General features: G+C 40.2%; 1 protein-coding gene across 2 annotated transcripts; it reads left to right on the top strand.

Annotated features, from left to right (window-relative positions):
• Positions 1–10,834: 10,834 nt before the first annotated feature.
• On the top strand, positions 10,835–33,336 carry TMEM47 (transmembrane protein 47). Of its 2 annotated transcripts, none has more exons than XM_053936180.1 (3): positions 10,835–11,268; positions 24,229–24,369; positions 30,110–33,336. In XM_053936180.1, the coding sequence occupies exons 1-3, from the start codon at positions 11,043–11,045 to the stop codon at positions 30,286–30,288; spliced, it is 546 nt and encodes a 181-aa protein (XP_053792155.1). In that variant the 5' UTR covers positions 10,835–11,042; the 3' UTR covers positions 30,289–33,336. The 2 variants fall into 2 exon arrangements, with proteins under 2 accessions (XP_053792155.1, XP_053792156.1); XM_053936181.1 differs by lacking the exon at positions 30,110–33,336 and adding an exon at positions 25,057–25,201.
• The last annotated feature ends 38,753 nt before the right edge of the window (positions 33,337–72,089 follow it).

Here is a 72,089-nt window from a genome sequence, read left to right on the forward strand (position 1 = left end):
AAAAAAATTAATTTGTTAATGCCCTAGTGAATAGTCACATATTTTCTTCCATGTGGTTTTACATTGTGTGCTGGTATTTTTGATAGTGGTTAACAGCTGTTCAGATTGCAATTTTATATTTTAAATCAAATTTAATGACCTTTACCTAAATGCAGACTCATTTTTTGTCATTCTTCTTTGTTGCTGGTACCACATAAAGAAATATAGAATAATCCCCCAGTAACAGCATTTAATTCACAGCAGTTCCATGGGTTTCTGGGTAACCTGGATGTGTTATTGCACAATATTTCATCTCCTTCATTCTGCCTCTTTTGCATGACATATCTATTATTTAAAATATAGGCTGGTGTCTTCCCATATATTTTTCAGTTTTCAATGTCTTTCCTCCCATAAATATTCTTTGCCCTCCCACTTTATGGCTTTTCATTGCCATGATATGAGCTTAGTCCCATTGCTTCTCTCAGTTCTGTCATCCTCATATTTTACAGCCTCACTGTTATCAGATGAGGTATCTCCTCTCATGGTCCCATTTACAATCCTGTGCTGCTTTTTTATGTTGTTTTGGTTTATTTTATACTTTCAATTGAATTACAGCTTTCACTAGTATTAGACTTTGACAACTTAGGATGCCTTTCGTTTATTATCTATCCTAGCCATGTTATTCTTAAAGCCTTATACTCACAGTTTGATTTCACTGTGAACTGCATTGAAAAAAATCCATGTGGTTTTTGCTCATTCCATCTCATTTGAACATTACATGTTTAATATGATATGCCTATTAAATGAGCACTAATTTTTGCATCTTTATGAGTAATCCATATTTTCCATGTCAGTGATAGAGAGAATACAGACTACCAGGTGTCCAAACCTTTGAATTCTATAACATCTGTGTGTATCTGAGTTTCCACAACTGACTACTCTTACCATTGTGATAGGGATTACAAATCCCATTGTACTGCAGTGACATTTCTGTAGTTTCATGTTAGCACTTCAACTTTGCTGCCACTTCTTGCACAGTCTGAATACCTCCTTGAACATAATAATTCTTTTCATCACTTTGAAGGTATTTCTGGTGTTCTATTTTTTTTTTTTCATTTTTACAGTTTCTAACAGTACCCTTGACATTCAGTCCCCACCCATCTTCAGCTTCTTAACTTTTCATTGCATTTCTCCCTGTTACCTCCCCAACATTTCATCAGCTTTCCTCACAGCTAGCAGTGCAAAGGGATTTGGAAGGTTGTTGTATTTTCTTTTAATTTCTCTGTAGACTCTTTCCAAAGAAAAACCACATAGTTCTGAAGCATGGAAAAAAGGCAGAGCTCCCAGACACCTGAGTAGGAAAGGTCAGCCTGATCCAGGAACGTTCATAAAATCTTATTAAACTCCTGCTACACATTAGGTTGTTTTTAAGGTTCCCAAATGCAAATATAACAGCTACCAAAGGCATGAACAAATCCATATGGCTCATTAGTACAAAAAATAAACCAATGCATAGAGTTAGAGTCATCATTTCAAAAAGGGATGTGAGATAGGAAGACTCTTGAATATTGGACAGAAATTATTGTCTCCAAATTGCATATCCATTTCTAATTTTCACAACAGTCCTTTGTGTCTTCCCCACACTGGGAAGTATTTTTCTTTTTCTTTTCTGGGAAGTATTTTATTAAAATTAATCCATTTTAATTAAGTAGTCAATTTGTAAAAACAACGCATTTTGCTACTACATTTTGAAATTCACATTCTTGCTTCTTTCTTGGAGTGGGAAGAAGAGAAAAATTCACTATGACAAACCCAAATTTGCATATTTTTGAAGTGAGGGACATGGAGTCACTCCAAGTCATTATGGAGGTGCTAGTTTATCATGTCCACATGCACTTGTTCATACACAGCACAATCTGATGCTTTTGTGTGAAACAGAAATATTGGCGTTGAGTTAAAGTTGACACAAAATTCAGCAAGTTTTGAAAATAATTATGGCACAGACAATTTGGATCTGATCCCAGCCTTCAAGGATGTCACAGAATTTCCATAAAGCTGAAACTTATTAAAAAAGAAAAAAAAAAAACAAACCAGAAAAAACAACCCCATAAATTTAAAACCTTGTGTGGTCATACACAACAAAACAGCGTAGCTTGCTTAAAATAGCAAGGAATGGAGACTTATGGGAAAATATTTTGAAATACATTTTTGTTTTCTTTGGTAATAGTGAGGCCCAAATCTGCAGCATTTAAAAGTTCCTGCTCTCTGCTAGCTTTCTTCTGGCAGCTTGTGAGACTGGTTCCAGCCCTGTTCTCCTGGCAGATGGAGCACAAGGAGGGAAACATCTGACTCTGTCTGCCGGGGGACTGAAGACACATCTAACCTAAAGTATGTGAGTACTCCTTCCAGAGTGGGAATTGGTGCTGTAAAGCACAGGAAGAGGCTAGATAGTATTTTCTTCTCTACCAAAACAAAGTGAATTGCTATCGATGAGAGGATGACCCAACACTGATGTAAAATCATTGGCATTCCCACAGAGAATTCCCTGTCAGGCACGCTGTTTCAGTGGGAGGGCAGTGGGATAGGTGGGATGTAGGCTGAAAAGAAGATCTAACTCTTCCAACCAACTCCCATCTCACATCCTTACTTCACAGTGGTGGGAATCAATTTGCTTTCAGTATCGTGCCACTGTTTCTAGTGGGTTTTTGGATCCCAAATGCCATTTTTAGAGAGCCAGACATGCAATGCAACAGGGTCATGGAACCTTTCCTTCTCAGCCCCCAGAGCTGCAGCTGCCTTCAGGCAGAGGCAGGCCCTCAGCACTTGGCTCCCTGGCTTCCTAATGCTCCTTGTACATTCAGGCTGCATCTGCTTGTGAATCAGTCCCTTCATTCTTTGCACCAGTGGGGCTCTTCAGATAGATGAATCCCACTCAAAACAGAGAGGCAATTTCCAACCCACATTTTGGAAGAGCAGTGTGAAAGGTCTATAATGGTTCATCTCCAAATGAGCAGCGTGCCACAGACATCTGTTCTGTGTGTGCCTGTGCAGGCTCTGCTCACAGCCAAGGCTCCAGCAGCAGGGCAACACCAGCCACGCCGCTGCCAGCAGCTGGCTGCCATCCCACTGTGGTCCCATAAGGACAGAAAGCTGGGGGATTATATAAAGTGTCTGTAAGTGATAAATGAAAAGGGAAAACTTCGCTGCAACCCTGCACTCCTGAAACCAAAAGGGAAGTTGATTTTTTAAAAATGTATCGATTTATAAAAAGCAACACCCAAACAAATGTTTGCCCCTATAACGGGATAAGAGGGGAGAAAGAGGAATGAACTGCTACTGCAGAAGGGTTATTTATTACCAGTGCTTGTTCCCAACTAGTGTGCATTCCTAATGTATTCATCTACTCAACTCAGTAAGAGATTGGGGTATGCAAAGAATCTGGGACTGGGTTGAATTTTTATGCTAGTCAAAGTGATTTTTCTTCAATCTATCATATACTGTATTTGACACATGGCTTTTCCCTTAATCAGTAATTGACTGGTACATGCTTTGTGCTCCAGTGAAGGTAGATTTGATACAGTGGACATCAGAATGAGCTATTTTTGTCTTTTGAATGACAAATTTAATTTTTGTAAGATGTATTGTACTATTTTTTCTACTAATTTCACATTCTTCACCAGCTCTTTGGCCCATCATTTCATAACTAATGTTTTCCTTCAAGTGAACAAGAATTCTGAAAACATCAAAGGTGCTGTAACATATCTCAATAGATCATGACAGCCTCTTTCATTCTCCATATTTCTTAATGTGGAGACATCCAGAAAAGGAAGAAACACAGGACTGTGGTAAACAGACTTAGGAAAAGTGAGTCACTGTTTTTTCAGTGATTTCAAGAGTGGAATTTCACTGTCCAGATTAAGTGGACTAGGGGATTGAGCAATTTACCTGGCCAGCCAGTGGAGAGATACACATGTTAAAGGAAAATTTAAGCTGCCTTCCATGACAGAGTTTTAATTTATTTTCTTTGTCTAAAACTGATTTTTTGAGTCAAAGTATTTTTTCTGGTTTCATTCTGAATCTTGGTCTTGTGTTTTTTTTTTTTGTTGTTGTTTTTTTTTTGTTTTTTTTGTTTTTTTTTTTTTTTGTTGTTGTTGTTGTTTGTTTGTTTGTTTGTTTTTGTTTTCCTTGTGAAACAAAGCATTTTGGGAAAAAAAACACTTAAAATTGATCTAGAGAAAAGTCTTAGCAAATATCCATTATTTTCTCAATTGTCTAAAAATTTATTACCTTATTTGCTTTGCATTCAATTTTGTCAAGAAATGAAGTTTTGAGACTTCTCAATGCAAAACTTTCTTGTCTGTATTTCTGATTGCAAGCTTCCCTTCACTTTTATTTTCATTACTTCTTGTATGACTGACAGAAGCCAAATGAAACTCTTTTACTGGCAGTCTTAATATGAATAACAAAGCAATTGGAGCTGTGAAGCACCAATTCTTGGCTAAAAACAAGTGGTGAGTGTACAGTGTGGAGGAGGGAGAAAGAGGAAAGGGAACTGCCAGGTCTCAATTTTCTTTTTCTTAAATGTTAAACATGCATGAAGTTAGTCTGACAGAAGAGGAGATTACAAGAAATGGGTGTAAAACACTTTTTATAGATTCTCAGGGTATCCAAAAAATGCCAGAGTTTTAAAAAAACACAGCCAGGTGACTGTCCTTTCCCTCATTTAGGAGAAAGATCTGAACAATTTGATTTGAATGCAGCACAAAGACTATAACTGAAATTCTGACATATTATAATAATACAATAGCCTTGCTAGATTAGTAATAGGGTTGTCCTTAACAATCAACCTTCCCCTTCCTCATCTGCATTTCTACTAAGGGCAATGCAGAAAGAGAGGAAATGCAAGGGCACAGAAGGGCTGGAGTTTAGGGAGAGGGAACTGCAGGACTGCTGCTGGAGGACAGGCCTGGTGCCTTTGTCAAATGCCAAGTGGACAACAGGAGGGAAAAAAAAAAACAAAAACCTGAGGGAGCACAGCACTGGCATGGTCACACCTGGAATTGCAGCAAAACTTCCAGGCTTGGCTGTCCTTCCCACTAGCAGGAAACCTAGAACCACAGGATGGATGATGGGGGGAAATGGTTTTCTAGGTGACCTTCATGTTAACCAAAGTAATCAAAGAGCACAGCAATGCTGAGTTTTGTCATTAATTTTAATTAGATTAGCTCTAACATTGAAGAATTAGAAGCATTCTCTTAATACAGCAGAATGAAATGAACCAGCTTGCTCTCTTTAAATACTTTGTCATTTAAAGTGGAGTACTAGGAGAAAAAAAAAAAACAAAACAAAACACAAAACAAAACAAAAATGAATGTAACATTACAAATGCAGAAAAAACCAGCAACATCAATTCAGCCAATGAAAAATACATTTCTGTTGATGCTCGAGGGCATATGAAAAGTGTTAAAATATATGAGTGAGGAAATGCACTCAGTCAGATGTACAAATGACAACGATTTGGGGAAAGATTCAAAACATTGTGAAAGAAATTCCAACAGGCGTCAACAAGCAGAACAAATATACTTTCCCAGATATGATGTCTGGGAGGTTGCACAGTAGCTCATTTGGCCATATGAGGTGACAGTGTATCAGGAGATAATGTTCCTACAATGCCAGCCTCTGCAGAAAAGAAAAAATAAGAAAAAAGAAATGAAAAGGATATTAAAATTTGTAGCAATGATGCTCTTCTTCTTAGTTTTGGATGAATCAGTCACATTGAATTTTCTGTTTGTCACTAGCTTAACCATATATTTCCCCTTGGTATGAGTCTACCACCTGGTGCAAAGAGTAGTTTCTACTTACCTGTTTTATTTTCTTTGATATGTCATATTCCGTTTCATCACAGTTTTCAAAACACATTTTGTTTTCTTGCACGGACATAACACTATTTTCCATTCCTGCTAAGATAAAGTTTTCACATGCTTTTTCAGTATCTGCCGCATTTTTTTCATAGTGACTGTGCATTTTGTGTCACAGCCAGTACTAAACCACCCAAGGTTTTCTTCTGCCGCGTAGTGACAGGTTCACCATGGATAAGGGAAATGCAGCAGCTCTTAGGTGGTGCTGTACTTCCCAGTTTGGGTGCTATTTGGCTTTGGAGTCTAATTTAAAACCAAGCATGTCAGCAGCAGTGACCTCAGCCCATCCATAATTCAGACCCCATCCCACTTCAGAGAAAAAGAACTGAACTGCTGCCTCAGTGCTCCTGATATTAACACAGAGTCTGGTGCTAAGACACTATGCAGAACAGAAGTCCCACAGAAACCAACATCTTGCTTGCTTGGATCCTTGTTTAAAGGTTGCAAGGCTGGAACCATCTCAGGGGACCTCTGTCACACAGCTTTTCCTATTGAGTCTGCAAAAAACTGATAATAGAGGCAGCTGGAGGACTGGGCTTTGACTGCTTGCTACTGCTCTCCTGTAAGAGTCATGTTCATGATAGGAGAGGGAAAAGCTTAAATCCCTCACTTTTCCTTATGTAGTGCCCATCATATTCAGGCCAATTCCTTCAGCTCTTTGACTTGGAAGGACCCTTGACAAGGTGTGCGACTTAGGATGGCATGAAGAGCAACTCTCCACAAACTTGCAGGTGGCACTGAGCCAGAGGAGGAGCAGCCAATGCAATGGAGGGCAGGACTGGGATTCTGAAGGAGCTGCTCAGGATGCAGTAATGGTCTGGCAGGAACCTCACAAAGGTCAAGGATGCAAATGCAAACCTTGCACCTTAGAGAGTGTTATATCACACACCAGTACAGGCTGGGGTATGAACAGCTGGGATCAGCTCTGAATAAAAATGACCTGGTGATCAAGATGGGCAGCGAGGTCAACAAGCACCACCAATGTGCCCTTGGAACAAAGAAGGCCAACATCATCCTGGGTTGCCTTGGTAAAAATGCAACCTGTAGGTCCAGGAAGGTGATTCACCACTTCTATTCAGGATTTGTAAAACCATTTCTGGATAGCTCTGTCCAGAATTTTGGCTGCCCAGTGCAGGAAAGGTACAGTCATGCTGAATGAGTCCTGCTGATGGCAATGAGGATGGTCAGAGCACTCTATATAAGAGAAGCTGAGAGATGTGGGATTGTTGAGCCTGGAGAAGTAAAGGCTTAAGAACATCTCACTATTTCCTTACCTGAAGACACAAAAATGGTGGTGCCAGACACACGAACTAGTACCACAGTAATAGTAGTAGCAGCTCACTTTCATAACATCTTTATGTATCTTGGAAAAATAGTACTCATTGGAAATGCTTTAAATTAGAATTGTTCAATTTCAAGTTATATGCAGAATAACAGTCTGTACTTCAAAAGATATTGTTGCTCCAAAGTGTGGCACTTAGAAGTGTGGGAATGACAAGATTTAGATGGATTTAATTCAGCTGTTTCTACATGTGCTGTGCCTAACATAAATGGTGGCATACTAAGTAATACATGAGCATGAGCTATGTTTCCCGAGGATCCCTGCCTCTCCAAGGAAATGAAGCAGGCAGACAGTAGGTCTTAGAACCTTTACTATTAATTCATTGCATTTTATCTCTATACTGACTTTTTATTGAATCCAACGGTATTAATTCTCTTGAAATACTTTGATGTTTTTTCTGACTTTAGCATATGGCTTCTCATAAACAGCAATGAACAACTCTGTTAAGATTTAGAGATGGTGTATTTTTCCCTGTTTCCTGAGAAAGATTCCATGTACAGACTTACTGAGATTCATTGGAACTGCGCACTGATGGTAAGAGTGGGCAGTGCTTTGCACCTGGTATTTGGAAATATTCAACAAGCTTTTAATATCTTATATGTTAGAAACATCCTTGTAATTGATTTCATTTTCCAGTTTGAGCTTTGAAAATGAAACCAGGTGAGTCATTCAGATGTTTCAAAAAATTACTTATTTGTACAGATGAAAGGCACACTGTGTGAAATTGCACTGAACCACAACTTATGTCATCAGCAAAGGTCAGGTCTTCCTGGGGACACAGAGGAGATCCTTATCACTTGAACTAATGGCTTCAGTGGCTGTTCCTTCTCTGGACTGACCGCCCAGGGAGGCAGGGCAGACTTTTGCGGTTGATTTCACATCCATTGGCCGTAGGAAAAGAAAGAGTCAGAATACTTAAGTCAAAGAGAAATTTCTGAGGCAACAGTGCTTGTTCCTTTGTTATGAACTCTGCTACTTTAGCTCTCTCTCTGTCTTTTCCCATTTTGCCTCTATTCACTTAACCTTCCTTGTACATTTATACTGCTTCTGCCTTCTTTCTAGACCTCTTTGCCCTTTGTGAAGCCCAGGCTTTCCTAACCCTTGAACCCCCAGTGTTGCATGGTGCCTTAGGACAAGTGGTCCCACCACGTGGGCTGTTTTTAATAAACTCTGTGAACAGAGTGTGTTTGAGGTGGGCTGACACGTCCCTGTTCCTTTCCACTCCCGGGGTGGGCTCCAGCACTCTCTGAGGTACTTTGGGAACAGTGGGCGGCGAGAAGGTGGAGGCTGGAGCCTGCCCAAGCGTCCACTTGCTGATACGTCGTTCATTGACACAGAGAAGCTGTAAATGGATGCAAGACACTCACCTCAGATGAATTCTTTGGAGACTGTAAGATACCAAAGCATTTCTCTCGAGCCGCAGCACACTGTACTGAGGTACAGTGTTTGTACCTTTGGGTTTTGTTTTTGGGGGACGCTGTATATCAACCTTCTGCTTCTCACTGAGTAAAATGTTGAAGTCTTTGGGACGTTTTTTTTGGTAGATGGTGAAAATGTCTATTTTTCAGACTGCATATGACTGAATTTTAGCTGTAACTCTTAAACAAGAAAATCAACCTGAGGCAGGTATTTTTTAGAGGCAACTCCAGCCCAAACAGCAAAGGTTTAATTAAGTAAAAACTGAGTTTTTGCCACCAGAAAGTACTGGCAATATTAACTATAGGTGCCAGTGTTATTCTGTATATAATACCACAAGTTTTCACATATTCTAGCAAATGATGTACTTTTTTCCTATCTTTTTGAAATACTAGATCAGAACTATGATCCTGCACTTCATGTGGTTTTGAAGTCTTTAGCTTGGCATGTCTATGTTCTTTATCAATTACTGTTTAACTCCTTTCTCATTTTTTTAAATTATTTTTGCTATGTTCTTCCAATTCTTAACACTTTATGTTTGGGAGGCAATAGAAACATGACTCAAACAAACAAAGAGGTTAACATATTAGTGTTTGGTACATACCTAGTGAAGTAAGACCACACATTAAAAACAATTCAAAAAACAACAAACTACACAAAATTCCACCCCCAAATTTCTAATTTCTTTCCAAGTTCTAGCAGCAACAGGTCAAGGAAATGCATTTATTTTTCAGGATTAGTGACAGACTGGAGGTAATTGAATTTACAGATACCTATGGCCAAGAGCCCGTTAGAAATACATCAAACTTCTGCTAACATCATAGTCCTTATATGCACTGTGATCCACCTGCTGTGGAATCAGGGTACTGAGCTTTGGTGGTTGTGCTTCTAGCAGAAGAGACATCCAAATGAAAGGGAGAAATATGCTGTGTAAGTGTTCTCTAACATAACACCACTGAGAAACCAGGACTAGACCTCATATGCCAACTCCTACGAGCAGCTGTAAGAGCAAAGCTGTTTGTGCTCCGAGAAATTCATCATGTAAATAATATTTTTTCTTTCTGTTTCAGCCTTAAACTGTGAACAGAATGAAATTAAACTTGGAAGGAAGCTGTGCAAACCACTAGGTTTTAATCCTGCACCTTTTGAAATTAATGTGACCATTCCTATAGTTAGAAGGTAAAAAACCCTCTAAATACTATTAATAGGGATATAATAATTAGCACTTATGGACAAGATTTCCCCTGTTTCTTGACTAGATAATGGCTTTTCTGGCTTAACTTTTCTCTTCCCACTCTCTAATTCTCCCTCAAACATAAGTAGCAACATTCACTTTAAAATCCGCAGGTTGAATCTTCCTGCTCTTCTTTTTTTAATAATCCTTTATGGGCATTACACTCCACCTTCGTGCCTGGGTGTGTTTGTATCTTGAGGAAGAGCTGCTTCAGTGAATTACACTAGTACCTTGTTTAATAACTGATCTAAACATTTGCCCTTGACATTCTCAGCACCTCAGTGCTAATTAAACAAAATAAACAGAGACTCAATGGAAACCGGGCAAAGTACTTATCCTTCCTCAAAGATTTAATTTGGTATCAGCAACGCCGCTGACGGGAGACAGAAGCACGAATTGCAGGTAAGTCCACACACGAATAATGAACCGCTGAATTATTTTTTTTAAACCCTCCACTAATATCTTGTGATTTAAAGGTCACTCCAGAAGAAGAATCAAGGTCAGGCACGGCTAATCGTGCATCCGAGGCGGCCTTTCGCCCGCTTCCTGGCCGTAGCGATGCCGCGGCGGGGCCGGGGGAGCCGGCCGGGGCCCCCCTCACTGCCCGGCCGCACCCGGCGGCTGCGGCGCGATCGCGGGGCCGCCGGGCACAGCCGGCGTCTCTCCCGCTCCCGGCGCGGCCGAGGCCCCCGGGGCGGCCGGGGAGGCCGCTCGGGGGCAGCGGGAATCGACACGAGGCGATGCGAACGGCTCCGGGCGCCGCCTGCGGCGGCTCAAAGTTCCCCAAAGTCGCCCCCGGCGGGGCGGAGCGGGGCCGGCAGGGGCCGCGCCCCCGTCCCTTCCCCGCGGAGCGCGGCCCGGCCTCCCCGGCAGGGGCGGGCACGGGGCGGAGCGCGCCTCGCCGGGCCGGGCCGGGCGGCGCCGGAGGGCCGGGGAAGCTGCTGCACCTGATACACCGGGGCGGGAGCGCGGCGGAGGAGGGCGGGAGGGAGCGGCGCTGCCGCCGCCTGCGAACGCCTCTCGCCGCCGTTAGACAGCGCTGGTCTCGCCGCTTCTCCCTCCGCCCGCCCCTTCTGCGCGGAGCTGGGCTCTCGCTCCTGTTCCCCTCGGGGCCGGCGGCAGCGTGTCCTCCTCCTCGTCTCCCCTGGGCCCCATGGCTTCGGCCGGCAGCGGCATGGAGGAGGTGCGCGTCTCGGTGCTGACCCCGCTGAAGCTGGTGGGGCTGGTGTGCATCTTTCTGGCGCTGTGCCTGGACCTGGGAGCTGTGCTGAGCCCCGCTTGGGTGACGGCGGACCACCAGTACTACCTGTCCCTTTGGGAGTCCTGCCGGAAGCCCGGCAACTTGGACAGCTGGCTCTGCGAGTCGACGCTGCACAGCGGTGAGATTTGGCTGCCCCCGCTGCCCCGCTCCCCTCCGCCGCTTGCCCTTGCTGCTTCCCCCCTCCTCGTCCGCCTCCCGCTCCCTTGGCCGCAACCCGGGCAATGAGAATTCCTTCCCCTCGCCGTGCCCTGGCTGACCCACCAGCATCCCTCAAGTTGCCTCTCCTTCACCCTTGTCTCCTTCGGGACTGTATGCCAGTCCTTCCTGGGGCCAGTCCCCCCGGACCGGAGCAGTGCCCGGGGCTGTGCCCCGCTGCCGCCGCCGGTTCCCAGCCTCGCCCGCTGCCGCCCCTGGTCCCCGCCCGGCTCCCAGCGCCGGCCGCCGTTACCGCCGCGAAGAGTCCCTTGCACCTTTGTCCGCCCGCCAGTCCTCCGCGCCCCTTCCCTTCCCTTCCCTTCCCTTCCCTTCCCGAGTCTCTTCTCCCTACTCCTCCCCGTCCTCCCCCAGCCTCCCCGACCCGCATCTCGCCGGCGGTCGGGCTGGGGTGGAGGCGGCGGCGCTCCCAGCGAGCGGCGTGTGCGGGAGGGGCAGCGCCGAGCGCCCGTGCGGATCGTGTTCGGAGGGTGCGGGAGGTGTGAGGCTTCAGTGAGCGAAGCGAGTCACGTATGGTGACTGGTTCCGTATATGCCGTAGTGTTGTCATAAAAGATCCCGAGTTTGAATTAGTTTTGATTATTTTTTCCGTGTGGCGGCTTCCCCAAAGAGTGAGAAACTGTTTGGGATCGAGTATCTTATACTTCCCCTCCACCCCCATCTGAGAAGTCTCTGGTTCTGGAAAGTTGGGGCTTCCTAAACCAGAACCGGTTGCTACTTTGTCCAGAGTGGGGACGCCTGGGCTTGGACTCTCTCCATCACGCCGGGTGTGCGTGTGTGTGTCTTTCTCTAGCACGTACTGATCTCCCCATCGTCTTTCACGCTCCTTTGCCTTCATGCCATACTCCCCGTTGTGATTTCGTGATGCTCATTCGTTCTTCACCTTTTTAGGTCTTTGATCAGAGATTGTTTTTTTTTTTTTTTTTTAACGTCATTTCACTATTGCTTGGAGTACTTAAAAAACGGGTTGTGAATGATAAAAACAGGCTGCCTGTTGAATATTTTTCAGTAAATTCTTTTGTAGTGTGATAATTGTTTTGGTTTTCATGGGTGGTTTTATTTACTTTATGCCTGATAGCAACTTCTGGAGCCCCAACAGAAACACTGACAAATGCAGCCAGCCTCCCCCCCAACATCGTTTTCATCCCCGTTCCTGTCCACACACACACACACTTGCACTGATAAATCATCTGTTTGGATTGCTGTGCTCTTTGGTTGGGTAAATCGTGCAGGGACAAGATGTGTGATTTGGGAGGGAAAGCAAAGGACTGACTATATTCTTGGTGTGTTTTGTTTTCCTCTCTTCTCTGAAGTCCTTCTATAGGTTCTGGGAAATAACTGTTCTCAGTTTGACTTGGAATTACACATGTTCCTTTGCTACCGTGCTTATTTTGTTTTTTCTGCCATGTGCAGTAATATTTGAGGGTTAAAATGTTGTTTGGGATTTTGTTTTAAGTAACATAAAATGAATTGTAAAGAAATGCCGGTGTCAGTCAGTTACCAGGGTATCTGCACAAAGTTTGGAGTGCTTTCTTTTCCTTCCCTGGTATAAATGGAAATTTATGTAGGAATGTCAGCTTCTGCATGTCTCCTTAGCAACGTGAATCCTTTGCCCCTTCTCCCTGTCTCCTGAAATAGTATCCCCTTGATTACAGAAAGACTTTTCAGATGGCTTGAATGAGAACCTGCTTCCAATCCCCCCCAGCTCCACACACTTTACTGGGCTCCCCCCTCCATCCATCTCCCCGTCACGCATGCGTGTGTACACACACATGCACACAAAAGTGGGACGGGGAGAGAAGCAGGACAGCTTATGGAACAGCATAAAAGGACACTGATCTCTCTTGTTCCTCTATTCATCACCTCTCTGTCTGTGGGTATGTCAAAGGTGAATGGGTGAAGATAGAGAGGAATGAGATGTATTTTTCATCAGATGCTGTGTGTTGAAAATCTGATCTGTCCTCTGCTGGTGCCTTCTATCATGTGCACAAATTCCTGCCTATCCAGTTTTATTCAAGTTCCTTGAATGAGCTTTACCCATTTTCCTCAAATACTTTCCAGTCTAGTAGAGCCAAGTTTCACAAGCTACTGTGGAAGAGGTGAATGATTGTTTTACTTGAGGTAACAGGGATAAACCCTTCACTTTCCTTGTGTTCAGCACAGAGCACTGCATTCTGACCAGACCTGAAATATGAGAAACTGCACTGTTTTCCTCTTGCCTTCTGCTAGTGTGGTGCAATTGCCATTAAAGGCAATAGGAGGACTGCCACTAAGTTCACCAAGTAGGATTGGGCTCATATTTGAGACCATTTTGTGTGCTGGCATTAATATTTTAAGTGCACTTCCCGCCTACATTGTGAATCCAGCAAGCAGCATTTTGCAGATAGTGGAGAGCTCCCACAGGGAAAGCTCTTCTAGCTTGATACTGGTGCAGGCAGCTTTGCAGCTAGCTGTGAGAAGCAGCAGCACACACAGGAAAAAAGGCATCTTCACCCGTGGTTTTAAGAGATTTACTTCATCATCTCTTGAAGGAGAGCACCTCAAGTGGCACCATCAAGGGCAAGCTCATACTAGAAGCTGTTAAAGCATATTCGAGGTTTAATTAAAAACTTCTGTTGTAATTAGATGTAGGACCCCTGACTGCTGTCAGAAGGGCAACTTGGTAGTGGAGAGCGGAAGGAAGTGCACAGAGCCTGGTTGCATTGGCTGTTGTAGCAGGGAATAATCTCATTTTTCCTGGAGCATTGCTAGTACTTGGAGCATGTGTTCACATTTGTTCTTTCACTATTCCAATGGCTTTTTTGTAACTTGCAAATACTGTTTGGTCATATACTACTTTTAAACTTGTGTAAGTACTTCACCATAATTATGGTTCAAGTATGTAAAATAGTGAATCAAATTAATTTAATTAATTTTTTGACATATGAAAATTATAAACTATCTCATCTTAAATTGCATTTCTTTTTTTTTTTTTTTTTTTTGAGTCTTTCAGATCTGTATAAATCTCTTACTAGCAGCAACTTCAGGAGATGAATAACAAAGTTGCCAGTGTGGAAAGCCTCATTACAAAATCTTGAAATTCAGAAATGCAGTTGTAAAACTCTGAAGTTTCACCACCTGTCTTGGCATGTAGCTATTTTCTGTTGTCAAAGCCTATCTTGGCTAATGCACAAGTTGACTTTAGATCAACTGTATTTTAAACTTGTGTGTCTTTAAACAAATTTATTTTTTAGACCTTATTTGAAATGCATTATATCTAGTTTGTGATGGCTCATTTACAGATTTATCAAGAGTTATATATGGATATTTATTCCTGTCACAAAATTAAAATTAAATGCATCCTGTGTATAACTGCCTAGTGTATCTATACCTGCACAGGTACTTGTCTTCTTCCTGCAGATTAATAACGGTAAATTTGAATTTGTGCAATAGACTGCAGCAAATATGGCTCTTTAAATCAAAGATACACAAAAGTAATGTAGAAGAAATAAAGGGCTCCATAGAATCTGACCTGCAGGTGAACATTGTCTATTTTGACTTAACTATGTGTATATGCTATTCATAGAAAACAATTGTTCCTTTGCAGCCTTTCAATTTATTGTGAAAACAGCATATAAAAATACATTTGAATGGTTTTGATTAACTGTATTCATTTTGGTGAATGTGGGGTATATGGCTTTGTTACTTTACAACCTGTGGATTTCTTTATGCAACATTCAGTTTTTTTCAAGAATATTATGCTCTTTTAGAACTGCCCATGAGTACTTGAAAAACAAAGCATCTCCAGGAAATACATGCAGCAGAGTCTCTGAATGTGTATTAAACTTTGTGATGAGCAAACAATGAAGGTAAGCTTAGCCTATAGCATAGTGCAGAAAACAACTTGAGTCTAGTTTTATGCTTGTAATTTTGTTCTAATTTGTTCTTAAAATAAAAACAGCATCAGAGGCTGTTCATTCAGTAGCATTTCAAGGGGCTTAACCTTAATTACACACTGGATGCAGATATCTGAATTGATATGCCAGAATAGTCTTGGATGGTCTCTCCTTGTTCAGAATCTAAGGAGCTGTTCCAAGGGGAAATTGCTAGCTCAAAAGCAGCTTCCTCATTAGAAGATCTGGATCATTGCTCAGATTTGATGTTGACATGTGTTTGTGAAAAGCTCAGCAAAGCTGGTAGTTTGCTATAAAATAACAGAAAAATGAATGTGATTTTACTTACCTGAAAAAAGTGGCTCATACAATCTAAGGAAGAATTAATAAAACATTCCTTCTGGTTTTGAATACTGTAGTCTGTCTTTTTGTGTATTAACTCTAATAATCATCCCCAGCACTGTATCTGAAGATGGATATAAAATCAAAAGCCATACCACTTCACACTCAGTGTCTAAGACTCTGAGCAGGCTGATCTAATTTTGAATCTTCAACTTCAAACTTGAAGGTTAGCACTACTTTCCATGGGGAGCTGAACTAGGTGACTTCGAGATGCCCTTCCCAACATAAATTATTCTTGTGATTCTGTGATGACTGATACTCTGTTTATGCCTGATGTCTATCTGGCTTCTTCAAACTGAGAAGACAGAATGCCTTGAATTTGCTTAACTACCTCTCACAACAGCCCCTGATAGAGTATTTTAAGGAATGAATGCTCCTTGTCTTACAGATGGACCAGTTATTTTAGCCTCAGACTTCCCAAGGCCATGGGAGCAGCAGATCCTTTTTCAGCAGTCTGAACCTTTTAGTATGTTGGCGGCTACCATTGCAGCCACCCTTCTCCAAGCAGTAAGAGACATGGTTAGAGCACATCTGTGATGTTTGTGTGAGTTTATCTGATCAGGGCAAGAGCACCACACACCTTATCCGTGATAATACTCTTAAAAAAAAATAAAGACTTGTAGCTATAGTGGGTTATTGCTACTGCTGTTGTTCATTGCAATTTTAAAATCAATAATGTATCCTGTTGCTTTAAGTTTTGTCTGTTAAATATTATGTCCCTGGAGTTAGGCATAGTGCAAGAAGTTTTAATATTTGATGAGATTTTTATATTTAGAATTGCATAGAGAGTGGCCTTGCCTCTGCTACTGATTTGTGGCCCAAGATGACCACATAAGATTCAGGCTAACAGGAGGAGTGGTAAAAGTCCAACCAACTGTATTGCTTTATGTATTTCGCTTGTTCTCCTTAAAGTCATTGTTCTGATGGGAAGTACACCTCAAACTCTTTTAAATGCTACTTGTTTTTCTCAAGGAAGAATGGAATGTATTTTGAAAGTTGCAGAAGATTGCCAGTTTTCTGGAAGAACATTGATAACTGTGGAAAATAGTTACATTCCAGTTCCAATGCAAAGCATAGTATTTCAGATTGCTAAAAAGTAGTAGCTTTTATAGAAGAGGTCAGAAATAGTGAGCTTACTGTGAAAAGCTTGTATAACACATCTCCCACACTTCTTTCCTAATGGCAGAGTTCTAAGAGTTCCAGGTTTTTGTGAAGTTCTCAAAGTTGTGGGGGTGTGCAGTTGTTTGAGTTTTTTTAATTATTTTTATTGAATGAATGAATATCCAATAATTAAAATGACATAGTAGCAAGCTAATCTCAGTAGAATGCTGTGTATCCAATAGAGGAAATGCCCGAGTACATGCTGTACTATTCTGTGAATGAATTATAGATTACATGATTTTCTGTAATGCTGTGCTTGTCTTGAAGTCCTCTGTTGGCAAAAGCAGTGTGCAATGTGTGTTGTTTATAAATGGTAAAATAAAGATCTATTTAATGGCACCATTTATTTTTTTATTTGAAGTTCTGCTGTGTTTAAAGGACTTGGTGATTTTAGAAATAAAGGCAGGCCACAGAGCACACATACAACATACCTTACCCCAACCCACACCTCTGCAAAGTGTATATATTTCATATAAATAAGGAATACAAGCTTTATTCTTTAGGAGAGGTGTGTGTCCATGGGCAGATGAGCAAGCAGCTGCTGCGTTCCACGTTGCTCATGCATCTGCACTCCCCCCAAGCATTTAGACCATTTTGTTGTCTTGCTGTCTCTTTGACACAGCAGTAAAGTTGCTTACCATATTTTTACAGATCTAACCAAATTGTCCCCTGCACTCCCAATGGCATCTTTGGGTGGAAGGTGAGGGGCACTGCTTTCCATGGCGAGGTGAGCAGTCTGCATAGTGGCTGCCTAGTTTTTCTCCCAGACTTTCCAGGCTGAGGAGAGTAGCTGGGAGAGCATCATCTGCCTGGAGCACCCTGCCAGTGGGATGTTATCTTGCCTGGAATTGTCAACCTCTTCCTCTCTCATCTCAGTTACCTTGCTCTTGAGAAGAGGAAGGCCATAGGAGGAGCCCAGGTGAGAGGGTTGCAGCTCTGTAGGGGGCTGCTAAGGCCTTTTTCCCTCAAAGGTGAGAGAGCCCTGAGTCTGGGCCATCATCCAGTAATGGTCAGCATTCCTGTGCATCAGGGGAAAGGTGCATCAACAGCAACAGAAGGGACCAGTTAAATAAGAGGCTCTCTGGAGCAAGACTCAGATCTGGATTCCCTTGTACCTGTTTGTTCATGGACCTCATAAATCTTTTTGTGCCTTGGGTCTAGCAGATGGAGGAGGGCAGTTACAGTCTACCCTAGCAATCAAGAAATCCCACTGGGAAAAGGGAGCAGAGGTGTGAGTTTGGAGTCTGGAGCCAGAACTGGGAAGCAAAGGCCTTGCAGGTTTTGAGAAGCTCTCTAGCCCCTGGTGTATGGCAGCTAAGGAGTTCTCTGCCTTTCCTCCTGCACTGGTCAGCTACCCTTGTTCTCCATTAGCATTCTGCATCTCTGTAAGACATAGGCTCTGCACCAGAAAGCTGTTTTTTGGATATCTCTCTGCTTGTTCTCTTTTTCTTTGACTGATTCTAAGTGACTCTCCACTCAGCTTCAGGAGCACTAAATCATCCTACAAGCCTCTTGTACAGTAAATGCAGAATGACTTATGCCTTATGTGGAGCCTCTGAATTATCTTTAGGAGGCACTTAGGGATTTTGGCACCCAACATAAAATGCTTAAATTTCTCTTTGGGTGTTGTCAGTGTCCTGGTGAATTGGAGCTCTGGGAAAGTCTTCCTGTTAGTCCCACAGGTGTTGTGCAGCACTCGGGTTATCCAGGGCTTTGTCCCATGTGCTGCTATGTGTGGATAAAGACAGATTTCTTAGGGAAAATGTCCTGTCCTTCTTTTTAACATATCTGTGACTTAACATAGTTATTTCATTTGTTTAAATTTATGGGTTTTAAAATAAAGCCTTGGTGTAAAGTGAGTTCTCTTTTAAGGAAATTATGCTTTCAGCCAGAGCTGGCTGGTTCCTGTAGCTCTGGTAATGCTTTTCAAGTGTCTGAGTGACTTGAGAGTAGCCACATGCACAAGTAATTTTCCTACTTCAGAAAAATCTTATTCTCAACCCATAAAATAAAAAGAAAATATAAAAGCCAGCGTATGTCTGTGCAGCAGCCAGCACTAGTAAACATAGTATACTAATCAATGAGCAGAAAATATTTATTGTCATTTTAGTACAAGGCTCCACTGTGAAAAGCTGTGGCTAGAACAATTTATGGAGGTTTGGTGTGGATCTTGCCAGGAAGCACTTGTGCCTGCAGCGTGCAGAAATGTCCATTGTGGGATCCCAAAGGGCTGCACTTGCAGGCTGGCTGTACAGGAGCAGAGGAGTGTGGACCCAGGAACTTGCAGGCACTGGGCTTCCCAGCTTTAGCCAACATCCCCTTCACCCAGGGCAGAATTCTGAGCAGCTCTTGGAGAACTATCATTTTGCCTCAGGTTGAGGCTCCAGAGGAGACCTCTGTGGAGTAATTTGATTTGAGAACTTAATGGCCCCCGCTGTTCCTCAGCTTTTCCACAGAATTCAGTGGACCTTTGCCTTGCACAGAGGCCTGTGCTCATGATCCTGCTGAAGAAAGAAGAAATCTCATTGATCATGCAACCAAAGCACTTTTAGGAACTAGAGTTTGCCTTTATGTTTTTATATATACACTACACTTCTTAAACTTCGTTGGCTATTTGATATCTAAATTTGAATATGAAGCAATTAGGAATATCTCTAGCTATCATATTTATTTAAGTTGATTTTTATGATACTCAGTGGGTTACATTTAGTTTCTTATGTGTGGGTGCCTCACGTTTCTCTGCTTCACACATTCTTTCAAAATCATTATTCTTGATTTTAAATGCTATATTGCAATTTCTTAGAGTATTTTTTTTGTCTGAGGGCAGGTACTTTATAAATAGAAGCATTGCAATGACTCAAAACAACTTACTTGAGTGTTGTGGTTTTGTTTCTTACCAAGATTTTGTTTTGTTTAGAAGGTCAGGCATTGTCTTCATCATGTAATAGCTGCATGCATTTTGGTACTTCAGCCTTTATGAGAAAACTTGTTGAAGAGCTGTTGTATGGAAGAAAGGAATATTTGATTGCTTCTTAAGAAATTAATTCAGTTCACATGCACTGTCTGGAAGAGCCCTATACACAAATGCTTCACATATTCCATGGGTATGTTTCTATGCCCACCACTTCTTCTACTTCTTTTACTTGGTAGAATACCATGTTGAAAAAATTTAATTATGGGGTACCTTACTGAAGACATGACATCTATACTAGCCTTTTGCATTGATCTTTCTCGTATTAAAAAAAGGACCTAGTTATTAAAATACACATTTCAGGACTTTGATGTGATTTCTTCTTCTTTTATGGCTTTCCCTGATTTTTTCCTAGTAGTGAAGTATTATTTTATCCAAGAAGTTGAGGAAATAGTGCTGCTCTTAATTAAAAATTACAGCTTAAAGCCTTGGGTCATTTCTTTTGGGGAAAGAAGGGAGGAGAGTTAGAAATGTCAATGTACAGCTGGCACTGTGCCTCTGGGTCATTAAGAAACAGGCAGAATTTCCAAATAGCAAGGAGACCAAGCTGTCCCCCAGAAAGGCACTGACTGTTGTATGAGGAACTAACTGAAAAGAAACAGTATCATTATGATTTCGTAGCTTTTTTTTTTTTTTTTTTTAACTGAAGATGGTAATTTTAATAAATTTTTCACCAAACACATATTGAAAATATGTCTTAGGTGCCTAGCTTCATTATTATATATATTTCCAAATACTGAAGCCCACATCTCCAATCTAATGGGCAGATTGTTATAGTTAAAAATATGCAAACACTGTAATCGCTGTCAGAACTGCAGTGTATCTTTCTCATGGTTATAGACATTGGGATGCTTCTTGGGGGTTTTCAGACCTAAAAATAGGATACATTAAGTGAGCCTTAAGAAATCTCTCGAGTTACTTAAAAATTGTCAAAAATGTCTTAATTTTAGTTTGGATGGGATAGGTGGCACTATTAGTGTAGTTCTTAATGAATTGCTAAAATGCTGGAACACTGAAAAAATCTAAAGTTATCTAAGCCAATAAAGGGAATCTTACTTGGGCATGACATTAGGTCACAGTACTTTTTAAAGTCTAAAAGTTTATTAACATTTCTGTGAGCTTTACTAGTTTTTTTTTTACTAGTTACTAATATTTTTCTTGGATGTGTAGTTCAAAAAACTGTAATGGTGTAAAGCAAAAAAGACTGCTATGTACTCTTCAAGTGTAACCAATTGTGTTTTGAATGCAGAAAACTAATAATTATCATTATAAGGCCCCATTTTATTTGTGTTTTTGAATATTTCTATCTCCATGAGAACAAGCAGTTCTCACTGAACTGCTGAGGCTCCTGAACTTACAGTTCTTATTAGTAACTTATTTGCAAGATTGGTGCATGCCTAGAAGAGGTACAAGCATATTTTGGATGCTCTGAAGTAGGTTTATGATGTTTATGTTCTGTGAACCAGTAGCACTGTGTAACAGAACAATCTCCTGATCCCATTCTGGTGCTGTGTCCTGTAAATCACTCTTGGGTAGTCTGAGAAGCACTACAGATCTTTATTGCTGAAAAACTCTGTTTGCTGTATGTGTTTATATTGTAGCTCTCTGATTTACAGGGTGCTCTGCCTCCAGAGGTAGTGGTTCTATTTTCTTTGGATCTTTCTTTTATTTTGTGTGAAGTCCAATGGCATGGATTTAAAAAAAAAATGCTTTTAAGTAGAAGACCGAGAAGATTTTGCTTTCTTAGTCCACCATAAGCTTTATTTTGTCACCAGATCAAATGGCTTTTGGAATTGAAAGTTAACATTTTTTCCAAGATGACAAGGAGATTTAAACATGTAGTTACTGTGGTAGCCACTATAGGAAAGTTTAGTCCTGTATTCTTTGAGCACTAATGTCTGACCTTCATGATGTTCTTCAACCAAAGTCCCTGCAGCTCAAGGCAAAGGCTGGTAGCATTCTATGCTCCCGTGAAAGGGACTAAAATAAATAGGCAATTCCAGATGTGGCCCAGAGCACAGCATTCAGTACCTGCTCCCCAGCTGGTAGTGAGGAGCAGTAAGAGCCCTGATTTTGTCCTGCTGTCAGCATCACTGAGTAGGTTGTCTTACTCAAGAAATTAATTTTGTTTATCCAAGGCAGTTCTTTTTTAGTTGGGAGTGTAGGTGTCTCCCAACACTCATTTGTCCTTCTACCTCCTACATCAGTACTATAGTAAGGTAGTTTGTTTATTTTTTAACCTTTCCAAAATCTGTATATTTGTCCTGGAAGTTTAACTATATTCTATCCCCACATTTATATCATCTTTGCCTAATTTATTGTCAGTTGTTTGGTGATTTTTCCAGTGTGGTTTTGGAAAGCACTAGGATGCTTAACCTTTTTTTTTCATTTAGCTGCTACTCCAGTGTTGAACACATTCCCTTTGCATTACAGTTTGGCACCTGATCAATGCAAAGATAACATTAAATATTTAATTATTTGTGGTGACTTTCAAAAAATCTTAGTTTCTGAGTTTTCCTGTCTGGCCCTTTGATTTATTTCATCAATTTTATGTGCCTTTTAGCTTTGGTGTGCTATGGATTTTTGTGGCTGGTTTTTGTATCTGTGTAGTTTTCTACTGCAAGGATTCCTTTCATATTGTTCCAAAGTGGTTCATTCTGTGTATTTATTTCTCAGTTTTATATCTGTAATGCACTCTGATATTGGAAAAATCCTTTCTAAATCATCAGTACACTAACCTCTTGGTGTTTCTGAAGGCTCATGTTAATATTAAAAACCACTCACTGAAACATCTCTGTCTAGTACTAAAATCATATTCCCATGCCAATAATGGTAGTGTAGCAGTGGGACACACAGCAAACTGGCATTAGAGATTGCATGCTGATGATAGAATGAAAGATTGTTCCCAGCCTTGGGGTTTAGTCCAGTAAGAAAACAAGGAGTAAAATATCTTGGAAGGTTGAGTACTTAGTAATCAAATTATTAGTAAAAAACATGCCTGGATTTCTGAAAAGAATGAAAATAAATGTGTGTACTTGCACAAACACACCTTTAAAATCACTTTCTTTTCAAGCAATGCTTTTATAGCTCTTCTACCCACTTTCTTCTTTTAATCTCCTTCATCCTTTTTCATGTAATATGTGAAGGCTTTTTGGTAATAACAGCTGCCAGCATTGCATTCCCAAACTCCACAGCTGCACTGTCTGTATCTTCAGCTGATTAGAATCCTCTTGAAACTGCATCCATTGTTTATTTAAAACAGTGCTTTTTACTCATTCCCAAAAGAAGATGTTCATTGTTGTTGTTGTTTTAGTAAACTTAAGATATCTAAATTGAATTTGGAAATAATAATCTTATTTTCTTTGAACTTGGACATTTTATTCTGAGTTTCACGTGACTGGTAGTATTTTCAAAGTAGTGAGATGCAAAGGATTCATAGGTCCTTTTCCCATATGCTGAATTTATATCATCTTCCTTGACCTAGTAAATAGTAGTGACAAGCAGTAAATAGTGATCTGATTCTTTTTCTTGATGCCTGCTACTGGAGAGATGAAAGGTCTTAAATATTCTTTTGGGAAAAGAGACAACCCAAAGCCTGTGCCTTTCTAAAGTCCCACAGAAGCTCTTAAGTTAGATTTTGGATGTTGTATACATGCATCATGGCCATCAGCTTACAAATGGATTCTGATTTATGTGATTTAAGACTGCAAATATGTTGTTTATAACTGCATCCATTATATATGAGAATAGCTAGAAAATACGCTGGGCCAAGTGCAGAGGTTGCTTTTGGGAGAAGAAAACCTGACGCTTGAGGATAACTGACATTTTAAAATGGGCTTGAGAGTTGACTGGGTCTGAGGCTAATGATTGTTACTGCCTTTAGAAATTCATGATTTCCAGCTGTCTTTTAGTGTTGAAAAAAAAACATTTTGAACCTTTGAGTATCTCCTCAGTTTTGTTACTCATACTGTGTGGCCTTGGTACTTCCCAAGGGACAGGTGAGTGATGAGGCTCTGTGCATTTCCCTTGCTGTGTCATCCCAATCAGCTCAAGCAGAGGTTTGAGTTTCACTCTCTTTTGTGAGAAAGTTACAGCAGACTGAGGGGCAGCTAACACAACACCAGCTAATCCTGAGCCAGCCTCAATTTCTCATTGTGAATTGGATAAAAACCAGGGGACCAAATGACTCAGTTTTACTTGAGACAAAATCCCAACGAAGCCAGCTGAGGCTTGAGTAAGCGTGGGAGGTTGTGGCACTTTGCTTCTGAGTTACATCTGTTTTATGAAGGTGATTCACTAATTAGGGGAAAAAGAAATTCAAGGCACAGCTCTTTATTTACTCAAGCCTTCATGCAGCCTCTGTGTTCCTCATATTCTCTTGTTTCTGTCAGGCCTGTGGGGTTGTTTTACTGAAATCGTATTATTATTTTTTTTCCCCTCTTTGTTTTTTTTCCCTTTAGACTGGCAGATAGCTACTCTGGCTCTGCTACTGGGTGGTGCTGCCATTATTCTCATAGCTTTCCTGGTTGGGCTGATCTCCATCTGCGTGGGATCTCGGAGGCGGTTCTACAGACCAGTTGCAGTCATGCTCTTTGCTGCAGGTAAGCTCTGGCATCATTAAAAAGGTTTCCTGAGAGCAGCTGAACTTTCATGGAGGGAGATATGCCTCGTTCTGCATACTAATTCAGAGGTGTTTGGTTACTTCTGTCTTAACTCCAGTGAGGTTTCTCAGGCTGTAAGTTCTGCACAGCATTAATCATTTTTGCAGTTGCATTATTAGTTCATAAGCAATTATTTATTTGCATTATATTTATGAAGTACATGCAGCAGGGGAAACTAAAGAGGATAAATCTCAAAATACCATTTTTAATCTGTGACTTTGTGATGCTTGATGTCCCCATTTTTATTCTTCATGCAAAGCCATTTTTATTTTAATGTTCTCTCTTTTGCAATTTTAAAACAGGGAAATTAATACCCAAAGGTGAACCCTGGAAGCTCTACATGTGAAAATAAATAGGATTATCTTTCAAGGTGTTTATATGTGCCCCTGTGCCATAAGGAATTAATTTTGTTGTGTCATCTCGCTTGGTTATTAATTTAACAAGCTGTCACATTGTAGTCCCTATTTGGTTTTAAAACCACAAAAATGGAACAGTTTATATAAACTATCACAAAATCTTAAGGGAGACCTAAGAATCTGAGTTGTCTGTAAGACTGGTCCAGTGAGGTACAATTACAATATCAAATCATCTCCTTTTATATATTCTGGTGCCCTGGGGCTTCGTCAGCATGGATGTTTCAGATTCTCCTGGGACTCACCAACCATGGTTTGCCTTCGTCCTGTCACTCACATCTGCATTGGAGCCAGCAGCTTAAGCCCCTTCTGATAGCCCATAATGAAGAGGATGACAGAACCTTTGGGATGTATTAAAAAAAGCCACTTAGGAGGATATGAGAGGATGAGAGCGTGGAATTGGAGGGAGTTTGGGATGAAGCAGTTTGGGATGAAGCAGAACTCCAGGAAGGCTCCTGCTGCCCCCTGCTGATAACATTGCCTTGATGGAACCAAGCCCTTCAAGATGCACTTTTATGTGCTCAAGACATATTCCTAGATTACATTTCATTTGCTTTTAGGAAATTAAAGCAACCTAGGATCAGGTTCCCTGAGTGGAAATCGTCTGGTTTTGTTGTCATTGCTTGCTTGGTTAAATGAATAAAGGTACTGGTGCCATTGTTTTAAAATTTAGTGTTAATTCTGAGGTTTATAAGGTATGCTGGGCAGTTAACTTTGAAGGAAATGGAGTTATTTAATTTTTGTAGTGGTTTCTTGTTTGGCTTTTGGCTTCATTTCTCAAAACGTCGTGTAGTAACTTGATAATTATTCAGCCATACATGCCTGTCTTGCTGTGTCGCTCATTTAGTAGTTAAGTTTGTACTAAAAAAAGAAATGGCTTTCCACAAGAAAAGATTTCCTCAAATCCTACTGTTTGTCTTCATGTGCTCTTCTCTGCATAAGATTGCTTCTAGTCTTTACTACAAAAGGTTGATGTTGAAGGGGTTTAATGCTTACTTAAATCTAAGAGGAAATTAAATTGGTTCTTTAGCTTATGGTGGTGTTTACATCTTCCCTTTGCCTCTGTGTGTATGCATGTGCATTTTGAACAGCCATAACCTGAAGCATATGAGAGGAGAGATGATGAGGCCAAGAAAACCTGCCCCATTCTTCTTGATTATCTAGCAAATCTGAGGAGAATCCTTTCAGGATTTGACACTTACGTTGTTAAAAGACATTTCTTTCCTACAGATTTTATCTTTGATGTCAGCAATTTGTAGAGATGAATATGGATGGCATATCTTGAAAGAATTATGGAAAGAATCCCCCACTGAAGAGGGGAAAGTTAAGACTGTAGCAGTTTGTGCCTTATGCAGCTTTCTGTGGATTCAAGCTTTCATCTATGGATTTCACAAATCTGTCAGGATAAACACCACCCTGACCTGTGAATGTGCTGGCAAGACCAAGTATTCTGTGTAACTCTGGCTGGGAGTCTATCAGCTGCCTCTGGAAAAAGGGCAAAGTATGAATTGCCCAGAGACATTTAATGATGTGTGGGTGTTGGGTAGAAAAGGTCTCTGTGTGGAAGAAAGGACAAAATGGAAAAGTTATTTCCAGGTGCTTTATAAGAGTCTAAACAGTTGGCTCCAGGCTATTTTTTTTTTCCTTCAAGTTTTGTTTTTTTTTTTTCCTCAGCTTCAGGTTTCAGTTAGCAACTCTGTAGGTGAGGGAGAAGATTGACTGACTAGGACTGGAGGAGATGAGAAAGAAAAGGACCAAAAAAACCAAAATTCAACCTAGATGCTGAGAATAAGCCAGCAAGTAATGAAAAGATGTGAATGTGTTTTCATTGAGCTGACAGTATGTACTTTAATGTTGAGAGGTAGAAGAGTGCCTCACGTCATGGAAAAATATGGAGCAGACAGGGAGGCAGTTGCAGGAAATCTTGCATGGAGCCACCTTGGCTCGTGTGGCTCTTTGGTCTAGTGGAGGTCTCCAGCTCATGGACCTGCTGGAATGTCTTAGAGCTCATGGGCAAAACTGGCCCTGGAAACTGCATCCTCAAAGTGCAGGCTCACAAACTTGTGAGTGCAGGAGTTTCATGATACACTTACTGTTCAACAAAGTGCTAACCAAGTCTAATTTAGGGGCAGAAAGAGAAAGTGTGCTTGCTGAAAGTCCATAAAAGAAACAAAAGAAAAATTAAAGCTGCTTGCCTTTTGGTGCTGTTTTAACAATTGTGACAGTGTTTGGAAGAATAACCTGTTGACATTAGTGAGCTTTTAGTGCATTTCACAAGATGCTTTTACATGCTAGATAAGGTAAGAGAGTAATATAAAATGGTGGCAGGTAATAATTGGAGAATACTTAGGGAGGTATCTTTTAATTCTGATAGAGCGAGCACAATCCAGCTGGACTGCATCCTCAGTTCTGTGTTATTGCCTATTTTCATAATGATGTGGAAGATAGAAATGAAAGTTTACTTGTCAAATTTTACAGTGGAAGTAGAAAAAATTGTGGAAACATTGAAAGCCAGGATTTGATTTTGTGAAGTTGATGGAATGGTCTGAAAAAGTAGGACTGACTTCAGTAGAATGTAGTGCAGGTTGCTACAGGGCAGCAAAAAGAGTCATCATATCAAAGAAATACTACTGGGGAAAATACTCTGTAGGTTATGTGCTCCAATCTCCTTGTTGAGGCAGGATGATCACTAACAGTGACAGCTTTGTCTAGTCCAGTTTTGAAGAAATTCAAAGATGAAGATGTTGCAGCCTTTCCAAGCATGTTGTCCTGGGCCCATACTACCCTCCTTATGATACTTTTTTCTTTGTTGATGTCCATCCTGAATCTCTGAGATTAGTGTCCACTCTCATTACTACCAGCTTGCTTGGCACTGCAAAGAGGAATTTTTTTTTCTATCATTGTTGCAGCTACATTTTCAGGTAATCTTTGGAACTTATTAATGAAGTGCTTTACTCATCTGAAATGAGCAGGAGGTAGAGAACAGAAGTGCAGAACTTACTAGCCAGCACCAGCATTTTCATAATTACAGATAAATTAGAAAGCCACATCATAAGTGGAGTTTTTTTTGATGTCAAAACTTATAGTCAAACATTTGTACAAAGAAAAAAAAGATGACTGAAATTATATTTTCCTACTTTTAAAGCATTTCTTACAATTTCTGCATGTTTGATATTGATGAGTATGTATAATTGCTTATATTTCATGTGAATGGCGTAAAACTAGTATTCCTGTTCCCATACTGCAGGCATCATAGTGCTTCATAAAAACATGTCTACATTTGAAGTGAACAATGAAGTTTGAGATGATTAGTCTTTTCTGAACAGCATTTGAGTAGCAGATTTTTTAAGATTTCCTTTGCAGCCTGTTTTTTCTACAGGAAAAGATTTGTGCTTCTGAAGAAAGATAGTACACACTTCCCTTAAGCAGATCAGCATAGCATGGAGTTCCTTTAAATTCATTAGAAATAGTAGCTGCAGGCATTGCTTTCAACATCTTTTGGGGTCATGCTGGTCATTTCTCATAACTTTGCTGACTGCTGCCTCAAGCTTACACAGCTCCCTTCCTGCTCTACAGGGAAAAACAATGACAGAAGGCAAAATCAATGCAAAATGATGACAGTGCTATGTAGGGTGGCTGCTCCCACCAGCCAATTGCTGCCAGCACTTCCTCTGAGTTCTACAATAGTGTATCTGGATCAATAGTAGGAAAAGCTGGAACCCTCACTATGGAAATGTCAAAAACCCTCTTGTGTGTGTTGCTGCTTTAGCAACATGTTCCTCTTCCAAGAGAATCACTTTTTTTTTGGTTGTGTTTTGACAAGTCCAATCTGTAGATTGAAATTAAGCATACTTCATATGTTACACTGGGGAAGGTGGAGACTTCCTTGGTTTGCACTTGACACAGGCACACATGAAGCAGTTTCTGCACTGACTCAGCAGAGATGCTGCATTCCCAGTGCAGGAAGGCACTAAAGAAAAACTCATACATTTCCATACATTTTCTTTCCTTTTTGACCTTGAATGGTCTTAAAGATGTTTCTGAAAGCTGAGCATATGTTGAGGTGCTTTTGGATGTAAAGATGGTCTAATTGTACAGAACTGGAATACATAATCTTTTCATAAGAGTAGGTGCTTTTCCCAGTGTACCCTGCCAGAGTTTCTCAAATGTTGCACAGTATTTTGTGAGCTGACAGACAAAAAATTATATTCAAATGGAATAACATTAAGTAACACTTCAATAACTGTAGAATTAAAAACAAAAGTCCTGTGGATTTTGATACCCACATCAGAAAATGTGCAAACATTATTCAGATTGTCAGTCTCAAGTAAGGGTCCAAAGACTTACTCTGTAGGCTCAGGTGGATGAGCTGAAATTTCCATTGGGGGTCTTACCTAAGAGTTTTATCACTGAGGTTCTGATGAACATGGGATATGATCTCCCCATATCAGTCATGTCCTCAGGACAGGTGAGCGTTTCTCTCCAGGGCTAATGAAAGGGGCCAGTTGGACAAGGGTGTGTGTGGGAGTGAAATGGCCAATGTATGTCTGTGGATTTCAGAGACAGTGCTATAGGAAGTAATGATTTTGAAGCTTTTTAATGTCTTGGATTTGACCTATTTTATTATCTTCTTTCATCACACAGTATTTCTGACCCACTCCCTAAATTCATACTAGTTTGCCAGTTTGAAGTTTAGTAACTGATCAAATTTTATAGACTCCTTGGTATTCTGTGCGAGAATGTCATTAATTCTGCTTACAGAACACAGTAATGAATATGAAATATGTGATTCACTGAGTCTCTACTGAGCACAAGTATACATCACCTATGACAATGAATTATTTCTAGGCTAAGTAAATTATTTGATTCTCAGCAACATTTCTTAATATGTATTCTCGCTTCTTGTTTTGACTTATTTATAATGGCAATAGAACAAATTTTGCTGTTATGGAAGGAGTAATGACTGCAAACTAAAATATAAAGGAGAAACAGAAAATAATTTGGGAAACACTAACTGTTTATATTGTAGACATTTGAAGGGTCATCATTATATCACAGCAATAATATTTGTTCATCAGTGAGGGAATATGGAAGAGCTGCTCTGTTCTCTGTGAATGAAATGAAGGTGATTTAAAAAGAGCAGCACTTACAAACTAAAAATCACCAAAAGCATTTTGAATGTTAATTTCAGTTATTTGATATTTTCTTTGTTCTAGGGAAACAAACTAAAGCTTTTTCTGACATTTGTATTTTTTTTTCTCTTTCAGTTGTTCTCCAGGTCTGCAGCTTAGTCCTTTACCCAATCAAGTTCATTGAAACGGTCAGCTTGAAAATATACCATGAATTCAACTGGGGCTATGGCCTGGCGTGGGGTGCAACTATATTTTCATTTGGGGGTGCCATTCTTTATTGCCTGAACCCTAAGAACTATGAAGACTATTACTAGAATCATTTAATGAAAAGAAAAAAAAAAAAAAAAAGGATTACCCCATCTTTTCTAGCTCACAGTTTTTTTAGAACACTTGTGGAGCACCAAACAGTCTGCTCTGTTGATAAAATAGCCTTTGCCTTTTGGGTGTGAACACTGTAACCAGCTTTTACAACCATTTAGAAGGACTGCAAACACTAGGATTGCTGATCTTACATAGGCAGATGCTGCAAGCTGCTGATACATAAACTTCATTTTTCCTGACAACAAGCAAAAGGATCTACGTGACAGCGATCATTGTAAGAAAAGTAGTTGGAATGAGAATGCAATGCCAGCATCTGCTATTGCCTTCAGGGGAGCAGCTGGTATGGGCTCCATTTAGAAGTTTCCCTGTATCATAGAGGATTCAGATGTCTGATAAGCAGGCAATGGCATCTTGTACAAAAGGCTGACTTGGGCCCTTGTTACTTGCTCAAAAGCACTCTTAAGGAATTAGTTGCAAGGGACTGTGTTGAGGGCAGTGAATGTAGCTGGTTAATGACTTGTCTAATATCTGCATTCAACAGTGTGCTGGTAGAATAATTAAAAAAAAGAAAAACCCAAACAAGCCACCAACCCACACAGGATTTCATGAATTAGTAATCCACATCACCATGCCAGCTGTAGCAGATTGTTGAAGGAAGTCCAAACCCAGAGACATGTGCTTCTGACTGTGTAGTTGGAAGTTGTCTCAGCTCTCAGTGTTTTGCTGGAGGGGTGAAGATAAAGGGGAATAGAAAAAGACCTGTTCTGTCCCTGAGACATCTAAAATGTGTGAATGAATTGCAGTTGTCCTGAGTAACCATTTAGCTTGCAAACATTGTCATGAAAAGAATGCATATGGAACAAGTTCAGTTATATTTTTGAAAGGTATTTGTTAGTATAAATGAATATATATAATGCAAATATATATGCAGAGGGAGAGAAATGATTCATCCTAAAATTGTAATATGAGCTGTGATGCAGTGGTTAAAATACTAACTTTGTATACATTCTTGAAAGTCTTGGATTGGTACCCCCAATTTTGATTGGTGTTACAAAATAAACACACAATGGTTTGTCTTCTGTATATGCCCTTGTACAGACTCCGTGTTATGGGAAATGCTTAAAAGCTCGCATCAAGTTAAGGTAGAACTGGACAAAAATAACTTCTTGCTATTCCATGTGTAATATTATACTTGCTAAAAATTCTTTTCTAAGGGTGTTGCAAATTAAAAAACTGCCATTTTTTAAAAATCTGGTTAGGTTGTGAGTGTCTCTGATCATCAAGAATGCAGCTGAGACCCCATCATGTCCATATTAAAACATTAGCACTTCAGGAGGTAATCTCTTGTTTTTAAAAACTGAGTTTCTAATGGACTTTTTGCTGATTACTCCTTGCTTGGTATGTTTCCCATTAAAACATCCAGAGACTGTACTCATGAAATGAAACCCAAGATAAAATAGGGAGAACCTTCACATGAATTAAATCCGCATCACTTTTATTTTTGTTTACAATTTGCTTATTTGGATATTTTCAATTAATTATAAGCATATTTTTATACAATAGTAATCTTTAGAAATAACTATTTTTTTTAATGGAGAAGTTTAAAATATATTCTATGTGGACCTCTGCACAAGCTGATATGCTGGGGTTGCACATCCACCTCTACACAAATGGTTTTGCTGGTTCCACAGAGAAGGTTCCTGAATTACTGGGTGTTAAGGTGGCATCTCTTGTGTTTCTACTGGGCCACCATCTCCAGGGTGCTGAGGGTCTGCAATGACCACAGGGCTGCCTTTAGGAGGTCACTGTGCAAATATTGCTGGCTTGTGGAGGTGGTTTATAAAACTCTGGCACTCTGGAGTTCAGTCTTTACTACTGTGGCAGAATAGAACTTGCAGAACTAGCAGTGATTAATTAGATTAGATGGAGCAAAATGACAGCTTGACATGGAAGGGACTGCATGGCAATGCCTGGAGAACAAAAAAGATGGGAGGAAAACTTGGATCCAGTTATTTCACAGGCACCAAGAGAGCATTTGTAACTCTGCTTTATTTCCTGACTTAAGGCGGATATTCAGTATATAGTTCACCCAGTATCTTTTTGAACAGCTGTGTAGTTCTGCTTTTATTTAGCAGCATGGAGAACATTGTAGTTTGGCATGGGAATTAGATTAGTGCAGAGAAGCCCACTGTGAGAAGATGTCTGTACCTTTCTAAGATGGTGTTTTGGGGCTGGCATTGTGGCACTTCGTCTGTGCTGACAAGAAGGTACAATGCTGAACCCACACTGTAGCCACTAATTTATCAAATTGTTTTTCTTGATGTAGAGTTTGAGTGAAAGCAGCTGCCAGGCCTAAGGCAGATGCAAATGAATGGTGTGTGCTCTGCAAGTCACTGGCTGTTAATGTGAAAAGTGTTCAGGCACAACAATTTACAAACGTGAATGCCTAAAGACAAAGTTCTTGATTCACAGTTGAGTCAGAGATCTGATTTTCAGTCCCAACATCTGATTTTTCTCTTGAAGGTGATGCATTCTACTAGGACCCACCTCAGACTCCTCAGGACCTTTGTGTTTGGGCATTTAGTATGTGGATTTAGGTACCTACCTTTAGCTTAGGTTGCTACTGCAGTGTCTTTTTTTATCTCTTTACCATTGCAAATGTTGGCAAGCATTCTGTTTCTCAGAACAGAACTAAAGGGAAATGCAACTTTGTGCTGATTCTTGGGGTTTTTTAGCCACAAAAAAGATGCAAGTCTGTGTCCTGAGTGTATGTACGACAAATTAATAATTTTGTATGTTGTACTTGTGTCATGTCACCATTATTTCAGTTATTTGACTTTATCTCACTGGCAGAATGATTCTCTCCCACAACAAATCCATTTTTTCTTCCAAATATATATGAATAAATATATATATATAGGAAACTTGCAAGCAGGGCTAGTTATTTGTATTTTTTAAGCTTAAAGTATACCGTCCGGTGCTGACAAATACCCAGCACCTCTTCTGGATTTCTTGCACAACCTTCGTTTAGCTTTTGTAAATTTTAAAAACAAATATAGAGAGACCTATGTGTTTGAAATATAAATGATATCTATGGATTAGCATGTAACTGTATATTATTAAACATGCAATGAACTGACTGGTAAGTGAAGTCTAATCTTATGGCTAGCAATGTAATTTATTCAGACTGTATTTTTGTACAGCGCAGTGCACACTAACCTATTGCCTCTGTGTCCTCTATAATGCCTAAAACTGTGCCTAGAAATTTCATTTATGTCTTTCAAAGAAAAGAAAAAAGATGATTAAATGCTTCATGTTGTTGATAGTATTGGTTTTTCTGATGTTGTTCTTTATTTATTTTTGAGAAGTGTATGGTATGTTTATTAAATGAATCCATCAAAATATGGTTTGTTTTAAATGGTCATTGTTAGCAGGGAAAGACTGATTTTTTTTTTATCTAAACTTTTAAGTTTGCAGTTTTAATACATTTCTGCATTTCACAATTTTTGTAGCTTACATAAAGTTTTATGTGAAAAAGTAACTGAAATAAAAAAAAATTGTTACACTAAGAAAATGTGCCTGTTTTGCTCTGGGTAGAAGATGTATGCAGCTCAGGTGGTGTGGTTTTCTGAGGCGGAACAGGCTCCTTAGGTTAATGAATCTTCCTGATATTCATTTAATTCCATGTTAAAGGAGTCTTATCAAAATACACTAAGGGAATTCTGAGAGGGAGAGATGTAGGGGTGTCATTGGCAGGTTCCTGTATCTCACTTGGCCATAAAGCAGTAGCACAGGGTGAGTTTCTGAGTGTCACAGAGCCCACACTGCCTTTATAAAGATGAAAGTATTGTAACGTCAGAAAACCAAATGCTTTAAATGTAAATAACAAGGCCATGTGTTGAAATGGGAATCTGTACCGAGCACCTTGTTCCAGTGGGAGAATTTATTCATTATATACAGGTTTCATTTTTGATTTTCCAATAACTAATACTTTTGTCTATTTTGATTCTGAAAGCTCTGCTGCTCTTCATTGTGAAAAAACACAGATGCTTTGAACCTGAAAGGTGGTGTTGCAAAAAAGGAAAAGCTGTTTAAAGCACTAAAGACATGATACTGTGTTTTTAATACTATTGGGTAATGTATCCACTGCATCGCTGGATATCCCCCAAGTGGGTGGGCAGCAACCTGAGGCTGCCAGCAGAAACCAGGAGGAGAATGGGACACAAAGCCTTGCTTGACTGCAGCAGATGAGTGCTGAGTGAGTACAGGCACAAGGATGGGTGCCCAGAATGGAAATCAACTCAGGAAAGGAACTCGGAGCAGGGAACAAGCATGATGGGAGGGAACAAGGGTGGGAGGTGTCTGAAGCTTTGTTTTCTTCTGAAATTCATTGAGAGAGGATGTTCATAGGGAACTGTGAATCCACTGGGATTGAGGGATCAAGTCATTAAAATTCTTGTAGTTGTGGCTTTAGTGGATATATTACCCAAGGGTTTGACCTTGTTTTAATGCCCAAATTTTAGGTAATTTGTGTTCCTACATGTTGGCACAAGATCTTGCAGCCTCCTCCCTCTCTCCAATGAGAAGGGAGGTAATAATTCAGCACGTCTCTATCAAAGCTGCTGAATAGTGGTATAACTTAAAACACCTGGAGTGGCAGTATTGGGACAGGCAGCTGAACTGTTTTGGGTACCTGACTGTGATTACTTTGTGGTACCATGTATGTTATATCACACTAAAGGGTCTGTAAAATAGGATAGCAGGGAGAGAAGTTTTTACCTTCTGCACTCTGGAAGGGATCTAATCCTCGGCTGAAAGGACACTGCCCTTCCCTGCAGTCAGCCAGACATGGATAAGGTTTTGGAGTTGGGGTACAGTGAACAGCAGGAGCACAAGTGAGTGTTAAACAGGGAGCCCACTGGCTCAGATCAAGGTGACAGACACCTGAAAGAAGTAAGTGACCTTCCTGCCTGTGGAGCTGAGCCTCAAGGCTGACAAAGACACGCCAAAGATCTTAGTTTCAATCCCCTGAGAGGAACTGGACGACAAAGCAGCTTTGGAGGCTTTTGTGAGCTCAAACCCTTGATGCATTCCCACTGAATGTGAGCTTCCTGTGGTGCTTTTGCCCTTGTGGGTGCCATTGGTCACTGTGGACCTTGTGAGCAGCTCTCTGCCCTGCACTGTGCACCACTGATAGAACCCTGTCCTGAGGGGAGATGTGCCCACTGTGCTGGGACACTGAAGCTGGCAGGACATGGAGGGGTCTGGGATGCTCCTCAGTCCTGCCACAGATCAAGATCCCAGAGATGAAGATTAAATGCAGACAGCTGTGACTCTTGGTGAATGTGAAACCAGCTGTAACTGAGATAAATTGTAAGGGTACGTGAGGTACACAGGAATTTCTTCAGCAAGACAAGCCTTGGTATATAACAATGATGAATGGATTCATAAATGCCCTCTTCAATATGAGTACTTTCTGACTCAGAGCTGCTGTGGGCTTAAAATACCTTTGTCTTCAGGTTGGTGTCACAGGAGGCAGAATCTGAGCCATTTTCTTGAAGTTTTTTCATTGAGAGCAAGTAAAATTTTTTTCCTCAGGAAATTTAATAACATTGGAATTATTTAAAATACTTAAATGTATTCAGGTTGTGAAACTTCATCTCTTCTAAAATAATTTCTTGGCTGGTACATCTGTTTTAGGTTTTGGTTTCTCTTTTCCCTTTCTACTACTTATCTATTTTTCACATCAGTCAGAAAAATAAAGCTGAAACATTTTAGCCACTCGGAAGTTAAGAGAATAGGAGGGCAAGGCTGAACAGTATACTTATCTTGGAATAACAGGAGTGTGGGGGGACTAATTTCAGCTGTATCAGCAGATAGCTCAGTAATATAAATCTAATATAAAGTCTGAAAAAGAGGTGAAATGAATAGCAGCTGAGAAAAAAAGGCCTCTCTTTCCTAAGCACACACACTTTGTTTCTATCTGTTCCTATTTCTTCCCTTGATGCTACAAGAAGAGAAGAATTTATTTCAGGATTTGTCCTGGTTATCTTTTGAAGTAAGTGTGCTTGCTGCAAAGCTGTATAACAAAGTAGTTGTTAAACTAATATCAAGAATTTCTAATGAAAATGTTTAGAATACCTAATTTCCGAGGCCTAATTGGAAACAACTTAAATTATTACATCAATAAAATTTGCTTGAGGGAAAGCCAAAAGGGATTCATGTAATGAAATAGAAAGAGAAAATTATTTTCACTGTAGAACATCTGAAAAGCTTTGCAGATGTTGGATTAAAAGAAACACTGCTGAATTTTTCTGAATCTTTTAACACAGGGGCATTTTAACATAAAATATCATGCAGCTCACAAAAGGAACAGGCAAAGATATTCTGAGAAGCGTAAGAGTGAACAGATTGTGCTCCATTTGTGTGAAAACAACCCTCACCTGAAGTGCAGTGCTATTATACTCCCTTCCAAACATCTTGTAATTCTAACACAGCTTATTTTTATGGCTGTTTTTAAAGCTGTAAGAATGAGACAACGTGGAGGTTTAGGCCTCAGGTTTCAAAATGCCATTTCTCTTGGGAACCGAACTTCCCTCAGCTCCTGCCTTCATCCTGGCAAAGTAGATTTGATGCTCTTTGCACCTTCTGGTTCTCGAGCCTCATGGACTGAAGCTAAACCCCCAGGAGTTTGGCTGTTGTGGGTCTGCACAAAAGCAGCCATTGCAGCAGTGGGAGGGGGCTTGGGGGGAACCATTCCAACCTTCTCACTGTGATAGATGAGTAATGCGATGATTGACTCTCACAATTAAAAGGCAAATATCGTGTATGTATGTTAAAAAAAAAGTTTTATCGATTTATGGTTATGTTTTATCAGGGGACAGCCTGGGTTTGGGAGACCTGGGAGGGTCAGCTTGCTACTATGGCAACAGCTGGCCTCCAATGAAGATTTAAGGAAGTGATCTCCACCACTGGACAGCAGAGAAGGGGTCAATGGACAGAACTTTGGGAGGGACTAAAGGGTTAAAAGGTGAAACCTCCATTGTGTGGGCGAGCACATGGTGGGGAAAATCCTTTGTTCCCGGCACCGTATGATTTTATACATTCAGTCTTCTGCTGTATTTTTGAAAAGGTTTTAATAAACCTTTCTAAATTTTTGGAAGTGAGCAGCATTTCTCACATCACAAATTCCCACTGTGGCCCTGCAGTGATTTGCAGAGCTGTGCATGTCTGTGGACCTCTGCTCCTGGAGAGCTTTGGCCAGCAGCTCTCACAGATTGTCAGATTTTCACCTGCATGGCTCAGTGAAGATTTGTGCACATTAACTGTGAATTGGTAAAGATGTAACCAGCTCTTCTGGTGGTGACTGACCAAGTTCAAACCCCATCAAAAAATGATGAAATTGTCACTTGGCTATTCTCGGGGCATATGTGTCTGTATGAAATAACCTACACTCACACACTTCAGTTGGTGAAGCTTTATATGCATGAAAAATCTTCCGAGGAAATAAAATATTTTATAATGTTGGCAGAGAAGGATATGGAACTCTCATGTCTTAGACTTATTCTACATACAGAGAAATGGAATAGCATTGAACACATATACATGCTTTCAAATGTATAAACTTTAAAAAATTAGAATATATATCAGCAGAGCGTACAGAAATGCCATTATATAATGTTGTTCACACTATTAGTTTTTAGCAGAGCTTAACAGAACATAAAGTGGGTGATCATCTTAATAAGAAATTAACAACAGGAAGAAAAAAAATGAGAACTTCACAAACAACTAGAAAACGTAAAAGTTTAATTGTACATGAGCTACACACCTTTTCCCACATAGAGACATTTGGAGAATAATGTTTCCTCAGATTTGGGTTTTAATGAGGAATTTTACTTGCTCTTTGGACGAAGATTAAAACTAATGCTGCTTGACAAACCTTATTTTCTGAGAAATCGGGATACAGTTTAATTATTTGCTTACAGTTAAGCTTTTCACACCTCTGGTTCGGTTTTGTGGGTCTCATGCAGCTGAAGCTCCTGAGAATAGTTACACTAGTTCTGTCAAAGATCTCGTTTTTAGCGCTGCAGCGAAAGTTTACAAAAAAGTCAGATCAGCAGCCTGTGCCTCCCAACAGTCACATATCTGGGGAATTGAAAGCAGGGCTCTCTAGAAGCTGCTAATTGCCTGCCAATCATCTGCTACACCAGCCGTTCACACGTTTTTGCTATCGACCTAGCAGATTAATAGGATAACCCAAACAAAGGAACAAAGGCTAAACTGTTCAGTTGGGAAGGGTACTGTGTGGTCTTTTCAGGCCAAGATTAACAGAGAAACAGAGAAATGGTGTTCTTTGTAAAACTAAAGCTGCAGTGACCTTAACTCTGGCAAACATACTGAATGAGTTCAGCACTATTTGCCAGCAAAACCTGAAACAGCAGTGCTTTAGAAAAAAAGAAAACAAAAAAACAAACAAACAAAAAAAACAAAAACAAAAACAAAAACCAAAGAAAAAAAAACCCACCAAAACCAAAAAAAGAAAACTCCAAATCCTATGTTGAAAAATCTTTCCAAGCAAAATGAAGTAAAATTACAATTAAATTGGTTTCAATTTTAGGAGTCAGCAGCATAGCTAAAAGGATTCACAGAGCAGTGCTAGAAACTGTTGACCATTATGCTGAATGTATTTATAGCATCTGTAAGAGTCTATTTTCAGGACAAAAAACAGCACTGTTTAAAAAAAGAGTGTTTAAATTTTCCTCTGGTATCTTTGGGACTTGTATTCTTGGATTGAGGTCAATCAGAATAAGGGTCCTATTATTACTGAAATTAATATTTTTTTAGTTACTGGTAAATTCATCATAGCTAGGCATTCCATCTGAGACTAAGACTCTGTTGTGCTAGAATCAAACTAACACCAAAGGAGAGCCCCTGAAAATGTCCAGTCCCGCTATACTGTGGAGTTTCCAGTCAAATTCATAATTCAGATGACAGTGAGATTTGTTCTCTAAGTAGGGCAGTGCTGGTCAAAGAGAAAAGGGTGACTTGTGTGATGGCTGCTCCAAAAAGTGTTTTAGCCACCTTCATTGACATTTACTTGGGATTAATTAGTTACCATCTGGAGGCAAAAATTCATTTCAAGCTAAAAGAGAGAATATAGAAAAGGGGCCTCTGGTCTGATTTCCTGATTTCTTAAGGCAGATTTTGTTTTCAAGGCTGAAATGCCATATTTTCCTCTGGCTTCTTGTTCCTGCCTACCATCCCATGTCCACAACCTCTGTTGTTCTAATACAATATTTTTCCAGGACTGCATGGTAAATTCGAATAATTTCAGTGATCCGCTGCACAGTGAAGTGGTTGGGAGGTGTCCTCAGCTCTGACCATTGCAGCACACCAGGAGGGGTGGGCAGCAGCAAGGGGCAGGGGAGAACTGGCCCCAGCTGCACTGCTGGGCAGGGGGCCCTGTCCCTGCACCACCTTGTCACACCCCCAGCCTCGGCTGTGACCCCTCACTGCAGACATCAGTATCCTTCACTGCTGCTCTTGCAAGTCCCAGATTGTCCCTGTTTCCCAGGGTGGAAAATGTTAAAAAAGCAAAAATCAGAGAGTCTGAAACAAGAATCAGATATTCTGACACAGTCTGACCCAACAGGCCACTAGAAACTCTCCCCAAAGGTTCACTTTTTATGGAAACCTGTCATTTTTTTACTGATATGCTATTGCATCAGTGGCCTCAACAAACTGTACCATGGATGAAAATGTGGAAGCTAGCTTATATTTAAAAATACTTAGTTAATAATTCTTGCAACTTTTGGTCTGAAAAATGCAAGTCAGATAGCCATCCTGAATGTTTGGCTTTGAAATTTTAAGGTAATTTAAATTATCTGTGTGACTCACAGTGCCACCATTTTTGTTCCCTGATTCAATGCACAAGATTAATAAAAAAGGATTTCTCAATTTCAACCCTATGGGTGGATGTAATTTTTTGTTTTCTGTGAATATTCTGTAATAGTAATTTGAATTTTTTTTGCTGGGAGAGATATTCTGTTCAGTAAGCTCATTCATTTGCCTATAAAATGGGCATTGTTGATGAGTTACAAGGTATCCACTCTTCTTTAGTGAAGGATGCAATTAGTTCTATTTCATCTTGTAGTCATAAAAAAAATAGGGAACTTTCAGCCTGGAATCAGAGCCAAGAGACTTTCAACTGCAGTCAAAAAAACTAAAGCAAGGGCATGTCTTAAATGCAGGTAGAATAATATCTCAGACCTTAGAAAATCAATTGAGAAGTAATGATCATTGATGAACATATAAAATTTGCAGAAAGTCTCATTTATTCATTGTGAGCTTCAATAAAGGACATCTCATTTGTCTGCTACAGAGCTGGAACAGGATGGATTACACGACATAGTGAATATTTTGCTTTGTGTTTTATTGATCTGAGTGGGAAATACAGATTGTACTGTAGAGTATGAACTGGATACAAAACCACTGAAGTCAATGAAAAGATTTCTTTTGGTTTTAGGGGCTTTAGAGCAGCAAACATCTGTGAAGTGAAAGTTGCCCAGTCCATGTAAACTGGTTACACAATCCTGCAACAAAGTGAAGAATAGTCTCTCTCTGGCCCAAATGACCTGTAGCAATTTCCTACCCTTTTCTTCTATGAACCTAATCACATAGAACAAAACTACAGTCTTTAATTTCAGAGATGCATGCATGTATTGTCTTACCTTGACTTCCATGGCTGCCTGTAGAACATGGGCTTAAAAAAAAAAAATCTGTGGCAGAAAGAGAGGCTAGAGGAAAATTTTATCTATTATCTTAGAATGAGACTTCCCAGATATTGGTGTAACCCTAAAATGAACCTCAAATGCTAATCTCAATTATACCAAATGGGTTGTGACTGGACTAACAGCATTCAGGATACAGTTGAAGAAAAAAACATGGTATTTGGGAGACCAGTCACTGGATGCTGGAAAAGACATGAGGGTCATCAGAAGAGGTATCCTTTGCCCCTGTGACTGAGTCTGGTTAGAACATCTCCAAGAGGCAGAAGTTTATTTTCTCAGCCATCTTCCCCAGTGTTTGAAGAATCTGAAAGTAAGCCTAACACTGAGGAAAACAGAGACTTCCCAAGCCAAAGTGCAGACAATGGGTAATGGATGCTGTCTGCAGAGACATTGATTTTAAATATTTGTGTTCTATTACATTTTTATTACACTGATATTTTGAGGTAGATGTTTTTTCCAGAGCAAATGCACATTAGTTAATATTTGGAAGAGCTGCTGAACTTCACTTCCAGTTGCATCTGATACTAACAGCAATTTGAATCAAAATTACAGATTCTTCTTTGTAATACATACACAAAGACCATGAGATAGCTCTTTTCCTCTTTCGCCTGCTGGGTTTTTGTTTTCCATTTTTATTTCAAGGTATTGGAAAATTCTTTGTACCCCAAATTTGTCTTGATACTTGAAGGGTCACAAAGAATGTGGAATTCAGCTCCTATATGGTACAATAATGTCCTCTGAAATACCAGTAAGATAAGATAGATATGGTGTTCTGTGTGCAATTGATAAATTTATCACAAAACAATAAAAATCACAATGGTGTTTTTTGTCCTCTGATTTTGAGAGCTGCAGTTTGTCTCTAGATACTCATGATGATGAAATGTTCTAGCTAAAGGTATCCATATGCATATTTTAAAAAAGCCCTTTAAACAGGCATTAGAAATCTCTCACCACGCTATTTAGTCTTTGCTGAGAATTAATAAGTCCTGATGATCTTTGCTTCAGTTTTGATATAAGTCATAAGTGATGTATAATTTGTTTTAGAAACTGATGAGCTCTCAGATATGTGCTGGTTTTGGAAGGAGTGTAAATTAAGGTGTCTGATGGACATGTGGCTACTTGTACCTCTTCTGCTGTATAAGTCAGTAGCAGAAATGCTCTTCTGGCAACAATAGAAAGTGCTGAATGGGTTTGTAATGTTTGCTTAATGACACGGGGAGAGAGAAGGAAGGTTTGGACTCCTGCAGGGAAGAGGATGCTTTTGGCAAGATGAGTGATTGCATTTCAGAGCTGGTTTTCAGCAGGACTGTGGGTGGCACAGGCAAAGCTTTTCACAGGAGACTGGGCAATATCCTCTCTTCAGACTCTGATGCCACTCCCCTTGCCAGGGCTGCTAAGGAATTAGAGATATGGTCAGATTTATACAGTCTGTCAGAGAATCACATTTTGTCTCTTTCTTTTCTCCACACCAAAGCCCTTTGTCTCTGCTGGTTTGTACCTTTCTCACAGTGCACTGCCATCAGGCATGAGTGGGGGAAGCTGAGCTGTGGGTGTGTTGGATGCTGGGCAGCCTCATCAGACAAGAGAGTCGATGAAAGCTCCTTACCTCAAGACTTAATTTGGGCTTCAAACATGAGCACTTGCAAACGATATAAAATCAATCACCTTAATTCCCAGTGTAAGCTACAGTCTGACCCTAAATTTCCTTTCTCTTTGATGTAACTTCAGCAATGACACAGAGAATAGACCAAACCTTTAATTCCCTTTTTTGCTTTTCAATACTTCTTGAGTATTCCAATGTGCCATAGGCTGCATCTTTTGATCTCTATCTACTTTTAAAATTTCCCACTACTATGGCATATAATGAATGTCTTGCACTTCAAGTCTTGAAACAAGCCAAATCCTGCTTCTGCTTAGCATGTGAGATAAGGCAGCGATTATAGCTTAACCCCTTTTTAGTTATGGATCCAATAGTAACAGTCAAGAGAAGTGAGAAAGATTATATTTGACCCCATATGTTGTGAAAATCTGTAATAAGCTCAAATACCAAGATAATAGCAGCTTCTCAGAGTATCTATTTCTGGTGTAGTCTGCACATTAATTTTCTGGGAAAGGTAAAGAAAATTGTTTTCTCCATAGAATTTTCTGGGGCTAGAGTGAATTTTCTTTCAAGTGGCTGGAAGTTTGTGAGGATGGTCTTCAACCACCCTCGAAAGACCAACGAACAATGTGAGCAATGGAGAACAAGAAAAAGAATGAACAAGGAAAGAAGAGAAAACAAAGGAAATCATTATTATTATTACCTTTTATTAAAACTATTACCTCTTATTACTTTTTATAAAAGTGATGAAGACTGCCAGAGTTAATTACAGACCTTTAGTACAGAACCTCTCCACACACTTCACTGAAATTTTTTATATCCTAAATGTGGAGAATCTTTATATCTGCATCTTTTCCCAGCATAGAGCAACAGTATCTTTCAGACAACAGGGACACCACAGGGATACTTGATTTCATCCCGTACATTCACATCCTAGGAGCAAGATTAAATGGACTAGGTAAAATATTAATTTCCATGAGTTTGTTACTTAATTATTATCCCAAACTGCTGCAAGATCATCAAGCATGACGAGGAATAAGAAGAAAAAAAGTTGTCTTCTGTATTTTACATTCAGCAGCAGCCACACTGTGTTTATCTACAGTAAAAATGCTTGTGCATCTGCTTTCTTCCCAAGGCTTCAATGCATACTAATTATTTTTTCATGTATATTAACTAGGATTTTATAGCTTTGGCGCTTTGTGCACTGTTTCAAATCTTTATCCCATAGCGTTTCTCCTATCTTGCTTGCTTAGAGCTGGGAATATTTTTTTTCATAAAAGTCTGGTGCAAATTCATTTTTGTGCACAGGCAGAGTCTTATAAGTTTTCTCCTACAGCACAATACAAAGGCTACAGTGTTTAGAGGAGCCTGATGTTTCCTGGGTGAAGTGAAACACCAGAGTACAGCACACTGAGGTGAATTGCCTTCGTTTAGGATGTTTCCTCTGTCTCCAACCACAGGCTGGACAGGTCCCTCTGTGAGTGTCAAGGGATTCATTACAAGCCCCCACACTGATAATTAACCTTAATGTCACATATATTTAGTACATAGAACAGATACTACAGGTACTTGACTGATAATACAGTTCTAAGCTTTGTCCTCTTTGTCCTGATTCCACTTCCCACCATTCTTTGTCTCTGCCTTGCTCTAACTGAATTCCTAGTAGTACATCATCTTTTTTGAAACAATTCAGCAGTCTTTCATGTATCACCCTGATATTATTGGCCTTTCTTTTTTGTATGAATAAGTTTAAGTGAGAAATGTATATTTTTTCCTGTTGTTCATAAACAGAGAAACCAAGCATACCAAGTAATGATTGAAGTCAGCAGTTTCCTCTTCTCTCTCCTCATTTAGCCAGCACTGGCAATATCCTTTTTTATATCACTACTTGGCCTAAATAATATGTAATTCACAATTGGTATTAATACTGCATCTGGCCATTACACCTTGCTTTGCTTCAGTAGTTCTTCCATGGTCCAAGGGCTGCCTTTATTAGCAGATCAGCCTGAGGGCTGAGCCTGCTGGAGAACTGCAAATAGGATTCCCAATCCCCTCCTCACTGTTCTGACATATTATCCAATCTTTGCAAGCCCATAAAACTTTAAATGAGAACTACCTACAAATTTAACTTTACAATACAGTCACAGTTTGCTGATTTTGGACTTTCTCCCCACATGCATACAATTTGAACAGATCCAGTTTTTAATTTATTGTGGGAATCAGAGGGTGAGGATAATATATTCATGCTAATGCACTCAAAGCATTTATCATTGCTAGCTAACAGCTGCAAGCTTACCTTAAAGAGCTTTTCACATTACCTGGTGTAGTGAAAGGGATGAGGCTACACAGGCATTTGGCTGGGCCAGTCACCCCTTTGAAAGGCAGAGCCAAAACCCATGGGTTCTGTTTTGAAACAGATGCACTCAGTCTAGGGGCATCCTTGACTGGTTGGCTGATTCAACATACAGAGCTTAAAATGAGACTGGACTCTGGAAATGCTATAAAAGTATATGATGGGGACTTGCCATATGTGCAATGTCCTGTGGTGTTTTTTCCACTTTGCTTTTGCATTTCTTCCATTCCTACCTTCATTTTCTAGTCCTACATCCTGGCCATGGTAGTCACACAATGTCACCTACAATAATCTGCCACTAAATTGCCTGCTTTTTGAGACACCTGTGGATTTTCAGAAGTTGCTTTACCTTTGCAAAATTATGTCCACCTCCTGAAGAAGAAAGAACACCTGTAAGTTTAGGGTTACACTAAAGATTCAGGGAGCATATGTGGAATTCCAAGATTTCCCAAAAATTTCTTCCGTGGTTCTGTGAGCATCTCTGGCTCTTTTTACATTTGTCTTCCTCATTATTGTGATGGGGTGATGGTTTGGTACCTTTTTAATTAATTATTTTAGGAGGCAGCAGTAAGATCATATACGCCACATGACCATAAGCAAAGTAAAAAGGCTCAATGATAATTTCAGCAGACAGAGCCCATTTCTAAGGGTAACACAAACCAGAATTTTAGAAAACAATTCTGTAGACAGTTTAGGTAGAAACACCAAGGTGCTGATATGCTGAGAAATACCTCATTTACTTCTTTTGTTTGCAGAATCCACAGCTAGAATCAGAGAATCATGGTCATAATGGGGTTTGGAGGATCTTCTGGAAGGCTACTGGTCCAGTCCTTACTCATAAAAGAGTCAGCTAGACAAGGCTGCCCTGATGAAATTTGAATAACTTCAAGGATGGAGTTCTGGATCTCTGTTCCAGTGTCTGACCACTCATTTAACTTGTGTCTAATTTCCTGTATTCCAGTGTGTCCATGGTGTCTTGCATCTTTCCAGTGTTCATCTTTGAGAACATTCTGTCTTCATATCCTGCAATAAATTAGCTTTAGACTGCAGTAGGTCCCTTCACCTGTCTTCTGTCTGGGTTTAACAAACCCACATCTCTCAGCTCGTCCCCTCTGCCACGTGCTCCATCCCCTGGACCACCCTGGCTGGCCTGTGCTGGATTTGCTCTGGGATTTCCCTGTCCTCTACTGGGGAGCCCAAAACTACACAGAGCTCCAGTTGTGCTCTCACAAGTGTTGAGCAGAGGTGAAGGATCACCCTCCTTGACCTCCTGGTTACATTTCTACTAGCCCAGGGTGCTGTTAGTCTTCAAGGACCCATTTCAGGGTCATGTTGAATTTGTCCACCAGGACTCAAAGGTTTTTTTTTAGCAAAGCTACTCCCTGATGAGTCATTCCTATCCTGAATCTTCTGTATTGGGCTGTCCCATCCCAGGTGCACGGATTTGCTTTTGATTTTGTTGAACTTAATGAGATTCTCTACCTTATTGAGGTCCTTCTGAATGAAAGCCCTGCTCCCCACTGTATTTTACTGTTCTCCCCAGTTTTGTGTCAATTGAATACTTGCTGAGAGCGCCTTCTGTCCTATAATCCAGGTAATTTATAAAACTAATGGACATTATTGGTTCCAGTTCTGGCTCCTGAAGAATTAGTTTGACTGGTTAATGGCCACTAGGTGGACTTTGAAGTCTGGAGATGAACCTTTGAGCTGTGCTGTCCAGCCAATTTTCAAGCCTATTTACTGTCTGGTTTTCAAACCTATGTCTCTCTAATTTTGCTCTAGGGCTGCTGGAGAATACCCCACCTTAATAAATCCATGATAAACAAAATCCACAGCTCTCCCATCATCCATGCTACCAGTCATCCCAGGGGATAGATGACTGGTAGAAGACAATCAGGTTGGTAAAGTATGATTCATTTCCAATAAATCTGTCTGGTTGTTCCCAGATACCTTCTTGATATGACTGGAAGGAACCAAAAATTTAAGCTTTATTTTTAAGCCTTAGTTTTAGTGAAGTCTAATAATAACTTTGGTACCAAAGTTACAAAATCTGGTTAAACATTGACAGAGCAAATCCTCTGAGCTATTTCTGAGTAGAACCATATTTTGCTTTATGGTAGAAAGAGTCACGTAACTACAGAGGTAACTGAAGGATTTGGCAACAATTCCAGCAGGAATAATTTTAGGCTTCTTATACACACGGAGCCAAAGATATGCTATCAACTGATCTGAACAGATTGCATTAGCTGAGATCTGATACCTTGTATTCAAAGCTTATAATATTCGTACGGCTATTGAATTTTCTGAAGTGTAAGGATTGCAGATAATTTAACTTGTAATTGTAGTCCATTCTTAATCTTAACTGCTTTCTTAGGCAGTTATATTTAAATTCATATTCAAGAACTTCATGTTCCTTATATGAATGTTTCTTTTAATTAAACAGGATAAGTGTTTATTACTGTGAGTTAAATTCTGAACCAAACAGAAATTGGATTGTGTTATCTCTGGGTGAATGTCTTTTGATATAGTTCCTGTGTGTGCTGCCTCATTAAAGTTGTCTAGTACATATTTAGCTGTTAAAAAAAAAAAAAAGAGACCTTATAAGTATTCCACTTAAACCCGTTTGATAGGGTTTTCTCACCTTGTTTATAATTATCTGTACTTTTAAAATGCCAGTGTTATAAGGTTAACAAATCCCCATTTCTGCAGCAAGTATACTTGAAGGAGACTGAGGGGAATAAAAATCCTTCCTTTCCCTCTAAGTTGCTAAGTGGCACAGGCTGCTGCTGTACCTTATCAAAAGTACGGAGAACACCTTATTAATTCCTTCAGCTTTTGCATGGCATGACTTATGCTATGGATTGTATTTATGTGTAATCTATTTTTTAAGTCTAACTCACAAGAATTCAATGGGTTTTATTTCTGTATATATGATTGTTACCTAGGAAATAGCAGCGAATGGTTTCACTATTCTTTCAAGAGAACAGTGTGTGCAGTTAGGGAGCAATTGTTTAGTTTTACTATTGGAAAATGACTCTTTTTTTTAGATTGTTGTTTCTTTTTTGTTTTTTTTTTAATATATTTCTAGAATGTCTCCGAAGTAAAAATAACTCTGCTGCTACTTCTCTAAGCACCTCCAGGTAGAAAATGTTAGAAAAAGGAAATGCAGGCAGGAGGCATCTATATGTTTCAAAGGTGTGTTCATTCAGTAAAGTGGAGTCATTCTGTTCTAGGCCAGCTGATTATACCACACTCAAGTCAGAAGTGCTAAAAAATCTTTCTGTTCAGATGGCCATGCAGCAGCCTCAATAAAACAAATCCATCTACTGTGTAATTTCCAGTGAACAGGTGTTAAATTAATCACATCTTGCCATGAGTACAAATCCTTACTTTTCCCTCCCTTTCTTTAAGTGCAAGAAGAGGTATTTAAGAAGGAGAGTAATCCAGAACTGTGGGCCATGAACCTTACTATCAGAAGTGCAGGTGGTGTTTCTTGAAGTTTCTTGTTTCTTGGAGTTTCTGTTAAGCCATGTTAGCTGATGTGATGGTCTGCTCCTGTAGGAGGGTCAATTTTCCTCATGTCCAAGGAACTAACAACATAGTTCCTAGATCTGCTCAAGCAGGTCTGTTATTATGGGGACATTCTCTCTGTAGGTACCCATTATTAAAAATTTGGGATTACAGTTTTTCATAAGTGGCTCCAGGTATAAAAGCTTATAATTCCACCTGAAGAGATCTGAAGAAACGCCATTCTTTAGAAAGTGACATATGGCTTTCCACAAAAACCTCTGACTGACCTTAAGCTGAGTACCAAATATAGCTCAAGAGTATTAGGACCAGTCACTGTGAAAACTCTTTGTTGTGATGTAAAGGATTTTATGGAAGTGGTGATACACAGAAGGGCTGCTGTTGATGTAATATCCAGGAATAGCACTCTGGCTTGACAAACCATTAGCAAAGCTCTAGTGTGGACAGCTCCTCTAAGGAGCTGAAAATGAAAACACCTGGCCATGATTCATTAAGAGTTTCTCAATACATCAAGTAAAGTTTTACTCAGATGCCTCACTAATTGAAAGCTTTCTTTATATTTACTAGTGGTGGCAGTGGTCTTGTGATCATTCTGCAGTCAGAAACATCACAGCTATGTAAGGCACACTTCCAGGTACTGCTAGAAGTATGGGGGTGGGCTGGACAATCAGATTAAAACCACAAACAAAACTGGGTAGCTGCTAATGAAGCAACTTGATGAAATACTCTATGTAAATTTAATTAAATGCTTAATCTCTACCTTTGTTTTGTTTTAAGGTGAACACAGTGTCATAGAGGTAGAGGAACCTTTGCTAGCTACTATAAATACCCATTGTGAACATCTTTATGTGTGACTTGTATTTATACTCTTCTCTATTACATATCCTCCCTGTGCTTTTCTCCACTGCAGTCCTTACAATGCCTCCAGCATGCTCTGTGTCACCTCTGTTGAAGGAAATGTGTTGATTGTGGCCTTCCAGTGAGTTCTCAGACTACAGACCTGCTTTCCTGACACAGGGCACACATGCTCCTGGCTTCCCTAAAAGCACCAATGGGGCCCTCCCCACTCAGAAAGTTCTGTGGTTCTGGATTCTGATAAAGCTTTCATTGTTTCAAACAATATCCCCAGGCAGATATGTTTTTTAAGGGCACATTTTCTTTTCAACAGCTTTTTTTTTTTTTTTGCTTTTGCCATGCAGTTGCTGGGATAAAATTTCATTCTTAAGTCACTTATTTGGATCTATAGAAGATAGATGCAATCTTATGCACTTTCAAAATGCTGAACAAACACCACTGCCTGAGGGAAATGCACTTGTTTGCTTTTTCCTCCTTGTAATTCCCAAATGGGGGAGATGATGTTAAAGGACTGCAGCCACTGACTGTGAACACAATAAAGTAAACTCAGCTTTGTCCAGCTTCCTTTTCCCTTAACTCTTCTTTTAAAATAGAAGCTTTTTCTGCCTCCCTCTGTTAAAAACTAATTATTTTCTTGCATGCCCTTGAATATTTGGTTATTACAGTTATCCTGTAAAATGTATACACTTAATGGGACTTAAGGGAGGATAAGGAAATGTATTATGGAATTATGGGGTTTTGTGTCTTGTCTGATAAGGTGAGTTGTTTGTCCGTAATGAATGTTTGTTCATTCATTGTGTTAGAATTATGACTTATTATAAATTAATGCATCATAGCAAATTATCTTGAGCTTTACTATCTAAGATTTTCTTTTTTTGTTTATGGGTGATTTATGATGACTTCTCAGGGTTTTCTATGCAGTACAGTTCACTTAACTGGGAGGGTTACAAATCTCTCAGTCTGCTACAGTGCAGTGTGGTGCCCTTAGAAGTTAAGTTACATTTCAGCATACAAAAATCAATTGATAGCTAGCACTGGCTTTGCCTGCAAGTTGGAGTACTCTGCAGCTACAGAGTGGTATTATAAAATATAATTCTGGTTGTGTGGACCCCCCTTTGTCTGAGTCATTCTCTTTCTCTTGCTCTGCTGTTGCCATTAAAGAAATCAATCCTAATTCAGGGTAGATCCTAAAGCATCTTGTGTAAAGATTTTTTAAACTGGCTCTTAAAACAGAAAGTGATATGCAGTACACCAATACAAAGGTATCCTCCAAGCCAGTGGCACTTGTTATGATCACCTAATAGGCATTTTTTCCTTCCATTATTGTGTGTTGGTTTTTCTGCACTTAAGACACAACAATAATGAAAAAAATGATCCCCCCCAAAACACATTTTCTTTGTGAATCTCTTTCAACACTGATTGCCTTTGATTTTTATCCAGAAATTCTTACAAAATTCACTGTGTTAGATTATCAGTCTTTCTTTCACAAGGCTTAATGGGCAATTACTTAAAGAACTTGCCTAATTATGGATACCTGCCTCAGATCCCAAATATTGCTTTAAAATTAGAAATTTCCCCATTTTGTTCTAATTTTTCTTTATCCTGTGCAAAGTAACCCATTAAGTTTTTGATTAATTGGTTTAAGCCTTGACTTTTCTGTAGTGAGTCATAGTTTCTGTCTGGATGGTTCAACTCTCCTGAAACTTTCAGTTTATTGTTGTCCTGCATGACAGTTTTGGGGGTTGATGCTGTTTCACTTTAAACAAATTCCATAAAATCCAAGTAGGAATTTCATTGGCGTCCTTACTTGTTTAGGTTTGGGTTTTGTTGGTTTTTTTTTTTTTTTATGCAGCACACCAGGCATTCGAGAGCTGATTTGGAGCTCCTTGAAGGTTTCTGACAAGGTGCAGGACCACCCTGTGCTACAGCAAGAAAACCCGGGCTGCAAACAGATGTAATCCCTGCCTGCTTTGAGCGTGTCATACTCATTTATTTGTCTCTCACGTGAGAGCTTAGCTCTGCTTTCTCTTCTGTCCTTCCATTTTGGGTTGCTTTAGGGATACAATTCACTACAATTCAGACACTAACAGTTGTTAACAGCCTTCACCCCCACACCCAGAGTCCCCTGAAAGGTTAGTTGGAAAAAGAGGTCCAAACAATAGTATGAATTCATCCCCCAGAAATATCTGTCCAGAGTCTTAAAAGACACACCATTAATATGGGAAGATATGGATACAGTGTTAGAATGTATCCCAAAAATGTTTTTGATCCCTTCCTGACATTACTGGATTGTTTAAGCTAATTGGTTAGTGCAAAATGTGTATGGAAAAGTCTGCATACATGTACAAAATCAGATTTTATTAAACCAGAAAAGAGACAACTCTGAGAATGAAAGGGTTTCCTTGGGTCAAAAACAAAACCAGCAAGCTTGAAATATGGTGGGAACAACAGTATTGCTAATTCCTTGTGTAAATAATTTATCCTCTATCTTTTATTCTTCCTGTCTTTGTCTTGACTTTTTAGATTATGAGTTTATCATGAAAAATATGTGTTTTTTTGGATAGGTTTACATAACCCATCCCAAGGAAATGGTGCTCTGGAAGGGTGATGGAGGATGTGGGCACTTCCCAACTCTACATTTTCCTCTTTGCCCTTTTGTTCCCATGAACAGGAGCTTATTCTGTATGTCTGCATCTAGGGCCAGGTGGGAATATAAAATATCTGCTCTTCCTATAATCTGGCTCTTTTCAACAACTTTGGGAACCCTTCAGCAAACATTCCTAATATGTTCCACTTCTTTTTGCACCCCCATGTGAATTCATCTGAATGCCCTCTGAGGTAAGAGCAGAAATAAGCTCTCATACTTAGCCACACCCTGCTGACCACCTGATCCATGGAAAGAAACTACCACAGTGCAAAATGTGTGAGCTCAGGCAAGTTCCTTACTTGCCATTCTGTAGCAGGAAAGTCTCTTGAACTTCTCATTTTACTGTCCTGTACCTGTGTTACACGATTAAAAAAATGCAAAGCCAGTGTTTTGAGGTTTTTGCTTTTGTCTTGAAGCAAATGATAGAACAGAAGCAGCTTTGTCCATTTTTAAGGATTTTAAAATCTCATATAAATTCGAGGCATGGAAGGCCAAGTGCTATATCTGAGTACATAGGGAATAATTGCTCATACAAGAAACCATGTGTCAAAACCCTCCATAATTCTTAATGATATAAAATTCTTCCAATTTAACTTAGAAAAGGAATGACTTGTATTGGAGAATCTGTATCCTTTTTTGCTACTCTATCTTCATCCAGAGCATTATAAGGGAAAGCAATAAAAAATTCAAATCAACTTTTGTTCTGAGATTATCCATTATTTTTCTACAACATGTTAAGTGTGATATCCCTACTCAGTCTTACTCGTACCCAGAAATAGAAATATGACATGAGGAAACAAAGAAAGATACTGCTATTAACCCTTTTGTATTCTTGACTGCAGTAGAATGCATTTCATTTTGAATAAGAGAGTAAAAGCCATCTAAAAGTATCTTCAAGGGATATTGTCAGTAGATGTTAATTCGCAGATTTATTCACAGCTTTGGAAGTAGGCAGTAACTTTGTTTCTTACTTGTTTATCTGTTGTGAAAACAAGCCTGTGTTATCATTGTTTGCAGCACAAATCCAAAACACAGCCCCATACTGGCTACTGTAAAGAAAATTAACTCCATCCCAGCCAAAACCAGAATATTATCTTAATCAGGAATTAAAAAAAAAAAAAAAAAAAAAAAAAAAAAAAAAAAAAAAAAAAAAAAAAAAGCCAGTATCCATTGTAATTGTTATACTATTCTTTCTCGGGGAAGAGATGTGTTGAGTCACTGTTAAATAATTCTCTTAGGCCTAAAACCATCCAAGCCAACTTTTAGCTGTTGCATATACTTCACTTTTATTTACCCGCCCTGCTTATGTCATTAGGGGTCCAAAACAAGAGCAAGACTGGCAATTCAGTCTAGTGAGGGTGAAGGAAAAGAGAGAATTTCCCCCCATCTTTATATCAGACTTCTGTTACAGCACTGAACTATTGAAATTATAACATGCAAAATTCCATTATTTAGTAACAAGAGACATTTCAGCTTTACCCTTCCCCAGTCACTGCATTTTTCAAACAATTACTATTGGCTGTTGTTGGTACAGAGCTTGGATTTATAACAAATCTTGAAAAATCACTAGTGAATTTTGGAAGTTTGCCTAACATGATTTAGATGTTGACATGGATTTGATGTGAGACATATTACACCCATTATTCCAAAAGTGACACCTTATTCCAAAGCTAGGAGTCTGCTTTGTGGTTTGGGATCTGACTTGGCACAAGATTTGTTCTCACCTGCTAAGCACACAGCCTTCTTGTAGCCAGGCCAACATAATAGCAGCAGTAATGCTGGCTGGATCTGGGGTGACCAAATATTGTGAAGAAAGACAAAAGGAGCAGCAGGTGACACTGTGTGACAGGCCTGAGACTGCCAACTGCTGCAGGACCCTGACAAGCATCACTGTGATGTGCTGTCACCTGGGACCTGCTGTTGCTGTGTCCCAGGATGTCTCCCTGATTTGCTGCCTCTTGTCTGCCTGAGCTTGTCTGGAGGCAAAAATGTCAAACTTGTTGCCCTTGATCTCCCCCCTGTTTTGGCACATCACCTGCTCCCCATGGGAGTGTGGTTATTTTGACTTTATGCAAATGGAGAAAAAATGATCTTGTTTGGCTGCTGCAGCAGTGCTGCTTCTCACCCTAAAATGTGCAGTGTAAGTGCCATGAAGTGATGCCAATTCCCACCATAATTTCTTTGCCTTATCTATCATTTGCATGTCTTTGCATGTCTGCAAGGGTCACTGACTGATGCCAGGTTTTGGATAACAGATGTCCTTGTGTTCAGCTTTCTGTTGAACAAAATACCTGCCAGTGACAACCCAGACATTTTTGCTTCTGTAATTTAAATGCACTAAATATGGCATGGAGTCTACCTTAGTGCAGACAATTTGATGTTTTCTTTATGAGACTATTAAAAAGGTGATTAACACATGCACTTTGTTAGGAAAACCAGCAGAAAATCAGACTGCATTTTGAATTTTCCCCTTCTCCGTATCAGTTACAGAATGGTTTTTTTTGCAACTAATGGTTGGTGGTAGAGATGTTGCTGGGGTCCATAATTCATATAGTAGTTGCTCTTTAATTTGTTAGCTGTTCAGGGGGGCCTCCCTGATGACATTTTTTCTGTGGTCTGTTTTTGAGAGGCTCAGAACCAACATCACCATGTTGATATGAAGGATAATGATGAGGAGGAATACTTCCTCCCCTGTCCCTTTTGAATGGAGTTTGTTTTAATATGCTTCAAATTTGCTACACCTCCATTTATAATGCAGTGTTTTGGGAAATGAGCATGGTCCAGTTTTTTTGCAATAGAAATCATCAGGCCTTTGATCTGGAAAGTTGTTACGTCATCAAAAGACACTACTTTTAAAATTGCCAGGCTTTGGTACAAATCAGCTACCTTTTTGAAACAAGAAATATATATGGAGCTCATGTTTAGGAAAGAAAATTAGCCTTGATGATTACTTATTGACTAATCTTCTTCAGAATTATGTTTTTCTCATAGCACTTAGCATGCTGTTTTTCATGTTTATTGAAAATATCCCTTTGTTAGAAAAATAAACTATAATTTATCATTGTATTGACAAAGGTGTAAGTACTTAATTGCCAACTTGTTGATTCCAGTGCTAGTTGTGCTTTTGAAATAAATGCCATATTTTAAGAAATTAATTGAGCTTTTAATGAACAAAAGTTCTCCTGAGCTTCATTTAAAAGTGAAGTAATGTTTCTCAAGGGGCCATCCTCAAGCAATACCTACTAAAGTTGAATTTGTTATACTCTATGAAGATTTCTAGTTCTGCAATATTTTCATAAAGAAATCTCAGGAAATAAAAAATGTTGTATGGGAATTGCTCCAATTAACTGACTAAAATCCATTGACTGGCTCCAGGGTGCCTATTTTTCCATATTGAAAACAAGATCTTATTTTCTCAGCTTGGCCTATAATTTGGCATAGGTGAAAAGCTTTAATTGCTCCATCAATTTTACTGTTTGCTTTAGGTATTTCTTGCCTCTTTTCTTAGGTTTTGTAATTTTTAAATTTCTAATTCTTGTAATGGTTTAGGAATCTCTGTCCCAGTGACTTTTAAGTAAGACATGTTTGAAAATAATGCAGCTGAAAAGCACTTTTTTTGTTCTATACAACAAGGCTCACTTAGCACATTCGTGTATTGCTGAAAGTTTCCCTGACTTCTGTGGATATTTTTATTTTATTTTATCCTTTTTACACACTGGAACTGTGAAGTTCCAGCGTCTTTTAGAAAAGTATCATCATAGCAGTCATCTACAAACAATTTCTGCAGAATTTTTTTGCCAGTTGTAGCTCTGAAATAAGACATTGTTTGAGGTGGTGGAAGCAGGAGTTATGGTAACCAGTGCTGGATAAATGAAGACATAAGATTGTGCCTTAAGTTATCAAATTCCCACAACTATTTCTCACCAAATAAAAATGTAATATAATTACTGTTTCATATTCCATGGTGTTGGAATGTATATTTTCTTGAATACTAGGTTCATCTGAAAAACCAGATTCCAAGCATTAGGGAGGCCTCTGAGTCAGAATGTGTGAAGCTTTACTGATGTCCAAGATAAAAGAGAGTAGCTCCACAAGCAAACTTCATAGTGTGAGCTAGTGTGCTGTTGGGCTTTCATTTAACCAGCAGTGGTGAACAGATCCTGCTCCCCTCCCTCACCTCTGACAGAAATTTCACAGCTACCAAAACCCATCTCGTAGACTGGGGGAAAGATGCTTGACCATTGGCTCCCTAACCACAGATTAAAAAGAAATTCCTGTGAATACATGAGTGAGTCTTTCTTTCTATTCTGCTGCAATACAGTCATGCAGCAGAAGTGAACCCTGGGCAGAATATTCCTAGCAATATTCCTCCTTTTTATGTGTCTTGCCCTGCTGTGAACTCCCTCCTGGTGTCAGTGCAGGGATGCTGGTATTCTACTTGAGATGTTATGGGACAAACTTTTCTCCTTGTGACAGTGGTATGCTGTGAGATTTATGCATTCCCTCTGGGTAAAGGATTAACTCCTACAACAGATTTGATTACACAATCCAACATTAATTTAGAAGCGAGGCTCCACTCCACTGCTAAGGGAAAAAAAAAAAAAAAAGAAGGAGGTTTGGTAGATCCTACCCATTTATTCCAGCTGAGAATTTCAGCAGAAGACTGCTGAAGTGACCTGGGTTGATTTGAGAAGATCATGGTGTTTCTTTGTTAGATCTGACACTTGCCCACTTCTGATGGGAAGGACATCCTCTACTGTTGTGCTGCATTATTGCATGCCAACAGTTTCTCAAACTCTTTTCCACTTCAAGTTAACCCTATACAAATATATTAAGGAATACCTAGAATGCTCTTCATGCTAAGTGCACATCCACCATGATACTAAAAGGGTTGGAAATTATATTCCTTCCATAATGCTGCTGAGAACAGGTACTGAGGCTGTGAAATAACTGTGGTAATTCATAAGTGTCTGTGAAATGAAAAATCACAGAGTAGAGAGAGAATATCTCAAGTACTTAGCATTTGCTGTAGTGTTTTTTATTATCCTCAAAGGCAGGCTAAGGATAATTTCAACTATCATAATTTTCACACACAAAACATTAATAAAAATTGGCTCCTTGTTTTGTGTTTTACTAAAAGCAGCTACTACTTCCCCTTATCCCTTATAGTAATTATATTAAGAAAGTTAATATTTTACTCTAGCAGTAACCAGAAGGATTTAAAATGGCTTCAAGACCACATTTATGAAATTCTTAGTTGCCTGGGAGATTCTGAAACAGCCACTGAAACTGCTGACCTGAAGGCTATGTTTGTAGTTTATGTTTTTGAATCACCTGGGCTGATTATCTCTGGAAGAGGACAAGGCTAATGAAGATGCTCTGTCTCCAGTACTCAATCAATGGTATCCAGAGGCAGCTAAACATCACACCCAGAACATCTGTAAAGACAAGTGTCTTACCTATCTAAAGATAGGTTCTTCCAAGCCCCTTTCCCCACCCCCCCCCCCCATATATTACTGCAATCACTCAGGGTTTATTTGAGAGCTTTACAAAATAGATCAACTTTCTAGTGAAAGGAAATAAATGACAATTTTGGCGACCAATTGCTGTCATTTACTTCAGGTTCTTACTTGAGAACTCATGCCCTAAAAGCTCAGCTGTAAAGCTCTACATTTAATTTGATGCATCCCACCTGTGAACACCTAAATACTGAGTGAGTCACCTGTCACTGCACAGCTTCTGAGGCAGCTCATTAATCCTGAATGTAGCCCTGCTCACATCTGTCCTACGTGTTGCTGCTCCAAGCCCAGTGAATATCTGTCAGGACACAGACAGCTTTCACTTTCACACAATAGATTTTCTGGAAACCCATATAAAAAGGTTTAACTGAGTAACTACCACTAAGTGATGCTTTGTGTTGCCTGTTTGTGGATGTGCACACAGTCACTTTACAAGATTTATCATGTCACTGTCACTGGACAGAAGCTTTTGGAAGATGACAGCACAGAAAAGGTCTTTTACATGTGCAAATATATTGAAATGAGTTGAATATATTGAAATCCTCTCTCTAGACAGCAGGAAGAACACAGTTTCTCCTGTAACTGGGCTAAAAGATTTTGTGAGGTGCTCTGCACTATGTAGGGAACAGCTGTGTGAGTCACTGGTGCCTCTACAGATGTGAATGGGTAGATGGAGCAGGGGAGGTGAGCTTTTCTCTGTAGAATCCCAGCTATTTTTTCTTCAAATTACATAAAAAAGTGAACGTTTACTTAGCTCTCCAGGGCTGTCTGAGACAGGAGTCTGCAGCACAGAGTCTTCTTTTTGTTCCTTGAGTGCCTACTCGTGTTCAGAAGAAACCATTCAGAGTTATTCCCTTTGAAAAAGTGGCTGTATTTAATGTGCATGCCTGAATCATAGAATCATAGAATGTCCTGAGTTGGAAGGGACTCACAAGGATTATTGAGTCCAAGTCCTGGCCCTGAACAAGACCATCCCCAAGATTCCAAGCATTTTCTGAACTCTCAGGTTTGTTTCTATGACCACTGCCCTGGGGAGCCTGTTCCATGCCCAGCCACCTTCTGCGGGAAGAACCTTTTCCTAATACCCAACCTAAACCTCCCCTGACACAACTTCAGGCCATTCCCTCAGATTCTGTCACAGTCACCACAGAGCAGAGATCAGTGCCTGCCCCTCCTCTTCCCCTCATGAGGAAGTTGTGACTGCAGTGAGGTCTCCCCTCAGTCTCCTCCATCCTGAACAGACCAAGTGCCCCCAGCTGCCCCTCACATGCCTTCCCCTCAAGGCCCTTCACCATCCTCACTGCTCTCCTCTGGATGCTCTCTAAGGGCTAAATATCTTTCTTATATTGTGGAGGCCAAAACTGCACACAGTGCTGGAGGTGAGGCTGCCCCATCCTGCTCTATCTCCCTAAGGCTGCCTGAACCCCCACAAGGAGCATGGCAGACGCCCTTACCCTGCAGTTCTTTCAGCTGGCTGTAAGGAAAACAGTAAATAGGTTCATACCTCAGAATATGAAGTTGTTTGAACTATTTCACTTCCTCACATCCAGATTATTTTGGATTATGGAATTGGCTGGTTTTCTTAAAGAGGAAAGCATGATTTCCATAATTTACTGTCAAAGATGACTATTTACTACTCTCCTAAACAAAAACGACCATTTAATAAGTTATTCCATGAATAATTGCACTGCATTTACACATCCTTAGGTGGGATGCAAAGGAGTAACTATATAGCTCACCTTTGAGGCCGTGAGCGGTACTAAAATAATTATAGTCAGCTATTGTGATAGTAGTTGTGGGTCAAAATTCTGTGCCATCAGAAAGCTCTGGTCTTGCATCTGAGCATGATCATCTTTCATGTGTATTGCTACTTCCTTGCTGAGTTTTGGTGAGAACAAAATCTTACTGACCAAGTGTCGTGGTTTGACATGGAAGTGAATTTTTTCCAGGAAGTTGGGTCAAACCAATCAGTGGTCAGGTTTGGATATTGGCACCTGGAGTGACCACTGAAAGTATGGACACGCCTCTGAGAACACAGGGGGTTAAAAGCAAGAACTCCCAGGAGAACTGTCTCTTTGGTTCTGGTCGTCAGAGAGTGCAGACTCCCCCCCCTGCCCAGCCTTAGGCTGGGTGGGGGAGGGGAAGCCACGCGGCCTTGTCCAGGTAGGCCGAGGGGGCTGAGGGTCTGGAACCCAGCCAGCTCCTGTGGACGGAAGGGTGGAGAGAAGTGGAGATGCCTTTGCCCGCCCCCCCCCCCAAGAGGGAAAGAGACAGAGAGCCTGGCGGCACCTGGAAATCTGCCGGCAGAGGAGAAGGAGAAGGGGGGGGGAATGCCCAGTGTGGGAGGCGGAACGCTGGACTGAGATATCGGCCGTCCAGGGAGTCTGAACTTTTAACCCTTTCCAGGAAATGAGGGCTTTTTTAAAGTATTACTCCTCCTTGATTTGTAGTGGAAGAGAGATAGTCCGGGACCTGAGATGTTAGAAGAAGAAATATTTAGGTGGGAGGAGATGATGAAGTAGCTTTTGGCTGGACTTTTCTTGTTAGCCATGGACTGAACCAAAATCTCCTGCAATAGAGACTGCATTTTAGGGGGATGCAGTGGTGACCCAGGGAGACCTGTTTCAGCTTCGAACAGCACAAGAATGGCGAGAAACGAAGAGAGCTGAAGAGGGAATGGTGATACCCTCTGTCTTCGGGAAGAAGATGAGTCCTGTTTTTGGACCCCTCGGCCCCAGGGGAAAATGGGGGGGACTGTAGTCCCAGGATGAAAAACTGAACTGTTGTATTTTTGGGTCCGTGGCAAAGCATCCTTAAAGCAGCCCTATGAGCAGTCTGTCCATGCATGGTGGTGAGAGCACTGTGACATGGAATGGAGAGTGTCACACTGGCAGATTTTTCTTCCGGGCGGTTGCCATGTGTGACAGGGAAACACAGGGGGGCAGCTGTGTTTCCTGGGGGGCCTGTGGTGCAAGAGAGACTTCTCTCTCCCTTGATAGTTTAAGCATAGATTACCTGAAGGGTGGTAATTTGATCAAGAATCCCGGGTGATGTTTCATGGCTGGGTGTGTTTGGAATTGGGAGGAGGAGGGGTGGTTTTAAAAGGTCTTCATCCTGGATTTAGTTTATGTGTTTTCTGTATTAGTAGTAGTTTAATAAAGTTTTTTTCCTTTGTTATTAAGCTTGGGCCTGCTCTGCTCTGTCCCTGATAACATCTCACAGCATTTATTTAGGGAAGGTGCATTTTCATGGGGGTGCTGGCATTGCGCCAGTGTCAAACCATGACACCAAGTCAAGGCTTCTGGCTGAGATCAGTGGTCGTCAAGCTGGGGCTTTCTATTTTGGCACTGGCTTATTTACTTTTCTCTAACAGTAGACTTAATTTTATTTTAATATGGAAAAATTAAGTTGTCTCTGCCTGAAGAAGAAACACAAAAAATAGCAAGGAATTGTGGTTTTATATTTTGCCTTTATTTGCCCAGTTCACCATTGAAAGTTCTTTCCCAGCCACAAGAAGAGACACATTTTGGTGAAGGATAAGGCAAACGATAACTTTCCTTTACAATTTTCCTTGTAATTTTCTGGCAGAATTTCCCTTCAGAAAAAAAAAAATTAAAAAAGGAATAAAAAGTAAACATTAAGAGGTTTCATTAATGTTATCTATACTGCACCATGTGACCATTTCCCTTCCGTTTTTGACACACATTTGAATTATGCTCAAGAATATGAAAGCAACATATTCAGGATTTTCTTAATGCAACAAAATGGCTTTGGAGCTATCCTGGTTGCATAAAAACTGAATTTATGGGTCACACTTCAGCTGAGGCTTTTTGTTGCTTGCTTGTTTGTTGTTATGTGGTTTGGGGAGGGAAAGGGGTTGGTGGTTTTTTGGTAGGTTGGTTGTTGGGGGGGGTTGTCTTTTTTTTTTTTTTTTAATTTTTTTTGGTTGGTTCTTTTTTTTTTTTCTTTTGCTTGAATTGATGTAAGTGTGTTTCAGGCTGGATCCATTGAACAAACTGAAACCTGTGGAGTTTGATTTTTCCTGAAACTATTTTTACACATGAGCTCTTTCTATTTATCTATATAGTTTTCTTTTCTTCCCTTGGCATTTCCTCTATCATCTAAGAAACCAGCTTACAAGGAGAAAGGAAACTGGGTTTTCCTGTCACAGAACAGATCAGATATATGAATTAATAGATAGTGCTGATAATATTTCCATTGAACAGGTCGAAATGAGATGCAGCAGTATTTTTAAGTTGCAAGCGCTCATCTGTAAGCCACAAATTTATATTTTTTTTCAGTTTTTAAGGTGTTTTTAATTGCAACTGAAATGCAGGGTGGCAATACTCTGATTGCAGTAATTCTCTCAAGGTCCTTCTGTAATCTTTGAGCATCATTTTCTTTCAGGTTTTATGAAGCCTTGGGAAATACAGTTATTCATTTGCTGAGGGAAACAGGGAGGATGTTGTTTAATATTTTGCTTTGTTTATACAGTGTCATTTGAAACATTTCAGGGCTCTGATTAAACTAGAGGAAATGACTTTATAACTAGAGTTTCTGAAGGCAATATGTTCTGGGACATGTACTCGAGACTTTCTCTGCCTCCAACAATTTTGTAAATAACTTTAATATGGTTGTGAATGCCATGGCTGTGTATCAGCAATGTCTAGAGCATTGTTTGGGGGAAGGAAACGGAAGGAATGTGAGAACATTGTGTTCAAGCTCCTGACAAAAAATATGAATTTATCCTTTTAATGGATAGCTTTTGTTTCTTCAAAGTAAAGAAACAATAAACCAGAAGTCTTCTCTTGTAAAATTCCTTTTTAGGTAAAAATCTGTGTTGATGCACGAATCTTGGATCACTCACTGAATCTTGTTTAAATGAAAGCCATATCTGAAGTTCCTGAATTAATTCCACTTACACTGAAATGTTAGCACAGCTTAGATTAAGACATATTAAAAACCTTGCACTTCATTAAGTTGTTATTAATAGAATTGCCATAGCAGGTCATCTTGAAGAAACACATTGTATTATTTTTATCAGCAGAATGTGACCATTTTAAAAATAACACTCAATCTGAAACAAAAGGTACTTGGAATAAGTATGATTAAAAATTTAATACAAAGATTGGCAAATTAATTAAGATGGGTGGGATGATTTTTCCTAAAGATTGTCTCATTGACAAAGAATTAATGGCACTGATGCTGCTCAGGGGGACACAGCATGGAATGCTATTGGCTCTCCCTCTGCCCAGGTGTTACCAACACCAGTCGTGGCAGAGCTGTGCTGGCAGAGGGGTCCCAGGAGCTCACAGATGGAGCTGGCCTGGCTCTCAGGATGCTGCAGGCGCTGCCTCCTCGCTGCTGCCTGGGTGCCAAACCCTTGCTGGCCCTGCAACGCTCCCAGGAGCTGCAGCAGCTGCAGAACTGGCTTTGTTGGCCTGAACTGGTGCTTTCCTGGCAGCCAGAGAGGGGAGAGGGGAGAGGGAAGGGAATGGAATGGAATGGAAAGAGAGAGTGGGAACAGATAATGTAGAGAGGATGATGGGTTATAACCCAATCCTGCTGGCACACCATGGACTGCCTGTGCCAGCCTTTACTTGGAAAGTTTCAGGGAGTTGCTGCAGTTCTCTTCACCAGGATTTTGATAGTTTTAAATGCCACTAAACTCTACTAAATGCTGCAATTCCCAGTTAGCCACCCTAGACAAACTGTTTGATTTAGCAGCTGGAAACCAAGGACAGTTGTTTGAGTTCAAGTGATTTGGGAGGGAAAGGGGAACCACATGAGTGCAAATAATACCAAGAGATTGTCAAGCAGCAAAAGCACTGAATTATGATGCAGAGATAATCAACAGTGCCTGAAGTCCAAGCAGTAGCTGCCTATCTGATTTTCTCAGAGGCCTCTGAAACAGCTAGAACACTAAAGTCAGAAGAAAAAATTGGTTCAGAATTGTTTGGTTCTTCTTTTTCAAAGTTTTCCAAGCCTTTTGCTTGAATTGAGGCCTATAAAACAACCTGAGCTTAAATTTTGGACTCTGCATGGAACATTGTATCAAAATACATAACACAAATGAGGTTGGTATGCACAGGCGAGGGGTGTATTGCATTGTGTTCAAAACAAAGCACAGAATTCAGGGATGCGTGGGTGGATGCTGTGCAAATGACCAAAATTAAATCAGTTGACTTGGCATATCCCAAGTCAGTTGACGTGGCATGATGAGCTGGTTATTGGCTATGACTGTTGTAGGTTGGGTTGGTTCAGTTAGGGCTTTTATTAATGTTAGTTAAGTTGGTTCTCTGTACCCCTATTTTCCCCTCACAATGGTTTGCTCCAAGTTGTTTACCACAGGAGCTCTTGTCACTCAGACATGTCAATCTCCTCACCTCACACAGTTTTCTCCTTATGTGGTTCTGTTAGTCAAGGTTTGTCACTCCTTGTTGGGGTGTCAATATTGTAACCACTCCCTGCTTCTTCATGAAAATTCTGCATCAATCACCCCACCTTTGCAATGCTATTTGTCCCAGAACACTGTACCCACCTCTGTTATGTTCCCACAGGATGTTATAATCTATGCCACTCCCCTGTTGTCTGTCCCTATTGGGCGAGCGGGTTTTCCACCCCTGTCCACCCATCCCCTACTTAACCCAATGCTTTCTTTGTCCCGTTGCCATTTTGCCTTGCACCGCGCCGGGAACGGTCGCTCCGACCATCGCTGCGACCATGCATGGAATAAAAGTTCTCACTTTCACAGGCAAAGCGTCCTTCTCTTGTCCCTTTGCTTCCTCTCAGCATGAAGCTACCGAAGCTGTGCTGCCCACGCTGGGACACTCAGAACCCTGGAGTGCCCGTTCACGTGGCGGCTACGATCTCGCAAAGGCAGCTCTAGTCGGGGCTTTTCAACTGCTTGAGGTTGTAGCAGGTAAAAGCCACATATGACCAGAAAAAGAAAAGGGAGTCTGTAATGAAACTAACATTTCTGTTTTAAAGTATAGTTGTTGCCATGGTGACCTCTGTAATGGACACATTTAATCCTAAAATTCAGCACTGCATCTGAACTGACTTGAACAGTAAACAGGATGTCAGTGCTTGCAAACCATTTGAATAACTGAAAAGTTCATCCTTCCCAGCTTAGATGGAAGGGCTGCATGTACATAAACTGATGATGAAGGATATTTCATATACCTAAAAGAGATAAGAATAGCACAACTTATAAGGAAAATAAAAGGCTGAAACAGAAATCTTTGAAAACAGTTTTTGCAAGCCCAAGGTTTGTGCACTAAACAGTGATTTAACATGCTTCTGTTTACCAGGCTTTTTGAGCATGGAGTCACAAGATAACTGATCTGTCTCTGGTTTAAGTCCTGAGCCATATCTGTTTTACTTAAGATTGGCTTTTGCCTTGTTTTAATCCTCTGTCTTGTACCAGAATGGAAAAATTAGATGACACCCTGCCAGTTTCTAGGACAAGTAAGAATAATACTATTTCTGGAGATGGTGTGTCTCATTGTAGGTTCATTATTCTTTCTAAATTATTATGACTTAAAGCATAAATCTGATAAGTTTTCATTTTACAGAGTCTGAATTTCATTTTACAGAGTCTGAAACATTGGGTTTTTTTTTTTTTTTTTTTTTTTTTTATCCTGCTATGCTTTGGAAGGAGCAGAGAAGTTTTATAATGTTGTGACTAAGTTATTTTATTTGCATTAGGTACCTCAGATTTCTACTTTATTGTTTATGCTTCAGATAAAACAGAGGCAAGATGACTTAACCCTTAAATTTCCTGCAAAGTTCCTCCTGTCAAAGAGAGCTCAACACACTACAGATGTTTAAGATCCTCCCTTTGGAGATCACAGAGTGTAAAAGGAATTAAAACAATACAGGCATTGATTTACACTGCTTTTAAATTTGATAAATTAATCTTTTTTCCATTCTGCAGACTGATGCTGTGAACATACCACATGCCAGTGGGGTTCATTGAGGGAGAGTACTAAAAGTTCATTTTGCTGCTCGATCTCAGTGTAAAACAAGGGCTACTCTGGAAAGCTGTGCTACCCTGAGAGCTTGATCCCAGCTCAACTCCATGCCTCTAGTGCTGGAAATTCAGAGCAACCTCTCTGTTCTCAGCGCTAAGCCTCCTAATCCTGAGGGACCTGCACAGGCTGGAAGGTGGGCCAGGAATAACAGCATCAGGTTTAACAAAGGCAAGTAGCAGCTCCTGCACTGGATGACACAACCAAAGAGCCCAGCACAGGCCCCGTGTGCCTGGGGAGCCTTGCTGAGAGGGACCTGGGGACCCTGGTGCACAACAAGGGGTCCCTGAGCCAGCAGAGCAGGGCTACAGCAATGAGGAAAATCAGATTCTGGGTTTCACCCACGGGGGCACAGCTGGCTGGGATAGAGATGGGAGCATCCCTCTCTGCTCAGCACCTGTCAGGCTGCCCCTGAAGTGCTGTGTCCAGTTCTGGTCCCCACAATTCAGAAAGAGGTGGACAGACTGGACAGGGTCCAAAGGCAGGCTGGAGGACCTGCCCTGTGAGTAATGAGTGAAGGCAAAAGGTCTTTTCCTTCTGGAGAAATGAAGATAAGGGGACCTTATCACAGTTTCCCAGTACTTTAAGGTCATCTACAAGGATGACTGAGGCTCTCCCTTCACCATAAATCACATGGAGAAGACAAGGGGGTGTGGGTGCAAGTTGAACTGGGAGAGGTTTCATCTCGACACAAGAGAATTTTTTACAGTGACAACAGTCATTCAGAATAACCCCATGGGACATGGTGGAGTTTTTTAAGGGACAAATGAACAAGGTGCTAGATAATCTCAGCTAGGCAGACTTTTCCACAAAAGGTTGGATGAGATATCTTTTGAGGTCACTTTCAATCCATGTTATTCTACGATTCTTTAATTCAATCCTTTCAAAAACAAGCATACTCACATTTTCAGGGTGTCTGGACTGTTGTAGTTAATCATATTTGATTGCAATGAACCACTTCATTATGCCTCAGTGTGCTAGGAAATACCTGCAAAGTGGAGTTATGTTAACTAAAGAATCAATGAGGTAAGAAATAAACTAAGCTGTGCTTGAGATGTGAGAAAGGTAAAGGAATCATCTAAAATTGAGCTAAGCAATGAACTAATCACTCATGTGGACATTAGAGCTACTGTTCCTATTTATTTCCTATTTTTTTTTAGTATGGTGGAATTCACCCTTTTCATGAATTAAATTGCCTGTGGAAGCAGAGTGAGCCTGGAGCTGCTCCTGGCTCAGAGAGGGCTGGAGGGCACGTGAGAGCTGAGGCTGGCACTGCAGGTGGCTCAGTAAGGAAATCCATTTAGTGCACTGGCAGTGCAGGAGAAAGAGCAGGGCAGCAGTGCCTGTGGCAGGCCAGGGAGCCTTTCAGCCACCTTAGCCCCAGAATCTGGGTTTTGCCAGGAGCCTGTGTGCCTGCACCCCTGGTGCTGGGCTGTGCTGGGAGCTGCTGGCTGACCGGGGGCCAGTGCAAGGAGGGCAGCTCTAAGGGACAGGGCTGCAGCCACTGTCACAGGAGTGGCCAGGGGACACTGCAAGAGCTGGGGCAGGGGGTGAGGTGTGCCTAAAGCAGCCACTGCAGCCCAAACTCACAGCTCCCAGCTGAACCGAGGTGGCCTGGCTGGAAGCAGAGGGGAGCTGTGAGGTGTGCTGGCATGTTCCCTTCATGCTTGTGGAAGAGAAGAGGGTCTGTGTGGGGAAAGGCAGTGAGCAAAGTCCTGCCTTGGAAACACAAGAAGATGTGTTCCTTGCCAAAGATAAATATACTGGGGTTTTCCCTTTGATTACACAACGTTCAATTATCATGGAATTAATATTTTTTCCCTTTTCCACATGTGGCTTCCTCTTGGTATTCTTACATGTCTCTCCCTTGTGGTGTCCCTACCCTTGTGAATAGCCTTTCAGAAGAAAATTTAGGTCAGAAGTTAGAACCAAAGTTTTCTATTCAATATAAATATTTAGGTTATAGCTCCGTCTTCTCTCCAGCTCTTTGTCTAAACACTGTTCAACTCATGCATGACTTTTTTTTTACTGATAAAATTTCTCATAGACCCTTTTTTGTTGAATTCTATCTTCTATGTGTTGGAAGCAATGCCATTGTTTAGGCTACTTCAAAACTGACATTTACTAATTTTAGGACATGATAGATAAGCTCAAGTTGAAGTTTTTACATCAATGTACTTGCAAAGAAGCTGTGGAAGGTGGGGCTGATTTGCTTCCACATTGAGAAAAGATGCAGTAATAAAAACTGACTGCCAGGCACTGAGAATGTTCACATGTTGTGCTTTGGGAGGTTGGATTTAAGATGAATCTTAGTTATTGCAAACTTGCCGAATAACAAATGGACGGAGATAGCAGTGGAATTTTTCAGTTATAATCAGGATAATTTATCCATTACATTTTCTTAAAATGAATATAAAAGTGGGGACCTAAAGTATATGTAAAAATATAACCATAAAAATGCCTTTATTCTTTAACAGTCTGAACATTAGATGTCCCCATAAAGCATTCCATTCTATCTAACAATGTCCTGTCTTTTTGAAACAAAAAAAACCTATAAAATTAAGTATCTACCAGTAATATCTTCTAGATATTGAACTTAAAACAGACAATAGTTTATCTAAGCACTATTGTTTATCAAAACAATGTCTTACAGTGAAGTCTGGGAATTGCAGACACCATATTTTATTATTTGTCTTGTTTTTGAATGTTCTTTGCCAAGTGAATTTACTAAATGCCCACTATCCCCGGTGCATACCGAAATCCCCTAATAAGATGAAATTATTTTTGCATTACTTACTTCATGTCCATTGAGCACTTTAAAAATTATCAAGAGACTGCTTTTAAATTTGCAAGCTATTTAAATATCAAGTATGTAGGGCAATATCCTTTCAACTGAATCAGTTCCATTATTTTGCTTAGGCAGCATAAAGGAGTCAGCCTTTGGCAGCATCTGTCCAGCTGGGAGTATTCCTAATGAAAGGGAAATTTCAGCTGGAATGCAGTTTGTTTACCCACCTTCTTTACCAATCAGTCACACCAAGGTAGACATGAAGTGAGGAGAGACAGAAGAGTGCAGCTCATTTGCACTTGGTGTTGGGTGATGTGAGGGGAGATTTGCCAGCAGAAATGGGGAAAAGTGATGATCATCAGGCCTTAAAAATATCACTATAAGAGTTTCTTGGGTTTTGAGTTTAAAAAGGTACCCTTTGAGGGTATAAGTCCTTCTGGGCTAGTCTGCAGCCCTGTGACTCCAGCTCTGCCCCTGACTAGAGTGGAGAGTGGAGAAGGCAGCATCCCCAGCCGTGAGCCACACCACAACCCGCACAACCATGGCAGCCCAGCCTGGGCTGGTGGCCAGTGCTCCTGACCTGCTTTCTGGGATTTGGTGGAAAAGTCAGAGGCAGGACTGGTGGGTGCTTTTCTGAAAAAAAAAAATAAAATTAAAAAGTAAAAAACCCCTCTTTTTTTTAGAAGCTTCTTGTGGAGAAACAGTGATAGCTATTCCAGCAGAGCAGCCAGCCTTTTCCAGCTTTGCAGGATGCTCTGTTGAGAAGACAACCTGCAGCTCCACCACTGATGCTGCTCCCTCTCATTCACAGGTGCCAGCACATGGAGCTGCTACCCCTTCCTCCTTTGTGATCTCTGTGCTGTCTAGCACGAGACACCATCTGGAACTGCATGTGGTCCATCAGATCCACAGCCATCTATTCAAATTAGCAGGTGGTGTTATCATTTGGAAGGCATAAAGTTGTGGCCACCTTATACAGAGTAGATTGCTTCTCACTTCTTACAATGCCATAAGATTCCAGCAAGAGCATTTGCTATATGGAATTACAGTGTTAAAATACCTTATCTATTTTTGTCCCAGAAACTGAAGTCTTAAGTCTTAATCTGAAAGATACCCAAAAATCTTTTCTGCATCTGTAGGAGCCAAGAATAGCAGCAGCGGCAAGAAAAAAAGCTTTCTGTTCTGCTGAACTCTGAAAGTTTAGAAAAATGTTCTTCATTTACAGCACTAGAAAAGGAAGAGCTGATAGTTGACTCCTTGCCCCAAGCCCTAGCACTGGGGTTTGCACTTGGCAGGAGCTGTTTCTGAGGATATCTGAACCCACATTTCCCCCATATCAGCCCAATGTGCCAATTTCTGACTGCACAGCCTCGTCTTCTCTAGGCTGTCAAGCCTTAATAGGAGAGAAAGTTGATATGTGGTTAGTGGAATTATGTGAGTCTCCAAAACCAGTGCCATCCTTCTAACTCAAAGCATCTTTTGAGTGCTCTTTTATTTTAAAATCCAGCTTCCGTTGCTCTCAAGAGACTTGGACACCAGTTGCCTCAATTGCAGTTCTTTCAGCAATTACTGCTGGCAGTACTTGCTCTTAAATGGTGATTAATTGTTTTCTTCCTGTGATTTTTCACATTTTAAGTATATTGAAGGTAATTTGTTTGTATGATCACAGATGTTGCGTATCTTCTCAAGCTCACTGCCTTCTACCAGAGTGTGTTTACTATATATTGTAAGTCCTAGAAATTACTTTCAAGAAAAGCAAAATCTAAGGAGAAAAAATATCATTATTGCTGGAAAACTAATGATACCTGGAGAACATGACTAGGTTAATGGTTAGACTTGATGATCCTGGAGTTCTTTTTCAACCTTAATTATTCTATGATATGTTACAGTGACTGTTAGCATCTGAACTAAGAAGTCATAAATAAATATTCAAAGTTGCTCTACCATTGTTTTCTTCTCAAACTTGTTGGTAATGGGTTGGTTTTATTACTTTGCCCAAATAAATTTTGCCTGATGTCTGTACCTCCATCTGTGAAACTTCATTGACATTATCTGAGGAAAGTAGGAGCAGATGGAAAACATTTTAGCTCCATACTCACTGAGCACAAGATTAAAAGAAAGGCCATGGTGCATTTTTAGTAAAGGAGGTGATTACACACGGAGCACTCCTTTGCTGTCTGAGAAGCAAGCCATGTAATTTACAGAGCAATCTGGACTTCTTTGGTCAGCTGGTTTCAAAAATAAATTCTCAATTCTGTTGAGAATTCTTATTCTTATTCTCCTCCTAGGCAATTCAGGGAGTCCTTGATAATCAAAATCAGCTCTCTGTTCTATTACATATTAACACTGTAAGTTGTTGCACTTGGAATTGATGAACCCTTTGTTTATTATGTTAGAGGAGTCATATGCAGCTGTTCTTCCCCCAAGTGATTCATCACCACATGTGAGAAATGCATCCTACATTACACAGTAGCTGAATGAGTTTCCTGTTTGCCATTCAATCTTCTAACAATTAAAAAATTATAATTCAAAAAATTATTAGGCATCAAAATTAGGTCAGAGTGCCAATAAACCCAAAAGTTATCACCAGAGAGCTTTCAGTATTTCAGTAAGGAGTGTGATGGAGATATGCCATTGAAGTTCCCCAGGTGTATTATTATTATTTACTACAAATAGATCTGTTCACAGACAAACATTCTAAAAAAAACCCCTACCAAAATGTTCTACACACTGCAGTGGAGGGTGATAAATGTTTCACATACAGCATAAGAAGTTTAAGCCCTCTGCAGAGCATGTCTCAATCACTGAAGTGGTCCACAGGTATCCTGTGGGATCTTGGACAAGGTGTTTTATTTCTCTGGAGAAAAGTGTATCCCGTAGACTTGCCAGTTGCTATATTCAGAAGAATGAGGGATGGCTAAAGAAACACCTTGTGCTATAAAAGCAGTGGTGCTGTTATATGATAGGTTAAGAAATAAGCTTGTACTACTTTTTAAAAAGTCACCCTTCCCTCATATCATCCCCATCCCTTCAATCCATGGCTCTCTTCCTACTGCCATGATGGGGGCCAGGGGAAAGCTGGCCCTGAGGACAAGCAAAATGAGTTCTTCTAAGCCAGTGAAATGAGCTAGGGCCCTCAGGGTCTGGGATGACACAGTGTGACACAAAGCAGGTGATGGGAATATGTACACAAAGAATATGGGAAAGGGAGGGTTTGATTCGCACGATAGGCAGAGGCTAAATCAGCACCAGTGAAAACCACACATTCCTGTTGCTTATGTTTAGTGTGTTTTGTCAACTATTGTTTTTATATCAGCATATGTATATATTTATATATTTTTGGTATCAGTGATACCAAAAAGAGGAAAATTCCACTGCTATGTATTATTTAGCTGGGGAACTGTGATGCCTTGCATCAGTAAAGGCTGCTTTTGCAATAGGAGTGCTCGCAGATATTGCTTTACCAGTAGCCTCCTTTCTGGCTGCAGTGTGCTTTATTGGACTCTTAGAAGCTGAGAGTTAGGGAAAATGCTTTGTGCCCCAACTCTCCTCTCATAAAACAGAACTGACCCTTCTTCATCTCATGCTAACACTGAGAAAATTAACACTTCAAGCAACTGAACTTTGGAGACGCCATGGTAATGACAGCTACAAAATATTTCAGTTCCACTTTGCACTGAA

This window comes from Vidua chalybeata, chromosome 2 (assembly GCF_026979565.1).
Source record: "Vidua chalybeata isolate OUT-0048 chromosome 2, bVidCha1 merged haplotype, whole genome shotgun sequence".
Lineage (NCBI taxonomy): Eukaryota > Metazoa > Chordata > Aves > Passeriformes > Viduidae > Vidua > Vidua chalybeata.

Excerpts from the sequence above, each read along its gene's own strand:
- TMEM47 (XM_053936180.1), top strand. The coding sequence starts at position 11,043 with ATGGCTTCGGCCGGCAGCGGCATGGAGGAGGTGCGCGTCTCGGTGCTG. Across the intron at positions 11,269-24,228 it reads CGAGTCGACGCTGCACAGCG|ACTGGCAGATAGCTACTCTG; the intron begins GTGAGATTTGGC and ends TTTTCCCTTTAG. Across the intron at positions 24,370-30,109 it reads AGTCATGCTCTTTGCTGCAG|TTGTTCTCCAGGTCTGCAGC; the intron begins GTAAGCTCTGGC and ends TTTCTCTTTCAG.